General features: G+C 41.1%; 2 protein-coding genes across 2 annotated transcripts; one reads left to right on the top strand and one right to left on the bottom strand.

Moving 5' to 3' along the window:
- The first annotated feature begins 9,177 nt into the window (after positions 1–9,177).
- On the top strand, positions 9,178–29,164 carry UBLCP1 (ubiquitin like domain containing CTD phosphatase 1). Its single transcript, XM_081232580.1, has 11 exons — positions 9,178–9,283; positions 12,332–12,529; positions 13,697–13,788; positions 14,187–14,272; positions 14,355–14,470; positions 15,699–15,797; positions 18,094–18,131; positions 18,692–18,790; positions 21,636–21,752; positions 27,157–27,284; positions 28,827–29,164. The coding sequence occupies exons 2-11, from the start codon at positions 12,376–12,378 to the stop codon at positions 28,852–28,854; spliced, it is 957 nt and encodes a 318-aa protein (XP_081088706.1). The 5' UTR covers positions 9,178–9,283; positions 12,332–12,375; the 3' UTR covers positions 28,855–29,164.
- Positions 29,165–59,473: 30,309 nt separating this feature from the next.
- On the bottom strand, positions 59,474–69,079 carry IL12B (interleukin 12B; the record flags this gene model as incomplete). The annotated part of the gene is made up of 6 exons (XM_081233719.1): positions 59,474–59,605; positions 60,953–61,110; positions 62,580–62,797; positions 64,629–64,746; positions 65,316–65,591; positions 68,992–69,079. 6 exons carry the CDS (start codon positions 69,077–69,079, stop codon positions 59,474–59,476), a joined length of 990 nt encoding a protein of 329 aa, XP_081089845.1.
- Positions 69,080–72,089: the final 3,010 nt, after the last annotated feature.

Below are 72,089 nucleotides of genomic sequence, written 5' to 3'. Positions count from 1 at the left end.
GACATGAGAGAAGTAATAAAAGCTATCAATGAAAAAGAACATGATTTTTCCATTTGGCTTTATGAAAACGCACTACATGATCTTTATATTTCTAATTTTGAAAGTGAAAGATTGATGGAAACCATGACACAAATAGGTCCATAGGCTGTTGTTTGAGAACTATTGAATGAAAACCTAGAAATCTAAAAAAAAATTTTTTTTTGATGTGGACCAGTTTTTTTAAAAGTCTTTATTGAATTTGTTACAATATTGCTTCTGTTTTTTGTTTTCTTGGCCTCAAGGGATGTGGGATCTTAGCTCTCCGACCAGGGATCAAACCCGCACCCCCTACATTGGAAGGCAAAGTCTTAACCACCGGACCACCAGGGAAGTGCCCTAGAGATTTATTATTTTTTTAAATAAATAAATATATTTATTTATATTTGGCTGCATTGGGTCTTCGCAGCTGCAGGTGGGCTTCCTCTAGTTGCAGTGAGTGGGGGCTACTCTTCGTTGTGGTGCACAGGCTTCTCATTGCGGTGGCTTCTCTTGTTGCAGAGCATGGGCTCTAGGCACGCGGGCTTCAGTAGTTGTGGCTTGCGGGCTGTACAGTGCAGGCTCAGTAGTTGTGGCACACAGGCTTAGTTGCTCCGTGGCATGGGGGATCTTCCTGGACCAGGGCTTGAACCCGTGTCCCCTGCATTGGCAGGCAGATTCTTAATCACTGTGCCACCAGGGAAGCCCTAGAGATTTAAAATATAGAATTTAAAAGCATCTTTTGGTTATTCAATTAGCTCATTTTTATAAACAGGTATTGAGGTAAGGGGAAATTGATTACCTCAAAGTCAGGAGGATAATTTTAGGCAAGGCTGCCTCTAGAACACCATCTAATGCTTTTTGGACATTAACACATTGCTAAAGAAATGTTTCCTGACAATTAGAAGTATAATGAATAAAACAATGGTAAACTATTCATTACAGATAGCTCACTGGTGATCAAAACTTGCTTTGTCACATTGTAAATGTTTACATTCTAACAGTCTAGACATTTCATTAATATTTATTGAAGTTGGGAGACATTAATTTATCCACTTATGAGTCACTGTGGATATAAAAAACAAATAAATGAAATTGCCCTCATAATGTGCAATACTGCAACATAATAACAATTTGATATTCTTGTTTAAGATTTCAAATTGAATGTTGATTAGGTTGCAGTATATCATACTAAATTTTTCATCTCAGAAATAGTTCATTAGTCTAGAATGTGTGGGTAGGGAGACATTTGTAATTATTTCTCACATGATATAGAAGATATTGTCTCCTATGCACATGACTTTGGATATAAACCAGAAGCACAGGTCTTACAGTTAACACTCTGCATGTGTAACTGCCTGCAGGGATACTGTACTGTATATCTAGAATTTTTTTTAAGAGGATAGATCCCACGTTATGTTCTAAATCCAATTAAAAAAATTAAGCTGGACTTCCCTGGTGGCGCGGTGGTTGAGAGTCTGCCTGCCGATGCAGGGGACACGGGTTCGTGGCCCGGTCTGGGAAGATCCCACATGCTGCGGAGCGGCTGGGCCCGTGAGCCATGGCCACTGAGCCTGTGCGTCCAGAGCCTGTGCTCCGCAACGGGAGAGGCCACAACAGTGAGAGGCCCGCATACCGCAAATAAATAAATAAATTAAGCCTATTTTGAATATATATATGTATGTATGTGTATATATGTATGTTTTGTTTATATATGTATGTGTATATATATACATGTATATATATATATATATATATATATATATATATATATATATACTCTGTTTTCAAAATGAAAATTTTAAAAATCACTTTTTTCTTAATTTTAAAAGTAATACAGAGACTTCCTGTTCTGGGATGAGACAGAGTAGTTGCATTTCTCCCCATTCCTTCTGCCAAGTACAGCTAAAAACCCTGGATGCTATAAAACAAATATAAGAAGACTGAAAGGTGGAGAGAAGGCAGATTGGCTACTTACCTGGAAAGACAAGGGAGTGAGTTCTCTGTTTTCTTTTTACTTCATAGTTGGGGTGCTAGAGATACTGGCAACCTGGAAATGTCAGTGGGCTCAGACAAAAAGCCTGTTCTCTCTAGACAAAGAACCAGGAAATCCACAGCCTAGCAAGAGAGAAAACATTTAGTTAATAACCACTTGTGCAGAAAGGAGTCAACGTGGGAGGCCTGAGCCTGTTGTCACCAGAAAGTCCTGTTTGCGAGGTTGGCCCTTGGCTGGCATCCGGGAACTTCCCTGATAGTTTCCTGCACTGATATTAAACCTTCCCTAAATGAGAAGAGTGTCTCATTGTGCCTAGATTGTTCATGGAAACCATGTGGTTTATGCTGCTCACCTGCTTTCCTTTTGGGAGTCTGAAATTGATATTAGGAAGTGAGTACCTACATGACCAGACCTCCAGAAACCTTGGGTGCCGAATCTCTAAAGAGCTTCCCAGGAGAAAACCCTTCATATGTGTCATCACAATTCACTGATTGAAAAACTGAGCACGCCATGGGCCATTCCACTGAGAGAGAACTCTTAGAATCTTGGGCTTTGTTTCCTCTAGACTTCATTCCTTGAAGCTTTTCCCTTTGCTGATTTTGCTTTGTAACCTTCTGCTGTAAATCCCAACTGTGAATACAACAATAAATTGAGTCCTCTGAGTCTTCCTGGTGAATCATTGAACAAAGGAGTGTTCTTGGAGACAACTGACACGTTGCCATACTCCAACCAAATATCACAAGAAAAAGTGGTGGTTCCACCACCTCTGTCAGCAGTAGCCCAGTGGGAAGTCTAGCCTTTCACCCTTGCCAGGCTAAAATGAGGTACTCCAACTCCCTTCCAGGATAGTGTCAGAGAAGACTGAGTGGGAAGCCAGAACTTTTACTATCTTCCAGTGGAGGCCATGTGGGGTGTAGTGATGAAGCACCCCTCTACCTCCCAACTTGGGTGGTATCACTGGAGGCTGGTGGAGAACCTGAACCCTCACCCTGTACAAGAGTAATGGGGTGCCCTTTCCTGCCCACATGGGGTGTCAAAGGAGGCCTAATGAGGAGCTTGGACTTCTACCACAACCACGAAAAGTATGTGAAGAAATAATGTCTAAAAATTCCCAAACTGGCAAAAGACATAAACATGTAGAATAAAAAGGCTGAGTGAATCTCAAATAGAATAAACCTAAATAAATCTCCACCAAGACACAGCATAGTCAAACTTCTGAAAACTAAAGACAAAGAAAAAAAAATTTTTTTTTGAAAAAAATTCTTGAAAGCAGCAAGAAAGAAACAATAGCTTATAAACAGTGGGAAAAGCAATTTTTTTTTTTTTCGGTACGCAGGCCTCTCACTGTTGTGGCCTCTCCCGTTGCGGAGCACAGGCTCCAGACGCACAGGTTCAGTGGCCATGGCTCACGGGCCTAGCCGCTCCGCGGCATGTGGGATCTTCCCGGACTGGGGCACGAACCTGTGTCCCCTGCATCGGCAGGCAGACTCTCAACCACTGCCCCACAAGGGAAGCCCAGGAAAAACAATTTTATTGACAGATTTCTCTTCTAAAACTATGGAGGCCAGAAGGAAGTCGCAATTTTTCAAGTGCCAAAAGAAAAGAACTGTCAATCCAGATTCTATAAGCAGTGAGAATACGCTTTAGTAATAAAGGAGAAGTCAGGACATTCTCAAATGAAGCAAGCCTGAAAGAATTTGTTGCTAGCAAACCTATCCTAAGAGAATGACTAAAAGAAGTTCTCTAAACAAAAAGGAATCTTGGAAAAAAAAAAAAAAAAAAAAAAAAAGGAATCTTGGGACATTAGGAAGAAAGAACAATGGAAAGAATAAAAACATGGGTAAATACAACACTCTCCTTCTCCTTGAAATTTCTAGGTTGTATCTGATGATTGAAGCAAAAATCGTAACGTTGTTCGATATGGTTCTCAATGCACGTAGAGGAAATATTTAAGACAATTATTAACTAGAGACAGTAAAGGAACTTAATTAGCAGTCAAGGTTTTTATATGTCACTGGAACTAGTAAAATATTACCACCAGTAGACTGCTAAGTTATGTATATATAATAGAGCAATCACTAAAAATTTATACAAAGAGATACACTTTAAAACAATACAGACAAATCAAAATGGAATTCTTAACTCATGTTTGAGTAACCAACAGAAAGACAGGAAAAAGAAAATAGAAAAACCAAAACTAGAAAACAATAAAGTGGCAGACTGAAGCCTTAAAATATCAATAATTTCATTACATACAAACGGTCTATTTTATTTGTAAAAGCCAAAAAGTGGAAACCATCACAATGTCCAATAGGTGGTTAGACAAACTGTGATAAATCCATACCAGGGAATCCTTCTCAGCCATAAGAGGAAATGGACTACTGATACACACAATAGCTTGAATAAATCTCACAGGCCTTATTCTGAGTGAAAAAGGCCAATCTCAAAAGGCATATACCATATATTTCCATTTACATAACATCTGGAAATGATGAAATCACAGAGATGGAAACCAGATTAGTGACAAAGGGTTAGGAATGGTGAGAGAAATGGGGGTGGTCGTGAGTATAAAGAGGGAGCACAAGGCATATCTTTGTGGTGATGGAAGAGTTCTGTACCTTGATTGCAATGGTGGCTATATGAATCTACATGTGATAAAATGGCATACAATTATATGCACACACATTGTACCAATGTCAATATCCTGGTTTTGATATTGTACTATAATTACATGAGATCATTAGAAAAAACTGAGTGAAGTGGTACACATAATCTCTTTTTGCAACCTCCTGTGTATACATAATTATTTTAAAATATGTATAAACTGTATACACATGTATATATCTAAAGCACAGAAAAGATTTTCAAGGATAGGCCTAAAAATTAATAGTGGTAAGGATATGTTTGCACTATTTTTGTTGTTGTTGTTTTTGGCCATGCCACACAGCATGTGGGATTTTAGTTCCCCGATCAGGGATCGAACCTGTGCCCCCTGCAGTGGAAGCGAGGAGTCTTAACTACTGGATCACCAGGGAAGTCTTGTACTATTTTGTTTTTAATTATTATTATTTTTTGGCTGCGTTGGGTCTTTGTTGCTGTGCACGGGCTTTCTCTAGTTGCGGCGAGCAAGGGCTACTCTTTGTTGTGCTGTGCGGGCTTCGCATTGTGGTGGCTTCTCTTGTTGCTGAGCACGGGCTCTAGGCGCACGGGCTTCAGTAGTTGTGGCACGTGGGCTCAGTAGTTGTGGCTCACGGGCTCTAGAGTGCAGGCTCAGTAGTTGTGGCACACAGGCTTAGTTGCTCCGCAGCATGTGGGATCTTCCCGGACCAAGACTCGAACCCGTGTCCCCTGCATTGGCAGGCGGATTCTTAACCACCACACCACCAGGGAAGCCCCCTTGTACTATTTTTTTAAAAAGAGAAAAAGAATGCAAAATTATTGTAAAAAATTCAAATACAGAAAAATATAAACAAGGTGAAACTCACCTGTTCTATGATGCCATCGAGAGATAATTTCTTTCATCATTTAACAAATACTTACTGAGTGCATCCTATAGTGCCATGAACTGTTAACATTTGGTGTGTATTTCAGAAATTTCCCGTGCATCCAGAGTCAATTACAAATTATAATCATTATAAATCACCGATATATGTTATTATATGTATAATATGTATTATTATATAATCTCTCATTACTTGACATCTTATTCATCCATTATTCATCCATTTGCAAATATGTATTGAGTACCTGCTTTAGCCAACATCGTGCTATGCTCTGAGGATACAGTGGTGAATAGAGCAGACATGGTCTGTTTCCTCACAAAGCTTACAGTATAGTAAAAGATTGTCACTAAACAAATTGTCTGACAATTACGGATTATGTCAAGTTTAGACAAATGCAAACAATGCTTTGAAATGCCCAACTGTGAAAAGAAAGGATAGTAGTTATGACGGCAAGATACTGTAGCATGTTTATCATTGATGGAAATGAGCCTGTAGAGAGAAAGAGGTTAAAAATACAAGAGCAAGAGAGAGGGACACTGAATTCATACAAAGTTTCCTGAGAGGGAAGGAGCCAGAGCACAAATATAAGGGTTGACTTCAGGTAGAAGGAAATTGCCGCATTGAAACAAGCAAAAGAAGTGAGGACAAGTGCAGATATAACTTAGTTTGTAGATTTGGAGGTCTGAAGTTCAGGCAATTCCTCTTTGAGACTTTCTATTTTCTTAACAAAATATGAGACAATGTCATCTGCCAAAAGCAAGGATGTAAACTGGAAGATCCCAGGTTGGAAGAGAGTTGACGTTTTAAGTAGTCGTTTGGGAAAGCAAGACGAATAGAGAAAGGCAATAGTAGTTCACTTGCCAGGGTGAGTTAAGGGCCCGCAGAGTCTGTTCTATGGGGCAGATTCTAACCATTTTCAGCTAATTGCAGTCAGGGAAAAAACAAGGGTATAAACATTAAAAGAGAGAAACAAAGTGTTGTAGTGCACTAAATTAAAAACAAAAAGAAATTAGAAAGAGGATTGTTTTTCAACTGGAAGGAGAGGAAGAAAACGGCCTGAGAAAGGGAATGAAGTAAAGAAGTCAGGGGAAGATGCAGATACATGCAGTGGGGTGGCAGCTTTCTGTCTGGGGAGCAGGAATGTTCTTTTGTCTTCCAATCCAAACATGGGCACAGTGGTATCAGCAGTTTACCACCTGATTTTTTGAAATTGTTCCACGTTTCTTTTAATCACTTAGACGTGACAACCTATCAAAACCCTATGCAAGGGCTTCCCTGGTGGCGCAGTGGTTGAGAGTCCGCCTGCCGATGCAGGGGACACGGGTTCGTGCCCCAGTCCGGGAGGATCCCACATGCCGCGGAGCGGCTGGGCCCGTGAGCCATGGCTGCTGAGCCTGCGCGTCCGGAGCCTGTGCTTCGCAACGGGAGAGACCACAACAATGAGAGGCCCACATACCGCAAAAAAAAAAAAAAAAAAAAAAAAAAACCCTATGCAGGGGCTTCCCTGGTGGCGCAGTGGTTGAGAGTCCGCCTGCCGATGCCGGGGACACGGGTTCGTGCCCCAGTCCGGGGAAGATCCCACATGCCGCGGAGCGGCTAGGCCCGTAAGCCATGGCCGCTGAGCCTGCGCGTCCGGAGCCTGTGCTCCTCAACGGGAGAGGCCACAACACTGAGAGGCCCGCGTAGCACAAAACAAACAAACAAACAAACAAAACCCTATGCAGGAATTCCCAGGCACCTTTAGCTGCTGCAGAGAAGTATGAGTGAAGCACAAGTATATCATCCTCCATACATTAGAAGAAGGCTTTGGTGAGCAACAGGAGGCAGACGTTTAATCTTTCTCTTCTTATTGGAAGTTGTGAGTGGCTGTGAGCCCCTTTTTAGGTCCACTTTATATACATTCCTAGTTACGAGTCCAGTTCTTTTATTCAATGTTATCTTTCAATCCACTCCAAGTGTTTTAACATTATTTTTGATTTAATGAATGTTTAGCTAAATATAAACGGACTTGGAGGAACTGAGATACAGGCATAAGATAACTTAAAATCATCTGGTAAATGGACCAAGTCTATAAATGGACTTGGAGGAACTGAGATTTGGGCATAAGATAACTTAAAATCATCTGGTAAATCTCTGCTACCATTATTCTCTGAGAAATACTACTGTTTAACACTTGGCTAGATAATTTGTAATTATTAAATTATTTACACTCTAGTAATACCAGACTTATCAGACTCTTTGTACAATGGCTATTCCACGATTAAAAGGAACCTCCTTATGTATCCTTTTGTTTAGAATTCGTGAAGCTTAAAAATGTTTTAGTTCACCGTTATGTTAACAAAAACAAGTTCCTCTAACCACAACAGCAAAAATAGAAAGTCACCAGGAAGCTGTTTGGCACGTGAACAAAGCAAAGAAGAGACTGGGTTGAAAGAAAATTCATTCTGGAGTCCAGTCCCTTGTCTTTTGGCCATCTCTTTGGCTAGACTGCTAATGTGTGACTTTTGTACAAATTCTTTTAACTTTGGGTTTTCCGTTTCCCATTTTTTGAAGGATAGCGGGAATACTTACTACTGAAAATACGTTTCATTTTTAAAAATGAGCAGATACTCACACATTACTAGCGCAATAAAAATTACCAAAAGAGGGAAGGAAAACGTAAACGTTTGTGTGTCTTAACTAAAAAACTGTTAAGACACAAAACTTGGCTCTTTGCTTCCGTTCCATGACAGCCAAAAGGGAAACATGGATCAGTGACACTGCTGTCAAGTAGAAGGAAGAATACAAGTAATTCAAGGACCTAGTGCATACTTGGGGCCAATATTATTTTCTCCCTTTCCCTTCCTTCTCAAAACCTAAGTTTTGTTTGCCGCCGCATACAACAATCTAGTGGGCAATTATTAACTTCTTTTTCTTGCCTATCATAAAGTGATGCACGTTGGGAGTTCGCTGTACCAGACAGCGGCTGCTCCGAATTTCCATTAAACCCTGGAATTCTTTTGTTAGGGTTTGTAATTGGCTTTCTTAGCATTCTGCAGGAAGATGGAATGGACCTGGGAATGGACGGGTGGAGACTAATTCGATACAAGACTACAGTAATCTCGATGCAGCTCTCATGAGATTTGCTTCCTTGGTTCTCTGAGACTTGGGCTTGCCCCTTCCCTGACGATCCTCAGTTTCCTCTTCCATTGGGTAAAACGGGTAGAATTCTAAACTCCTGAAATTACTGGTGTTGGTGGCCCCTGGTGCCAGGTAGAGTTCTCAAGTCTTCAGACCTCAAATATCACCTTTCAGGCCTCATTCGGAACATGACAAAGCCACACAAGTTTTAGGCCCAAGTCCCAGGAAGATCTCAGCACACCTAGGGAAGCCAGCGCACCCGACTCCAGCTCCGACTTTGGCAAAACAATACCAGAAACGTCATTCCCCCGCAAGGCCTGCCCAACTCAAAGCCCGCCAGCGGACGCATGCGCAGAACGGGCGACGGACTGAAGCCATCCAGGACTCGCAGGCATCCGTACAGCGGTCACATTCTCGGAAAGGCTTGGTTCCCTCGTCGCGGTGAGGAAGTCCCTGACAACGTCTATGTAACAACACTGCCCGAAAAGAAACAAGGGAAGCGACCTTCCGCTCTCCGGCGCGCTTCCGTTTCAAACCCTAACTTCCGGTTGGTTAGCCGGTTCCGGTCCCCGCCTCTCACTTCCGGTCGCCTTGGATTCCGTTGCGGTCGGTTCCTGCGTCCACTGCTGCCGGATCCGCCGCGCTCCAGGTGAGGGGATGCGGGGCACCCCGGCGCGCCGTGGGGCTGGGGGACCGCAGCTTTGCTGTCCTCGAGACCCGGCCTCCACTGTGGCCGGGCGGGCGGGCTGGGGGCCGCTCGTGGGGGCCCCGCCCGCGGCTGCCCAGGTTCGCGGCCCAGGCCTCCGGGCCCGGCCGGCTCTTCACAAGGGCCGACGCCCTCCCATCCAGCCTCGTCGCCTAGGTGGAGGGCTTCCGGCGCCTCAGTGGATTTTGCGTCCTCAAACCTTTATTCCTCCCTCTTCTGGGGTTTGTCCGTCTCACCCTCCTCCCTGTTGAACGTATCCCGGCCCTCTCGGGTTTTGGGGTGTCTGCCTGCCTTCTGTGCTGTCTCATACCAGCCACTTCCCACAGCTCGTTTTTCTCTGCACTCCCTGCTGCCCTGCTCTCCCGAGGAGGAGTTGACATTACTTCAGCAGTTACCCTTTACTGGGCGTGTTTAAATTTAACTCCCTCCCCTCAATTCCCAAGGCGTTAACTTTTGCTGCTGTTACTTTCAAATTAACCGCCTTTGCTACTTTTTAGTTGTGTGGTCTCGGGCAATTTGTTTTTCCTCTTTTTCAATTTTCTAGTCTGTATAATGAAGACAGTAGTTATCAGTTTAGGATTGTGAAGATTAAATGAGATTATTCAATTAAGTTGTTGAGCATGTTATCATTTTCCTATCTTCACCACCATTCGTATTGCTTTTTATAGTATACAAAGTGATGTCACGGCTCTTATCGCAGGGATTAACACTATTTTTGTCAAGTAAACATTCCTGCCCTGACTAGGCAAGTCACCACTGTATGTTAGGTAGAAGAATTTACCCAAACAGCCGTTCTTGACTGTAGTTTCACCATAAAGGTGTGCTCCTTGCTTACTTGTTCGGGTTTGATTGCCACATTTACCCCTAAAATGATTTTTCAGTTTATAAATCTGATAGGGTCCGCAGTGATACAAAACATTAAAATTGTGTAAGAAAGAAGGCTAAATGTGAAAACGTAAAATGACTCATGCATTTGCATTGCATTGCTCCATTGTTGTTAATGATCTGAATATTGAAGGAATGAGGTTCAGTAACTTTGAAAAACAGTTTTAAGGACTTTATGCGGTAAAATGTTTTATGGTGTTTGTTTTGTTGTGCTTGGTCCTTTAGAGCAATTGTCAACTTGGAGATCCCACTTGTGGCATGGGTGATGACGTTTGTATACTGCTTTACTAGGCACATAGAGCCCACGCCATCTAGCACATTTTTCTTTTAAGGCTGAGATAATTGAAGAGCCTAGAGTGCTGGCTCTCAAACTTTAGCATGCCTCAGAGATGGGGCGGGGGGGAGACAGAGATTGTTAAAACCCAAATTGCTAGGTCTCTTCTCTCCAGACCCAGTTACATTCCCAGCAAGTTACCAAGTGGAGTCAGTGCTGTTGGATGGTCTGGAGACCACACTTTGAGAACACTGGTCTAGAGGTGCAGTGACTTGTCCACACTTACCTAGAGTTCAGGTGATCTCACTTCACATGTTCTGCTCTGCCCAACACAATATGCTGTATTAGTGCTATTTGCATTCCTAGCTCTTGTAAATTTTCAGTTTTATTTCCACTTCTCACAGAAAAATAATATTTAAATGATATTTCAATTTGACTCAGAAGGGCCATTTGGCTTTTTATTGAGGATTGTAACGTTTGTTGGAGCAAGTTCTCTCCAAATAGAATACATTGCCCTAAAGTAACACAACCTTCTTTAAAGTTTTAGTAGAGCAGGTTGTAAACATAGAATAAATGTAAGTGAATATACGGTGCTCTTTTCTAATGGGCATGTTGAAGACACCTTAAATTTCCAAATTACGTTTGCATGTTAAGATTTATAATTTGCCTTCTTTCTTGCAGTTGGTTGTAATACTTGAACAGTGAAGTCAAATGTTGTATTAAATATATGACAGCATTTGGAAATACCACTACTTTGAGATTAGAAAATCTAGTTCTCTGACCTGTTGGGGGAACAAATATATGAAAACTGGTAGAAAGCTTTATGGGGGAGGAGACCTACATGCTATTGTTGATGAGTGGCAGCTGCTATACAACCTTTGTGTACTTATATCTGTGCCTGTAGGTTTTGTATTTACTGATCTTTGGTGCCTTAACTCCTTTAGATGCAATTCAAGAGAGACAGTTCTGTAAGGGAAGAAACATGAGATTTAGTCAGAAGACTTGTTCTGTTATCAGCTATGTGCCCATGAGCAGATTACATAACCTCTCTGAACTCCTATTTCCTTATTGTAAAAGAGGGACAGTTCTTATCAAACAACCTTGTTAAAGGAGATTGAGTAAAAACTGTCCAGTGTATTAAATATGAAACAAATAATGGCCATTTACTATTTAGCGCAGTGCCTGGAAGACTTCAGTTCTAGTTTTTAAAACAGTTTATGTAACCAGTACTTACTTGTTTAGAGCTTACTATGTGCCAGGTAGTATGTGACTTACAAAAATTAATTTATTCCTCTTAAGAACCCTGAGAAGTAGGAGTATTAGCATCCCTGTTTTACAGATGAGGAAACCTAGGCACAAAGCGTCAGTTAGCTTTCCAACGTTAAATAGCTAATAAGTGGGAGAGCTGACCTCTGAACCCATGTAATCTGTCTCTAGAGTTTATGCTCTTAACAACTCACTGTCCTACCTTGCAAATGGTAAATGAACATGGACGGTCCATCATGGAGGAACTTGCCAGTAGCATAAACCTGATCAGAGAGGGAGGAATAGTTAGTTCATTTATTGCAGCTTTCCACTTGAACGGGGAGAATCTGATAGAATATTAGGAAGTTGTAACTTTAAGCCAAAAATTGAGAGGGTGGGAGAATTTTAACTTTGATTCCTGATAACTTTTGGCATCCTGATAACATTTCTGTACGTAGAAAATCCTGTTTCTCTACCATCAAGTTGTAAAACAGGACTCAAATGACACAGTTTATAAAACTTAAAGTAACAAGTTTACATACATCTTTGATATATCTATTTTAACTTGTATATGCCTTTCTTTCTAGGTATCTTTTTCTGAACAAAAGCTGCGTCATCGTATGTTTCAAGGATGGCTCTTCCTATCATTGTAAAATGGGGTGGACAGGAATATTCAGTGACCACACTTTCAGAAGATGATACTGTGCTAGATCTCAAACAGTTTCTCAAGACCCTTACGGGAGTGCTACCAGAACGCCAGAAGTTACTTGGACTCAAAGTTAAAGGTAATTTTCTCCCTTCTTCAAATTTATTGCATTGATATATTTATGAATCTTTATATTAGCTATTATCTGTTCACTTTAATAAGTCTTTCCCCTTGGAGATTTCTTTGATAGGGATATCCCTAAAATTTTTTTTATGGTACAAGTTAGAATATTTAAGGATACCTGAAAATACCACCACTATTAAGATTACTTTTGATTTCCTCTGACAGTTGATGTTTGCTTGTTAAACCTGTGACACGGAAGTCCCAGGTAAACAGTGTAATTTCTTTCTTTTTTTCTTAAGATTTATGTATCTATTTATTTATTTAATTTTTTTTTTGGCTGTGCCGGGGTCGGGTCTTAGTTGCGGCACTCGGGATCTTCGTTGAGGCATGCGGGATCTTTCTTTGTGGTGTGTGGGCTTCTTTCTAGTTTTGGTGTGCGGGTTTTCTTTAGTTGTGGTGCGCAGGCTCCAGAGTGCATGGGCTCTGTAGTTTGTAGCATGCGGGCTCTAGTTGAGACGCACGAGCTCAGTCGTTGTGGCGCGCGGGCTTAGTTGCCCCGCGGCATGTGGGATCTTAGTTCCCTGACCAGGGATCGAACCCGCGTCCCCTGCATGGTAAGGCGGATTCTTTACCACTGGACCACCAGGGAAGTCCCCAGTATAATTTCTTGTATCTGTCTTCTAGCACAGCCTTTTCATTACAGTTTGGGCCTTTTACTCTCCCCAAATTATCTTTTCTGTTTCGAAAGTAATAATGATTTGTAAATTATAGTCAGTGTTCACATTCAGTTAAAAGACACTTTCAAGGTGTTTGTCTTATCATTGAACGGTGAGTTCTGAGTAGCAGTGAATGTACAGTTATCTCAGGCACTCAATTTTCAGGACTTTCTGGAAAACAGTCATCTTCATCTTGAACAACAGAATAAAATATGAATTTATTTTGTTTAGTTAGTTGAATTAAAGGTGTTCCTCTAAGAGTTGGGGAAAAATTCCAACCTTGTGTTAATTACTACTTCTTAGTGTGTTAGAAATTGCTAATTCAGCAGTAACAGTTTGTTAATTTAAGGAAAAAAACTTGCTGTGGAATCTGTACCAAACCTTTTAATGTTAGGGTTTTGTGTAATGGGATAGTGAAACCAGCACCTGAACTATAGTGAGAAAACAGTCATTTGCTTGTATTGTAGGCAAACCTGCAGAAAATGATGTTAAGCTTGGAGCTCTCAAACTGAAACCAAATACTAAAATCATGATGATGGGAACTCGTGAGGAGAGCTTGGTAAATGTTTACTTTTGTTACCATTTGTCCCTTTGAAGATATTGTGGTTTATATCACACTGTTGTATCATAGTTTTAATTGTGGTAAAATTGTCAGTTTAGCAGTCAAGGAAAAGTAAAAGCTGCACAATGAATGTGTTATTAACTCAGCAGAAAGCAAATACTGGGAAATTTGTTAGTGTATAGCTAGCTGTAAGTGTAGTAGTAGTGCAAATTTAACATGGTAAATCTGCCCAGTGAACATATATAACAAAATATAAAATGTGGAAGTTTTCCTGTAGTGTGTGCTTGCAAGACTCTTGGACTCAAGTCGTACCTCTTATTTGTTTTTTATGCTATGAATGTATTTGTTATGTTAATGATAATATGGTCAAACAAAACTATTTTTCATCTTAATAGGAAGATGTCTTAGGTCCACCTCCTGACAATGATGATGTTATAAACGACTTTGATATTGAAGATGAAGTAGTTGAAGTAGAAAATAGGTGAGTACTTTTCATCATCAAAGGAAATTGGTTGTAATTTGAGAAAAGGTGAATATTTCATCTGATTTTATTTTTTTGTTAGGGAGGAAAACCTACTGAAAATTTCCCGCAGAGTAAAAGAGTACAAAGTGGAAATTTTGAATCCTCCCAGGGAAGGGAAAAAACTTTTGGTACTAGATGTTGATTATACGTTATTTGGTAAGTCAGCTAAAACTGTGCTCCATCTTCTGTTACCCACAATGGCATTTTCCCCTTTCATTTGTTTGTTTTTCCCTTGCAATATGAAATATTTGAAAGCTTTTCTTGTTATTTTAAAAGTAAATCATTTTATTGTAAGGGAAAAGAGAAGTCATCTGTAATTCCAAGATCCAAAGATGACCACTCATATTTTTATGTGCATCTTCCAGGGTGTTTGTATGTATGTCCTTTTTATGTTTACTTAATGATATATTGAACATCACAGTCATTTAACATTCATTGTGAGTTGAATATATGTATTTTTTGGTCAGGCGCTTTTCTAGTTTATGAATGTGTGATAATTTAATCAAGTGATTCCCTATTGATTAACACTTAACATTTTATGATTATTTAAAAATAATTTTTGATATTTTATTCCTGGTTTTCTGTTTAATTATGTTCAAGGCAGATTCTTTTTTTTTTTTTTTTTGCGGTACGCGAGCCTCTCACTGTTCTGGCCTCTCCCGTTGTGGAGCACAGGCTCTGGACGCACAGGCTCAGTGTCCATGGCTCACGGGCCCAGCCGCTCCGCGGCATGTGGGATCCTCCCGGACCGGGGCATGAACCCGTGTCCCCTGCATTGGCAGGCGGACTCTCAACCACTGCACCACCAGGGAAGCCCCAAGGCAGATTCTTGAATTTAAAATTTCATGTCAACAAAAAAAGAAATTTGTTCTTTCATCCTCTAATATTGCCAGAAATGATTAGTTAACTCCTGATGTTAGAATGAATTTATTTACCTCTAATCCTTAACTTTAAGTACATGTCATAAGTTAGCGTAAATTTTTTTTTAATTTGATTATTAAGTTAAACCTGTTATTTTGGTGAAATATGATTATATTTGGTAGGTAAACGGCTAAAAAGTGAGTATATGTGGCCCTAGTTTGTTTTTCATATCCTAAAATAACATCTACATTTTAGAGATTAGATGAGAAAAAATTTACTGTTTCTTATATAAGCCTGAATTCTGGATATTGGTCTTTGCAAATTGAACAGAATAGATCAATTAAAATTGGATTGCAAGAATATTGAATTGTGTGCTTTGAAGATATCCCTTTGTCAGCTGATGTAAGTTAGTCTGAAGTAGTTTGTATTTGAGTGTTTATATTACATTTCAGAAGTTTAATTGATATTAGGTACTTGTCCATGATAATAAACTAATCATCATCTCTAACTGATTTTCTTTTAGACCATAGGTCTTGTGCAGAGACTGGGGTAGAATTAATGCGGCCATATCTTCATGAATTCCTAACATCTGCATATGAGGATTATGACATTGTTATTTGGTGTAAGCTATATTTCTTATTTAGATTTCCATGAAAATAAGGTTGTTCCTTATATTACTCTGCTTTATAAAATGCGACTTAAATTTTATATTTTGCAAATTTCTGATGAAGCATGTTTGACTTTCTTGCATCACAATATAAACTTATGTGTATTTGACAAATACCACTGAAATAATTAAATATAGGAAGAGAGTAGATTATGGTGTGAAAAAAAAATGGCCTTATTTTCACAAGACCCCACCTTGATTAGGATCCTTTCTTTCTGATCTTTGCTATAGAATCTTTGATGCTTTAGTATATTGTTGCTTTCTCCTTTCTTCATCACTCTAGTCTCAAAACACTTGGAGAAAGATATGTATTTAAAAAAAATTTACAGTGATGTAGTTCAGAAATAAAGGCAATATGAATTTACTCAAGGAAAATTAATAAATGGGCTAAAGCAGTGTTACTCAACTTGTGGTCTGCCACTCCAGGAACTTACAGGTCTGTGGTAACAGTGAGTTTGCTCCAAAAAGTAAATTTACTACATTACTGAGCACACTGTTTAGTTCAGGTGACAATCTTTTTGTGGTACGACCTTCTGAAAAGGGAAGGGGAGTGTATTGATTTACATCTCACCTTCCCACAGACATTTAAAGTTACGTCTTGGCAATGTCATAAGCAGAAAAGAGCTATCCTAATTGTGAATTAAATAAAATCCCTAAAGATGGTAATCGTACTAGGTTTTTGATGAGAGGCCACATAGTTGTTCCACAGTTTGTAAATTTCCTTTGTATTTCCTTTTATAATCAGAGTATCTCAATAGTTTAGTGTTACTATGAGTACATAGCCATTACAATTCAATACGTAGTTAAATACATAATTTTCTGGTTTTTAAGATACAGAGAAGAAAGCTTTCTGGGAAGCAGTTTTTTGTTTAGCAACTCTGACATCTGAGATGACATTTGAGAAAAAAGTTTATCCTCTAAATGTTATTAGAGTAGACTTAGGGACTTAGAGAACTTTTTACAATCATATATTTAAAATAAATTAAAAAAAAATGAATTTCATGGTAGTACGTTGAAAAGGGCACCTCATTTTGGAGCTAAATAGACTAGGGTTTTAATCCTGGCTCTGACCTTACTTTGTGACACTAGGCAGGTCAGTTAATTGCTCTGAGCCTTAGCTTCCTCATCTGAGAAATGAAGATAAATAAATCTATATTACAGGGTAGTTGTAAGAATAAAATATTGGTATAGCAACTAGTAACTTGTCTGACATGTAATAGTTTCTTAATAATTAGAAACTCTTTTTATTAGCTGTAAATCTTTCTGTTTTTCATCTGGGGATTATAGTCCCAAAATATATACTGAATGAAAAAAATAGTTTTTCCCTATCGCCTTATTGTTGTCATTGTAGATACATCACTCTCTAAAATTTTAGTTCAACTGACCAGTTTTGCATGTAAGGTGATTTTGGTTCTTGTATGTGTGCTAAAGATTTTTATTTTGAGGACTCAGCTACCTCTTTGCCCTTAAAATAATATACACACACTCATATACACACTTTAAATAATTGAACTCCTTTTTCCATTTTTAAACATTTTACTTTGTAATACCTATATAGTTTAGTCCAATAACTTGAGCTGAGTAGGGCACATAAAACTGAAGTTTGAATTTTTATCAGTGATCTCAGAAATGGTTGGTGTCTGACAATGAGCAGGCACGTGACATAGATAGGGTTTGTGAATTTAGTTGCCTCAGACTTCTTGTTAAAAGCTGCTGGACTCAATGAGCACTAAGTTTGCTGAGCCTGGCAAAATGCTAATTTTCATTAGCATTTTTCGACAGTCTTCAGCCTAGCAGTCTTCAACATAACTTTTGCCACATAACATTAATCTGCTTATATTGACATATATACCTGTGTGTTGCCTTGCAGTAGGAACGCAGAAGAAAATGGAGATCCAGGCACCCTAAATACAAGTTTAGAACTGATAGAGAACAGTATTAGGGCTGTTTTTAAAAGGGTGGTTAGGTCTTGATTTATGAATTTCCTAGGTTCAGAGTTCTTTTGAGCATTGGTTACCTTATCTTTTAGATAAAAGTTGTTTAAATGTTATTGTCTTGAAGACACACTAAAATAAATTTATTTTTATAAATAGTTAAAAGGAAATTACCATAAATATGCTAGGGATTATTTGTGATGTATTTGAACTTTTAGTCTTGCTTAGAAAACTTAACTAATTTATACAGAAGAAAGATTTTTTAAATGAAATTCAAGCTTTTCATACATATTGTGTTATCATTCCTCATGTTTTAGCTGCAACAAATATGAAGTGGATTGAAGCTAAAATGAAAGTAAGTGTTAGAAAACAATCCATTTAAGAACGTTTTGAAACTGCATTTGTCTTTTTAGAAAGTTCCGAATTGAATTAATTTCATTGTCATTGGAGGGCATTTAGTAGCAAAACAAATGCCAGTATCAGGAGTTAGAGGTGTGTTTAAAGTCTGCTTAATGGTGGTTTGCATTGATTACTTATGTCTTTTTCAAGAAAAAGTACAGCAAAGCTTCCTCTCTTTCTCCCATTTTACGCTAATACTTTCTTTTCCTTCTTTTCTCTGGTGTGTGATACTTAAAGGAGTGATGCTCTTCTAAAACATTAAATTGGGAAGTAACCTGTTTCTGGTAGTACATTGAAAAGGGCCCCTCATTTTAGAGCTAAATAGACTAGGGTTCTTTGGACTACCATTTATCGATTTCGCTTCGTGAAACTAAAATGCTTGCTAGTTGTTGAGGAAGGTGTGGTAGCCAGGGGAGTAGAAAGTTGGCATTATGGGAAATTATAGCTGGACTTTTCATAAAGCCTGGGATTTTCCACATTATTATATTTTAACCACATGAATATTTGTATTTATAGGAGCTGGGAGTGAGTACAAATGCAAATTACAAGATTACCTTCATGTTGGACAGTGCTGCTATGATAACAGTGCATACTCCAAGGAGAGGATTAATAGATGTAAGAAGTCATTTTACTTTTTATTTAAAGACTTGCTTGTTTTCTGGTGTACTTTTATATTTATATTGATGGAATAAACTACACAGAGTTTAGAAATACATCTGAGTGGATAATAAAGTATCAGTTGAGTTTTGACATAAGAAGATGTATTTCAGGTTAACAGATTTGAATTTTAGTGACAAAGTTAAGGATCTTGAGGAAGGACTGTCAAGAAAGGTCATGGTTAATTGTCCCGTGATGATAACAGCACAGTGTTGCTAAAGACAGCGTAGGTGTGAAAAAATAATGTTGTCAAGGAAGATACTAGAAACAGACCAGGACACACTTGCCCTGCCCTCTATGAAACTGATAAATAAAAGCAGATATATCATGATGCATGTACTTTGGGGTGATGTACGTGAAGCCCTAGAGAAAGCAATAAGAACCATCAGGAAAGAGTTGGGCTAAAAAGATTAAGGTTCTTCACTTTGTTTACTTGTCAAGTAACTAGTCATATTATGAACTTCTGCGATCTGCAAGGCCCTGAAATGGGCACTGTTGGGAATAAAGAGATGAAGAGACATGGTCCATACCTTTTGGAAACCCAGACTAATAGGAATTGGGGAGAACTTAGCAAACTAGGAAAGCTTAGGGGAGACAGTATTAAAATTGTCAAAGTCATAAAAGTCATAAATAGAATTGTTTATGTGTGTGTGGAGTTTTCAATAAAGGAAATGCTGCGTACATCAAGGAAAAATATAATTTATTACCTACTAAAGTGGTACATGTACAAAGTCTAAACAGTAAAAAGAAGTTTAGGAGGTGTTAAACAGGAGTGTTTATAATAATGAAAAATTAAAGGAACAAAAAGAAATCCTCAATAACAAATCCCTACAACAGTAGGGAGTTGGTTGTACACATTTTTGTTCGTCCATTTAATGGAATGCAGCTAATTATTATTTTTTTTTTATTTTTAAATTTATTTATTTATTTATTTATTTACTTATAGCTGTGTTGGGTCTTTGTTTCTGTGCTAGGGCTTCCTCTAGTTGCAGCGAGCGGCGGCCACTGTTCATTGCGGTGCGCGGGCCTCTCACTGTCGCGGCCTCTCTTGTTGCGGAGCAACAGACGCACAGGCTCAGTAGTTGTGGCTCATGGGCCCAGTTGCTCCGCGGCATGTGGGATCTTCCCAGACCAGGGCTTGAACCCGTGTCCCCTGCATTGGCAGGCAGATTCTCAACCACTGCGCCACCAGGGAAGCCCCGCAGCTAATTATTTGATGCAGAAATTTTTCAGAAATTTTTCATGATACGTTATTAAAGTGAAAGAAATATTTTAGCAGTATTTGCAAACTGTTAGAAAATAGTTTTTAACCGTTGTTTGGTTCAGCGGTTCCCTTAGCTTTACAAAAGATCTATGAACTCTTTGAGGTTGCTTCTGTTTATCAGAAAGACTGGAGAAATACATCAGAATATCTAGTTGCATTCTTTGGTACTAAGTGGATTATAGGTAATTAAATATTTTCCTTTGTGCTTTTTTGTGTTTTCAGATTTTTTTCTACAGTCAACAGTAGTACTTGTCTAATTGAAAACAAGGTAGCTCATGTTGTGGAGAACGCACGGTGCTTTTGACCTAATTGCAAACTGACAGCACTATCTAAGAAGATGTAGGATTTCTAACCCTGGGTGTCATGAAGCTCTTATAGTGTTTGAGGCTTTACGTTGGCTGAGAAAGCCAAGAATCTGGTTTATTGTGTCAGCTTCTGTGTATTTGGCTTCAAGTATTTGAGGGGTTTGTTTCAGTAGTAAACAAATAGTGCAAACAAATACAGCAAATAACATTTTAGTGGAATGAAAATATTTGAGTAACATTTTTTGCAATAATGAGTTCACTAAGGAAAAAAAGCCTTCCTCCATATTAAAAGAAATTATAGAGGAGAAAAAGCATTTTAAAATTAATGACAACGCTTGTCACCATTTATTTACTACCATTTAATCTCATATAATTAATATATTATCATCATGTAATCTCACATTACCATCAATGAGACTACTGCCTTCAGCAAAAAGTACTTTTTCTTCTAAAAGTTAATGTATTTAAAATATTTTTGTGAGTGTGTAAAATATATTCACATGATTCACAAATAAAGTGTATAGTGAAAAGTATTCCTCCTGGACCCTCCAGCCACTTAACTTTCCTTTCTTCAAGCAATCACTATTATTTCTTGTGTGATCTTACAGAGAATTTATGCAAGTATCAATAGATATGGATAACTGAGGAATTACCTTTTTGAAGGCTCATTTTAAGAATTCAGAAATAAAAGCAAGAATTTACAAATTACGGTGTTTTGAAGTTAAATAATCAGATGCCCTAGAAATTGTGCACCTATACCACTGAACTAAGGAGAAAGTCCATTTTTCCTTTACAAAATATTTAAATATTATAATAAAAGAACCAGGTACATTGTCATTAAGGTTTTCTAGTTTTGAAAACAGACCCCATGTGAAACCTCAAGCGCTGAGGGGACATGTGAATGCTCAGCAGACATCTAAACAAATACTAGATTTTTAAAAAATTAAATACTTTTTTTGATCCCGAATCTTCGTATTAAAATTATAGGAAGTCTTATAATGGGCTTAGTTCCATCAGACATGAACAGACCTTTCAGAAGTTGACACTGAGAGATATATTGTGCCTTACAGTGTGTTGCATCTTGGTTCTGTTCTGTTCACACAGCCAGCCATCACTGCCTCATGGTAAAGGAACGCTCTGGCATAGTTCTGCAGGGCATTTTGCAGTATTTCTGCTTTTAAGAAAGGATGAACTATTCATGAAATTTGAGTTAAATCTAAACTTTTATTCTAAGGTAAAGCCTCTTGGTGTTATATGGGGAAAGTTTTCGGAGTTTTACAGCAAAAAAAACACCATCATGTTTGATGACATAGGAAGAAATTTTCTAATGAACCCACAGAATGGACTAAAGGTAAGACAGTTTTACTTGCCATTCTCACATATGCTGGATTATGTAGTAGAACGTTAGCACTATTGAATTTCATAAATTTTTGGAAGTAGTGTATTATCCTGTCAAGAAAAACTTAAGTGTTTAGAAAAATTCATATAAAATTGAGCATTCTCTCTTTTTGCTTGGTATTTCCTTAGTTAACCAACTCATCCAGATGGTTTGTTTTGTTTTGTTTTTCTAATGTTTTTTTTTTTTACATAAATTTATTTTTTAAATTTATTTTTGGCTGCGTTGGGTGTTTGTTGCTGCGTGTGGGCTTTCTCTAGTTGTGGTAAGCGGGGGCTTCTCTTGTTGTGGAGCACCGGCTCTAGGTGCACAGGCTTCAGTAGTTGTGGCGTGTGGGCTCCATAGTTGTGGCTCGTGGGCTCTAGAGCGTAGGCTTAGTAGTTGTGGCGCACGGGCTTTGTTGCTCCGTGGCATACGGGATCTTCCCGGACCAGGGCTCGAACCCGTGTACCCTGCATTGGCAGGCAGATTCTTAACCACTGCACTACCAGGGAAGCCCCCATCCAGATGTTTTATTTTCAGTTAGCTCTGTGGAGCAACATGAACTTACTGACATTGACTTTTAGCATCAAAAGTGAAAGCATCAGACATTCTATTAGGGATATGAATCTTGAATTTCTGATGTTCTGGTTAGCTGGAAAGCTGGCAATAAGGGTATTTTTCCTTTTTAAACTGAAACTAATAAAAGGTGTTTGAAAATTCATATAGTGTAAGTGGAGAGCTTAGAATTATGAAATGCTGGAGCTAGAAGGAACCTCAGTCATCTTTTATAGAAACAGTCTGAGGATCAGAAAGTTCATGACTTGCCCAAGGTCGTGTATGTAACTGGTTAATGATAGAATTTGAGTTAGAACCCAAGTAACTTGGTTTCTAGGCCAGTGATGATCTTAGCATTAAGTCACATGCAATCTTATATAGACATCATAGTGATATTTAACCCTGGTAGCAGCGTGAAATTGGTAAGAGAGAAATTTGAAACTTAAAATTTTTGGTACCTATGGCTGCCTATGTGTAAATACAATATGAAAATGGAAAAGATAGCTCTATGTTGTGATACAATGCAAATGGAGTCTCCATTTGAAGTGTAAATCCTGATACTAAGACACTTTTAATCTCAGTCCTGAACTTTTCCACCAGCTGAATTCTTTTTTTTAATGGTTTTTTAAAAAAATTAATTAATTTATTTATTTTGGCTGCGTTGGGTCTTCGTTGCTGAGTGCGGGCTCTCTCTAGTTGCAGTGAGCAGGGGCTACTCTTTGTTGCGGGGCGGTGCGCGGGCTTCTCATCGTGCTGGCTTCTCGTTGCAGAGCACGGGCTCTAGGTGCGTGGGCGTCAGTAGTTGTGGCACGTGGGCTCAGTAGCTCTGGCACACGGGCCTAGTTGCTCCGCAGCATGTGGGATCTTCCCGGACCAGGGCTCGAACCCGTGTCGCCTGCATTGGCAGGCAGATTCTTAACCACTCTGCCACCGGGGAAGTCCCCACCAGCTGAATTCTTGATGACTTTAAAAGACAAGAGAGAAAAACTTGAAGGTAGATTTTTGAAGCTCTCTGTACAGACTGTTGATGTCGTCTTTAGTGTACAATGAGGATAGTTTAGGGACTGAATATTAATCTAGGTAGTGAATTGCCACAAATATAAAAGCTGTTGACTTGGAAGAAAAGTACTTGGGGTAGACTGGTGGTTATGCTGTCCTTTAAAAATGATTTCTGTTTGAGGCTTTAGGAGAAGTGCTCTTCCTGTGTGTAGTTTACGAGGTATAAGGTACAAAAGTATGTTCTTCAGTCTTGAGGAAAGATTCAATTGATCTAAGCCAAATTTTGTATGAAACTAATGGTGTCTGTACTGGAAAGGAGGTAAAGTCATGGTATTTAAGGAATGATTAAATTTTTTTAACTGAGGTATAATATTAGTTTCAGGTATACAACATAATTTATGATTTGATATTTGTTTATATTGTGAAGTGATCACCACAGTAAGTCTAGTTAACTAACATCTGTCACCATACATACTTACAGAATTTTTTCTTCTGATGAGAACGTTTAAGATCTGCTCTCTTAGCCACTTTCAAATATGCAATATGGTATTGTTGACTATAGTTGCTGTGCTATACCTTACATCCCCATGATTTATTTATTTTATAACTGGAGGTATGTACCTTTTGACTCCCTTTACCCATTTCTCCCACCCACCCATCTCTGGCAACCACCAGTATGTTCTTTCTGTCCTTTGTATGTATGAGCTTGGCTTTAGGTATGTGTTTTGTTCTTGTTTTTGTTTTCTTTTTTTAGATTCTACATATAAGTGAGACAGGGAATGATTTTTGAGAAGAGCTTTAACTTAAAAAAAAATTATTAGTTTCATGTGTATTTTTAGAAGAAACATTATTTTCCCAGCCAACATTTGGGCCCTCCTCATCTCTGGATGCAGAGAGATGATGATATAAACTTCTAGTTCTTCATGTTACTTTAGAGCAAGTTGTTTGTTTGTTTGTTTTTTAGCAGAGTACTCAGTAAAATCATTGAAGGAATTCCTAAAAATGTGTAAGTTTCTGCCTCCAAAAATTCTAATTCAGGAGAAGTATTTTTAAGCATTCTACAGGTAATCTCTCGCATGTCTCCTTTTGAAAGCCTCTTTTAAGAAGGTAGTAATTAATGATCTGCCCACATTGACATAGAAATGGTTTTGAAATTGTGAAATATTCTATATTCTGTTTTGTTATCACAGTTCCACAATGTTTCTGGTAGAAATCTCAGAGATTTCACAGAGATCTTAAAGACTGCTTATTTTTAAAGTAGTTAACTTCTAATATAAGCTTGCTAATCATAAGGTTTGAAATATATAACATAGGAGGGTTTGTCAATTATGAATATAGTACTGAACTAAAGGAACTTGAATTTTGGTCATGGATGAATCAGTAGTTAGTCTGAACTTCACTTTTATTATCTATATAAGGAAATGGTGATTTAAGAGAATGCAGATAATCTAAACATTCTTAATTTCCTAAAAATGTTTTTTGATGTGAGACAGCGGTGGTAGTATATGTTGCCTGCCCTTCTAGTGATCACTTAGATCATTCTTGAAGAATGGAACAGTGATTATACTGAAACAATTGAAGTCAGTTAGGTGAATTTTTTCCACTTAACTAGTTTAACTTTTAGATCCAGAATCTTTGGGGTATTTTAGTTTTGTTATTATTAGTGCTTAAGACCAAATGTTTAGAAAGTAAAAGTAACTTAGCAGGGCCTTGGATTGAAAATCTTATTTACCAGCCACTGACTCTGTACTTTCTCTTTCAGTCTAATCCCTTCCTGCTTCTATAGTTGGAATCACTTTGGTACATTGTATATTAATAGTTTAGAAGTCAGTGTGTTGCCTTTACAATCTTTTTAAATGAGGGAGTACTTTAGAACATTACAATATTGCCCAGGATTATGCTGAAACTCATTTCACTACATTCTGATATCATGCCTATTTACACCTAGCTGTAGGGCTTAAGCAGGTCCCTGCAGAGAATTTTCTTGATCTGCAGTCACTGCTGCTGCTGTGAAGCAGCACTGCCCGCACTGCCTGTTTGGAATCAGGATCTCCTACAAGAGTTTGCTTCTGTGCAGACTCTTGACAGCTCTTATTGGTGCCCTTCAGCCAGAGCCCAGCTGACTAACAGCTGTGGAGGCCCTTGGCCCTAAACTGTTGTGATGTGAATAGAACCTGGAACGTATGGGAGAATTTTCTTCTGTCCGTTTCCAGCTGGTGGTGTGTTTTTCCAATGACAGAGAAGTAAATAAAAAAATATTTAAAACCTCTACTCTTGATAGATATGGTAACGACTCCTATGGGCTCATTGTTCTCAACAGGTAACAATGATTAAATGTCAACTGTTTTTAAATGTCACTATGTAAAATTGACCAGTTTGCATTTTCTCCCAATCACAGTAAGGATATATTAATGCTTTACTAAAATGATTTATTCAGTCCTTGCAGGCGTATGTGTGATTTTTAAAAGATATTTTTTTTATACTGGAAAAGTTCAAACATAAAAAGAACTACATTGAATTGTATAAACTAACCCCCATGTATGCATTATCCTGTTTAAACAACTTGTTAATTCATGGATGTTTTGCTCTATACCTTACCTACTTCCCTCTCTTTGATATTTTGAAGCAAATCCCAGATACATTATTTCATCTAAAATTAGTTTAAAGGTTTTGAAATGCTGTCTTGAGTGCTATATAGATGATCTGGTGTCTTTAAAAAAGTAGAACTCTTTATTGGAAGTGTAACATAAAGAAAAGTGCATAAAATGTGCAGTTTAACAAATTGTTTTACAGAGAACATATGTAACTACCATTCAAGTCAAGATGTAAAATCCCTTACTAATTATAGTCTTCAACCCTGTCCACCATCTTGACTTTTATGCTCTTTTTTTTAAATTTTATTTTTATTTATTTATTTTTGCTGTGTTGGGTCTTCATTTCTGTGCGAGGGCTTTCTCTAGTTGTGGCAAGTGGGGACCACTCTTCATCACGGTGCGCGGGCCTCTCACTATCGCGGCCTCTCTTGTTGCGGAGCACAGGCTCCAGACGCGCAGGCTCAGTAGTTGTGGCTCATGGGCCCAGTTGCTCCGCGACATGTGGGATCTTCCCAGACCAGGGCTCGAACCCGTGTCCCCTGCATTGGCAGGCAGATTCTCAACCACTGCGCCACCAGGGAAGCACCCTTTTATGCTTTTGAAATGAATACTTTTTATCATAACATATATTGAACTTAAAAATTTAGAAAATACGGCTGATTTTTATGGGAAAACTCATATAATTAAAAATATTTTAATGGAGACTTTACTGATAAAAATGCTTATGATAAAATGTGAGTGAAAATAGGTTATACAAATGTGTAATATTTTAGCTGTATAAAATTTTCATAGAAAATGCTGATGTGAAAATCATCTGTTAAAATTTATCTCACTGCCCTGTAGATCAAGCATGTATTGGGTACCTTTTTATGAATGAAGTGACGTGAATGAGATTATTTAATTAGTAAGAAGCAACTGGATTGATAGAAGGGGGAAAAGTCTAAGCAGTTTTGCAAAGTAGAGGAGCCACATAAGGTTCAAGTGCTATAAGACAGCTGGTGGTGTGAGGTTCAGACTGAAAAGATAACAGAAGGTAAATTAAGTAGAAGAACTTCCACTATAAACATACCATGACTGTCAGTGAGATAGTGTACAAGTAATTCTTAGTATTGACAGCCTTGGTGATATTTTAATCTCATTAACTGTAATTTAAGTGTTAGAATAGTATAGATTTGTACTAGTTTTCTTACTACAATGTGAAGTGTTGGATAACGTTTGTTTTCTAATAGATAAGACCTTTTATGAAAGCACACCTAAATCGAGATAAAGACAAAGAACTTTTAAAATTAACCCAGTACCTCAAGGAAATAGCAAAGTTAGATGACTTTTTGGACCTAAATCACAAATATTGGGAAAGGTAAGTGCTAATTGCTTATTCATTTCTTCTTTACATTAATGAATGAAAAAATTTTCTGGCAGCTCTGGTATACACGTAACTCTTATTTTTTGTTTAAAATGGGTGAATTCTAAAGCTCTTTTCTAATCCAGTGACATCTCCCCTGGAAGTATTTTTCCCTTTCTCTTAACCTCTAACTTGTTCATAAACCCACATCTCTTAAGATCTTTAATACTTCTCTAGTAGAGAGGATTTGAGAGACTAGTACATGTTTGTGATGCTACCTGTTAATTATTTTGTGACATTAAATGGGTCACTCTTTTATGAATCTGTTCTCATACTGTAAAATAGTGTCAGGATAAAATAAAATATACTAAAAAGTTTTCTGTTAAAAATTACAAGTAACCTCTGTGTAGCAGAAAAATTAGAAAATTTATTCCTTTAGGGAAACAGTTACTTGTGATTATGAAAGATAACTACTGTTACCAGCTTGGTGTCTAGTCTTCTAGTCTTTTTTTCTGAGCACAAACATAAGTACAAATCTACATATGGACCGCATATAAACGTCAAGATTTTGAGGCAGGAAAAACCTCTGGAGAAGTGAACAGGATTATTATGTACTGCAAGTACTTTTTTGGAAGTAGATCTTTGAAGAGCTGATTTCACCAATACAGCAACAAAAGAAACTTCATATAATATAACACTTCGGCTTTTCAAATTACATTTTTGGCTTTTCAGATCACTCATATACTTATGTACTTATATACCTACATAATATTTATTTATATACTTCTTATTAGAGTCTCATAATCCTATTAGGAGGGTAAGGCTGGCATTTTTATCCACATTTCCTGTAGATGGTGTAACTAAGTCATAGAGATAGTAAATGCCACAGTTTGAGCAAGTTTTACCATCAAAACTTGTCCAGGTCTCCTGATTTTAAGAACTCTTTCCCTACCCCCATAGCTCTGAGTATAGTAATTCATAAATGTGAGAAATAGAGATGTAAACATTTTAATTTGTTGGTAGACTCCTATAAAATAATATGAAGAAAAATTTGCTTGGTGAATTAACATCTTTGCATCTTTACAATCTTGATCAGAGTTCTTTAGCAGCTTTGCCTCACTACCTTTATGCAAGAAGATCTTCAAATGGACTTTGAGTTTTGGGGGGAAATTATAATACTAATTAATATATTGCTTTCACATTTGGAAGTAAGGCAGTGTGGAGTGATGGTGTGTAGCCTCCAGAGCCTTGTTTTCAATCTGAACTCTGCCACTTTCTTGCTGTATGAACTTGGGCAAATCGCTTAACCTCTTTTTGACTGTAAAATAGAAATAAGTTCTCACTGAACACTCATAGAACTGTTGTGAGGACTAAATGAATTAATGCATGTACTTAGAACAGTGCTTGGCACATAAACAACACGTGTTAGCGTTATTAACAGTTATTACTTATCTTGAAAAGTTTTGTTATTAAACAACTTTCTTTGGGGAGGAGAGTTAGATTGTTAACTTAAATTTAGTGTGATACAGCTTAGACATCTTATTTTATTTCTTGCAGGTATCTCTCAAAGAAGCAAGGACAGTAGTTACAAGCTATACTGGCAGTTATTGAAGATACTTGAGATCCATGAACTTCTTTTTGCTTTTATGCTAAAGATCATTATGATAGTGCTGGACACTGCAGCAAATATAAGACTGCTTATACTTGGTCTTCCAGTTTTTTGTAAATTTAATTTTATATTTTTTGAAGATCATAGCAATACGCCAAAAAAAAAAAAAAAAACAACACCTTTTTCCCCCTGTATGAATTTACTGTAACTCTTGAAAACTATTTTCTCCAGCATAGAGTACTGAGTTTTATTCCCCACACACACACAAAAAGTGGACAAAAATGTATGCTTAACAGTGTCATTTTGTGACTTTGGAAATAAGTATGTCTTGTGTGTTTGTCTCACTGTGTTGTTGTCTAAGCCCAAACCCACCTTGAAACTACTGTTTTTAAAACCAAAAAAAGAAAAGTTTTTAGTAAGGAACCTAGTTTAGTATGCTTAAAACCACCGAGAGTTTTTCTTATTCCTTTGTCATAAACACAATTTCTCTTTTATTACTCCACTACTTACATCTCTAAATTCTGAGCTGTCTCAGTTTGGTGTGTATGTGTGTCAGTGTTCTTTGAGTAAAACTGGAAAATGTCTGCTCTGATACAGATATGTCATAGTGTGACAAGTAGAAAACATGAGACTGAGGAATGAAACTAAGGAACAAGAGCGTGTTTCTTTGTGGTGGCCAAGTAGAAGCACTCCTGCCTAAAACCGTTGTCCTAAAAGCAGTTAAAGGCAGTACATTTTAAAATGGGACGTGTCACTGGTTCAGTCCTAAAAAGCATGAACAAAAAGTTTTTGTTCTGTTCCAGCTCTGTCTTCTCTAAGTGCAAACACTGTGTTGCAGTGAAAATATCTAGCCATAAGATTAAATTTATTTGCAATGCTTATGCCTGCAGATGTGTAATGTGACCACTGTTTTGTGTTGACAGTATTGCTTTATACAGTTCTTCTATTTGAAAGGAATCTGGTTCTTTCAGATAAACATGGTATGTATTGTTCTTATGGGGGACTATTTCAGTGGTGTAAATAATAAATTCCTTTTCTTAAAACATCAGTTATCTGCTCTGTATTATCCCAAATATTTTGCCTCTTCGTTGAATCATGAAACAAACACTAGGTTCAGGCAGGCATCTCTTGAAAAAAATTAAATGTGTATGGTTTTAAAAGTTTGGGAACCCCTAATTAAGATGATTCAATGAAAACGTCTTAATTATGAGGCTCAATTTAAATATTTAAGGATCGAATAGAATTTTTTAAAGCATTTCATTGGCACATTTTCCCAGTGTGAAAAGTAGTTTATTATTCCAAGGTAAGGCTTTATCCTTCTTAAAAAACTGAACACTTAAAACTATTTATATAGGTTGATAAAGAGTAAACATTTTCTAAATCAGTATAAACTGAACTACAAAAATTAGCAAGCCTCAGGAAGCAAAGCAAAGTAGGTTCTAAAAAAAGATATTTTCTGCCATTAGGTGGTGCCCAAACCAAAGTTTATTAGCAGGTATGCTAAATTAAGCAGTCCTAGGAGAACATTATCAGCTTATTGAAGTCACATGTCCTTGTGTGGTTAATGCATTCATAGAGTGTGAGAGCTTTAGTGTGTCTTGTGCGTCTCATAATTTATTGAACAGATCTATCTCTGTATTTCTATGTATGTGGTGTACACAGCAGAACCAGGAGATGACTTAATTCAGATGCATGTTCTAGTGAAATAGCAAATTGGTTTTATGATATGTATGTTCCAGACTTTCAAACAATTAGTGCCTTATAAAGTATATTTAATCTAAAAACTGCAGAACATCATTAAAACTTTGATTTAGAAGGAAGTTTGAGATCTGGTAGCCCCTCAGGTCCTTTATGAAAATCAAGTTACTGGATTAATGATACCTGTAGGACTTACTGAGTTTTAAAGGTAAAGAATAGATAAGCAGGTCATTACAGTAAGGAAGTGCAACATGATCTTCATTCATAGAAAAGAAAACGGTTGTCTTTTGGGGGGAGGAGGTGGAGCTGTGTGGGAATAGGGGTTGGTAAAGAAGGATATGCAAAACAATAACAACACATGGGAAAATGCAAATTATATAGGGTATTTCTTGGTTTTTAAATGACAGTTAGTTGCCAAGAATAGTAATAAAATATGTAAATGGTGAATAAACTGGTTGAGGATTTTTCTTAACCAAGGAATCAACAGAACTCTCTCAAGGAACAGATTGTTAGTTTTCCCTAAAGTATTGATACATCACAATTTATTAATCTGGGTTTCCCTGGTGGCACAGTGGTTAAGAATCTGCCTGCCAATGCAGGGGACACGGGTTTGAGCCCTGGTCCAGGAAGATCCCACATGCCGCGGAGCAAATAAGCCCGTGCGCCACAGCTACTGAGCCCGTGTTCCACAACTACTGAAACCCATGCACCTAGAGCCTGTGCTCTGCAACAAGAGAAGCCACCGCAGTTAGAAGCCCGCGCACAGCAACTAGAGAAAGCCCGCGTGCAGCAACAAAGACCCAATGCAGCCCCAAATAAAACTAAAAAAAAAAAATTATTAATCTTATTAGCTGGAATAGCAGCCCAAGTGGTGTCTCTAGAGATTAAGTGCTTAGATATTTATGTAAGGATATGCTGGTTTTAATTTTATTTTTGGCTGCGTTGGGTCTTCGTTGCTACGCTCAGGCTTTCTCTAGTTGCAGAGAGCAGGGGCTACTCTTGTGGTGTGCGGGCTTCTCATTGCGCTGGCTTCTCTTGCTGAGGAACATGGGCTCTAGGCGCACGGGCTTCAGTAGTTGTGGCACACGGGCTCAGTAGTTGTGGTGCATGGGCTTAGTTGCTCCGTGGCATGTGGGATCTTGCCGGACCAGGGCTCAAACTCGTGTCCCCTGCGTTGGCAGGTGGATTCTTAACCACTGCGCCACCAGGGAAGCCCCATATACTGGTTTTTAGAATTGCCTTGGAAAAGCTGTGTAGGTCTGTGTGGGAATGCTAAGTATGTAGAGCTTAAGGAGAAATCCTTGAAGATTAGTTGGATAGATTTATCAAAGACTTCTGAGAAACTAATCCATCTTAACAATTGAAACAAATCAGTATCAGGCATCCCGTATGTTTAGAAAAGGGTGTCAATCATTTAATGTCAGCGAGGTTCCATGTAGAATGTAAAATCTTAAAAACCTCCCACGCCAATGATTTTTTAAAACTCTGGATGTAAGCAAGCACTTCTTAAATGCTAGTATAAGGATATTTCCTGATACACAGTGTTACTTATTAAAACACTGATTTCCTTCTGAAAAGCTTTAAAAGTTGAACCTGTAGTTTGTATTGATAAAAACTATGGGAAACCAGTCTTTAAAAATACCAAAAACAAAGATATTTCCATAAGCCAATATTGCCACAACAAGCACAGATTAGATTGTGTATAATTTATGATGCTAAAGGCCAAATTGATGACTTTTAAGGAATATATAGATTATCAAAATGAAGTAATTTTTGATTGAATGCCAATCACTTAATTCTATTTACAGTCCTTTTTTCCTTTCACTCATTATAATGCCTTTGAGATTTTTTTTTTTTTTTTTTTTTTTGTGGTACGCGGGCCTCTCATTGTTGGGGCCTCTCCCGTTGCGGAGCGCAGGCTCAGCAGCCATGGCTCACGGGCCCAGCTGCTCCGCGGCATGTGGGATCTTCCCGGACCGGGGCACGAACTCGCGTCCCCTGCATCGGCAGGCGGACTCTCAACCACTGCGCCACCAGGGAAGCCCTGAGATTTTTTTTTTGAAGTAGAGTTGCTGAATAATATTTTATGAGTTACAGGTATACAATATAGTGATTCACAATTTTTAAAGGTTATACCCCATTTATAGTTATGAAATATTGGCTATATTCCCTGTGTTGTATCATATATCCTTGTAGCTTATTTTATACCTAATTGTTTGTAACTCTTACTCCCCTACCCTTATATTGCCCTCCCCCCTTCCCTCTCCCTACTGGTAACCACTAGTTCTCTGTATCTCTGAGTCTGCTTTTTTTGTTGTTACATTTACAAGTTTGTTGTATTTCTTAGATTACACATATAAGTGATATAAACTATTTGTCTTTTTCTGTCTGACTTGTTTCACTTAGCATAATGCCCTCCAAGCCCATCCATGTCGATGCAAATGGCAAAATTTCCTTCTTTTCAATGACTGAGTAGTATTGCATTGTATATCCATTCATCATTCATTGTATATTCCATGTTTATCCATTCATCTGTCGATGGACACTTAGGTTGCTTCGAAAAGATATGCACACCCCAGTGTTCATAGTTGCATTATTTACTATTCCCAGTTCTTAATTCCCTGGAGTACTTTAGGTTGCCATCACTTCTTGTTGTATAATTTGTAAGGAGAACAGTGATGATTTCCCAGATGAGGCCTTAAGAAGAAAGGGCAAGTGATTTGTCAGAAAAACACTTGGGGAGAATCCCTCCTTACGAGTGGTGGTACCTTGGGCAAGTGTCTCTAACTCTTTGAACTTTTCCTTCTTCACAAAAGTGCTAATGGTATAACCCATAGGCTGTTGCAAAGGGCAAATGAGACAATGTTTAAGCACTTTGAAGCAGCAAAGGCTTGTGTGAGTTAGATGTTATTAAAAGTAGTTCAGAGCACGTGGCTATGGTTGAACTATATCATTGAAATTCTAATTAACAGGAGTGTAGTATTAAAAGGAAAACTTTTCTTAAGTATATTTTTTACAAATATTACCTTGGCTTTCTAAGAGTTCTAAACAATCAAGGAAAGTAGAATGAGGAAACTCTTCTTATGATCTAGGTGTTTTTGTAAATATCCAAATGCTTTTAAGTCTGCAAATGCCACTTAATAATGGTCTGGATGGAAGATCTGCTACCACCCCCCCCATAGGGGTGTATATGCTTGAAAATTCCACAGTGTTATAATACGTCTTGTATAGTGGAATATTAACATTATTTTAATCTGTTCACTGAAATTAGAAGCTTGCTAATTTTGCCATGCCATGTAAAGAATAACAAATCATTCCAAAGCAATGAATTTTTTAAAACATCTTTTTTTCTTAGAAAGATACACTAAGGTAGATACTAGTTTTTTCCCCAACAGCCTTGGCAGAATAAACTGTCTATGCAGGAACCAGGCAATCAACATTTAACTTGTATTTGTTAGTACCTACTGTGTGTTTCAGGCATGTTCTTCAGAGGTAAGCAACAAGATTCTCTAGTCTCAAAGAGTGTATATTCCAGTAAGGAAAACAATTAAAAATTTTTTTTTCAAAGAGTGAGAAGTGCTATAAATAGTAATACGATAGAAAGTGTGTGGGGTGGTGGAATTGTAGAGTGGTGATTGACAGTAGCGTGGGCTAACGTGGGACAACCTGAACGGTAAGAGGCATCACTCAGAATATGATGAAGAAGAGTATTGGACAAAGCTAAGAGCAAGTGCGAGACCTTAAGGCAGGAACAAGATGGGCAGATTCAGGGACTAGTGGGAGGCAAGCGGTGATGAGAGCTGAGAATGGAGAGGGAGGCAGAGCCCATGGGATAGGTAGGGTTCTGTAGGTCATTGTAAGTAACCTGGTGAATTCTGAGTGACAAAGTGAAACGGGAACAAGTGAAAGGTTTTAAGGGAATGACAATTTTTAAACAATCTAACATGTAATTTACATACTCTTAAGATTCACCCGTTTGAATTCAATGTGCAATTCAGTGGTTTCTAACCTTTATGGAGTTCTGCAACAATCACCACGGTCTAATTTTAGAACCTGATTTGTTGTTTAAAAGATCATCCTGGCTCTTGTGTGGAGAATGGATTATAGAGGAGTGAAAGTATAAAGGCCAAGATCAGGAGGCTACTGATGTTACCCAGGTGAGAGATTTTCAAAGCGACCGAAGGAAAGTTGGCATTTTTTCACTCCTTCATTGCCTCACTTCCCAACTACCTATTGAGCCCCTGCTTTGTGCTGAGCCCTATGCAAGGAACCACGTCTCCAGTGATGAAGATGATGTTAGCTGTGATCCCTCCCACCCTGTGGAGCACTCAGCAGTGCATGGACTGTGTGTCTCCTCGCAGGTTTGATGAGGCTGCTTATCTTACCACACTTGCAGGGAGAGTCTCTGAGTGCAGCCTGCTAAAACAGACTTGTCTTATGTGACATGAGGTAATCACGGCAGTGACACGCCACCACGTTTGCCATGTTCTTGTTAGAGTCAAGTAACAGGTCCCTCCCACACTCGGGAGGAGATTACACAAATGTGTGAACACCAGGAGGAAGAATCATTGAGTTATTTTATGGTCTCTCTGCCACAGTCCCTGAGCCTAATCTGTAAAGTTGGTATAAAAATAACCTTATTTCACAGGGTGGTTATGTGGATTCAAAATGAGGTGTATAGCAAACTCAGCCCTTTGGGCTTCACCACTTGCTAAGAGATTTCATTTGAAGAATAGAGAACTCACATATCAAAGTCAACATATAAGGAGCCTTTCTCACTTCACCCGCCACCCACAGTGAAAAAGCCCTCTGTGCTGTCCAGAAGTGGACCCAGGATGGAGTGTCCAGCGTGAGTGTGAGTGGCCTGTGACAGTGTCGGGAGAGTGCTCAGGAAGATAGAGGCCCCGCCCCTTCTGTTTCTCTGGGGAGTCGCAGTGAGACTATCCCCTTCTAGCCATTTCATGCACAGGCAGCCAAGAAAATCACAAGAGTATTTTGCTTTCATGCTCAATATACTGCCACTTCTTCCCAGTATCTAATGGGGTTACAGTGTGTGCCCTAAGTCTGTGGCTGACTTCTGCCAGATATTTCCTTAACTCCCAATCCCTTGAACCCCTTTCTCCAGCCTTCTGGGGGCTCATCTCCTGCAAACTGATCCAAAGGTGCTGCGTTACAATCAAATCTTTCAGAACATGCACTTCTATAAAGTTTTTGAAGTTTTAGTCAAAGCAAAAACAAAAAATAAGCCTGAACTTATTCCCCTCTACTGAGGGGATTAATGAAGGAACACTTAAGCACTATTGTATATATCACTCAACTTTAAAAGACATTTTTTTTGGTCTGCTTTTTTGTTTTGTTTTTTTGTTTTTTTTCCCCTTGGCAGTGCTAAGTCCTAACCACTGGACCTCCAGGGAATTCCCAAGACATTTTTTTTTAAAAAAAGGATATGAGACTGTTAATATTCTTTCTTTTCCCCTAAATGGTTCCTTGCTCAGAGAGGAATGGATATGCATCATTGTTTTGGAGGATTTGTTTAGTTAACGTTAGACCTAGTGGTTAATTTTTTTGTTTTTGTTTTTGGCCTCGAGGCTTGTCGGATCTTAGTTCCCGGACCAGGGATTGAACCACGGCAGTGAAAGCACTGAGTCCTAACCACTGGACCACCAGGGAATTCCCTAGACCTAGTGGTTTAAAAGATCTTTAATAACTATGCATGATTATGTTTATTTTTAAGGGCTATTTTATTTAGGAAATGTAATTTTTAAAGATTACATAAAATCTCACCACCTAAAGATAGCCACGATTAACATTGTGATGTACTTCCAAGCTTTTCTCTATGTTCATGTGTACTGGTGAAATACATGTAAAAGAATGGCAAGATGTGCCTCGGTGGCTCTCTGTGCTTGAATTAGCCCATGTGGTTATTTTCAGATCCATATAGTTAGAAAGCCTCTGGAAGCAGAGACCATATTTCTTTTTCTTTTGAATTCTTTCCAGGTACCATAGTAGGCCTCTGAACTTGGTGGATGTATGACAAATGTGAGTTAAACTAATGAATGTGTAAACAAACAAGCCATAAACTATGCACTTACATAATATCATTATTTTAAACATTTGCTTCTTTAAATGCTTCCAACTGTAACAAGACTCATGACAATACAAGATATGTATTATTTCCCTTTTCTTTTTGCATCCCTGCGTGTTGATTTTTTCCATCTACCTTTATAAGAGGATATATTGAAATAAGGAAAATATTTTCATGAAAACTTATTGTAAAGAAGAAATTTGTAAGTTCTAGTTACTGATGTGATGCTGGATGGTTGAACTATAGTTTTATGGCTCATGATATACGAGAGAGTTTCATTTGTTTCTTAGGTACATTGTTTAGTGTAGTAGTAAACTGATTCATGTAGTTTACAAATGCTTTCACCAGACAATAATAGAAGTGCACAGTACCACATCTAAATGCCATAAGCCTTTCTCATAAATTGATATTCTTAGGGAATTCTGGGAGCTCAAGACTAGGTGATTGTTCTGATTAACAGGACACTGATAGGTATCATACTAATGCCACTGAGCAGCAAATCATCAAAAGCAAAGTGCTGCAATATGCCTGCTGCCGTCCAGTTCACAGAGTAACTAACTAAGCATCCCCACAACCAGCCCCACTGTGGGGCCAAGGGAATATGCGTGGGAGCCCATGTCTCTAGGAAGTCCTTCCAGGGCCACTAATCACTGACACTTATCAAACAGGGCCCAAGATGGGCCCATATTATCATTGCTCCATCACGCAGCTGTAGCCTGCATGAGAAGGTAGTGAGGTCTGCTAGGTGATCCAAGACAAGGAAGGTCCTTTGGTCTGAGTGATTAGAGGAACTCAGCTGAGTCATGTTTTGGAGTGCAGGCTTGGATCTGAAACAATCTTTTTTTTTCCCCCTTGTTGGTTATCTATTTTATTTATTTATTTTTTAAAAATATTACATTTTTTTTTTCTCATGGAAGACAAAGGTGACCTTTATTCAAATGGTGAAGAAGAATGACTTCTAGATGATGTCCAAAGGTGATACAACTTTTTTTTTTAACATCTTTATTGGAGTGTAATTGCTTTACAATGTTGTGTTAGTTTCTGCTGTATAACAAAGTGAATCAGCTATACGTATACATGTATCTCCATATCCCCTCCCTCTGCATCTCCCTCCCACCCTCCCTATCCCACCCCTCTAGGTGGTCAGAAAGCACCGAGCTGATCTCCCTGTGCTATGCAGCTGCTTCCCACTAGCTATCTGTTTTACATCTGGTAGTGTATATATGTCCATGCCACTCTCTCACTTCGTCCCAGCTTACCCTTCCCACTCCCCGTGTCCTCAAGTCCATTCTCTTCGTCTGCATCTTTATTCCTGTCCTGCCCCTAGGTTCTTCAGAACCTTTTTTTTTTTTAATTCCATATATATGTGTTAGCATACGGTATTTATTTTTCTCTTTCTGACTTCACTCTGTATGGCAGACTCTAGGTCCATCCACCTCACTACAAATAACTCAATTTCGTTTCTTTTTATGGCTGAGTAATATTCCATTGTATATATGTGCCACATCTTCTTTATCCATTCATCTGTCGTTGGACACTTAGGTTGCTTCCATGTCCTGGCTATTGTAAATAGAGCTGCAATGAACATTATGGTACATGACTCTTTTTGAATTATGGTTTTCTCAGGGTATATGCCCAGTAGTGGGATTGCTGGGTCGTATGGTAGTTCTATTTGTAGTTTTTTAAGGAACCTCCATACTCTTCTCCATAGTGGCTGTATCAATTTACATTCCCACCAACAGTGCAAGAGGGTTCCCTTTTCTCCACACCCTCTCTAGCATTTGTTGTTTGTAGATTTTCTGATGATCCCCATTCTTGGATCTGAAACAATCTTGAAAGCACCACGTAGATGCAGTGGGGCAGGGCTTGGCCCTGACGAACATGGGAGTCGACAGACCCAGGTAGGATATCCAGTCCCACAACTTATGTGGGGTCTAAGGTAAGAAACTTAACCTCTCTGTATTTATTTCCTATTGCTGCATAACGAATTACCGCAAACTTAGTGGCTTAAAACCACACACGTTTAGTCCCTCATGATGTTAGGAGTCTGAGCATGGCTTATTTGGATCCTCTCTGTTCAGGGTCTCACGAAGCTGCCACAAGGTATCTGCCAGGCTGGATTTTATTTGGAAGCTGTACTGGGGAAGAATCTGCTTCCAAATTCATTCGGGTTGTTGTCAGAATTCATTTCCTTGAGGCTCTATGACTGAATATATGACCGAAATCCCCCACTTCTTGGTGCTTGTCAGCTGCCCTCAGGTTCTAGAGGCTTTCCGAAATTCTTTGCCACGTGAGCTTCTCCCATATGGCTGCTTAACTCATTAAACCTGCAGGGAGAGTCTCTTGAGTCCAGCCTGCTAAAACAGACTTGTCTTATGTGACATGAGGTAATCACGGCAGTGACACCCCACCACATTTGCCATGTTCTGTTAGAGCCAAGTGACAGGTCCCTCCCACACTCAGGGGAGGAGATTACACAAGTGTGTGAACACCAAGAGGTAGAATCATTGAGTTATTTTATGGTCTCTCTGTCACAGTCCCTGAGCCTAATCTGTAAAGTTGGTATAAAAATAAGGGTGGTTATGTGGATTCAAAATGAGATAACATATAGCAAGTGTTTGCATGGGTGCCTGACACATAGTAAGCATTCAGTAAATGTCAGTGATGATGATGGTGACAATCATTGGTGATAACCAATGGCTGTCCTGATAAATGCTTATAATCTTCCTAAATCATGGGGACCCTTGTAAGAACTCATGAGAGTATACAGAATTTCAACTTATGAACTTGTGTTTTTCAAAGGAGAGCATCAAGTCAGTTGTCTATGTGATATGGGGAGGAAGGTGATGGCATTGATTATCTAAGGCAGTACAAAATTCAGGAATAATATCTAACTTGACTTTGAAATAAATTTTAAGTTTTTTTTTTCTTTCTGATTATTTTTGCTTAGGCAGATTATTCCATATTACAGAGGAACTCTAATTACTCTAATTTACTTAACTCCTTCCCTATTGATGGACATTTAGTTTGAATCTATATTATTACCAACAGTGCTGCAATCAACAGCCTTCTATGTATATTCTGTACATTTGTGTGTTCCTTAGGAAAAAGTTATTCAACCATTAATTGACAGCTTATTATGTATCATATCAGACATTGTGCTAAGTGCTGAGTAAATAAGACAGATATGCTACCTTCCCTCATGGTCCTTAGAGTCAATTAAAGATTAAAGGCATTAAACAAATAATGTTCCCCTCCTGGGCTCATTTTTCCTCATACACTCCCTCTTCCTCAATTCCAAAGAACCTAACCTTCTTGGGAGGAAGATTTGATCTAATTCATCACCTATGTTCCCAAATTTGTTGCATGGCTTTTGAGATTCAAAAGCCCAAAGCCAATTACTTTGTTCTCTGCTCTTCTCTGAGGTATCCATTCCCCAAGGCAATGAATGCCTGAATGAGGGAGAAGAGCAAGAAGTGCAAAGAAATACAGGGGAAAAACTGTTTAATATTTCAAATTTATCAATCCATCATAAACGGTATGTTGCATCTGGTAGCCATGCGATAAGTATCTGGGTGTTTGAATCTGTTAAAGGATCAAACAGTTTTCGGAGGGACTTTCTTGATGCCTTTAAATCAGGCTGTTAGGGAATGTTTTCCTTGGGAAAAGATGATTTATGAGTGGCAATCACGGATAAAGCAAATATTGGTTTATACTCACTTTCCTTGGATGCATCCAAGCCCTAAAGCAAGAATTACTTAAGTTTAAAATTAGGGACATGAATATTCATAGCAGCATTACTCATAAATAGCCAAAAAGTGGAAACAACCCAAATGTCCATCAGCTGATGAATAGGTAAATATAGTGTGGCATATCAATGCAATGCAATAAAAAGAATCCATACTGATACATGCTATAACATGTTTGAACCTTGAAAACATTATGCTAAGGAAAAGAAGGAAGTCGCAAAAACTGCTTATCATAGAATTCCATTTATATGAAATGGAATAAGCAAACCCACAGAGGCAGAAAGTAGGTTAGTAGTAGCCTAGGGCTGCTAGGGGAGGAGAGAAATGTTGGGATTGGGGCTGATGGCTAAGCGGTGCTGGGTTTCTTTTTGGAGTATTGGAAATATTCTAAAATTGATTATGGTGATGGATGCATAACTCTGAATATACTAAAAGCCATTGAATTTGTATGCTTTAAGTGGTCAGTTACATAGTGTGTAAATTATACTCAGTATAGCTTTTAACAGTGTACCCAAAAAACCATCTTACTGGGGTCTGGATGCCCGTTTCTTTTATAGAACAGAGAGGGGGAGGAGGTGAGGAAGTAAAGTAAAAAGGCCATTTATCTTGCAAAATATCTCTTCACTTGGCCCTCATTGGGGAGGGGATGTATTAATTTCTTCCTTTCTGCAGCCATTCACAGGTGGGCAGGGTCAGAATGTCTCTCTGTGAGCTGAACAAAGACCTTTTAGTTTAACAGTCAGGCAGAGGGGCAGGGTTCCCTGTGGCAGGCCATTATGTATGCTTATGGCTATATGGCTATAACAGTGGTTATAATAACAAAAGCAATGAAAAGCAAAGGTTAAAGTAAAAGAAACAGAACCAACACGGAGTCAGAATTTGCTCTTCCCTGTTACAAAGGGTTTATTGCAGGGCCAAGCAAGGAGAACCAGTGGCTCACACTCAAAAAACCCGAACTCCCCAGTGGTTTTCAGGGAGATTTTATAGGCAAAATTTGGGGTGAGGGCTGGAGGGTGTGTAACTGTTTTCTGATTGGTTGGTGGTGAGGCAATAGTGGGTGTTCCAGGATTGTCAATCATCAGCTTTCTGGTTTCAATCAGTCTGGAGTCTCAGCATGTATAGTTACCATCTTGTACCTGGGTGGAGGACTTAGTTCCTGCAGAAGAATTCAAAGATACTGTTATGTATATCCCTTGAGGAGGAACCAGGACCCTGCTTTATTTTTTTATTTTTATTTTTTTTGCGGTGCGCTGGCCTCCCACTGCCGTGGCCTCTCCCGCTGCGGAGCACAGGCTCCGGACGCGCAGGCTCAGCGGCCATGGCTCATGGGCCCAGCCGCTCCGCGGCACGCGAGATCCCCCCAGACCGGGGCACGAACCCGCGTCCCCCGCATCGGCAGGCGGACCCCCAACCACTGCGCCACCAGGGAAGCCCCCAGGACCCTGCTTTAATAACTGCACTACTGTTTCTTGATTGCTCCTCCTTTGTTTCTGCATTCCCTCACTTTCCCGATTAGCAACTGTTTGAATCTGCTCTTTGGAACTAAGGGAAAGTCTAGGAGGCTGAATGAAGCCTATTTCCTACAAAGGAGAAATGGAGGACACACAAAGGATTTGTACCTGGGAGGGTTCCACAGGGTCCTGCTCGGTTTCAGTTTCAAAATTTACAAAATTGGGGCTTCCCTGGTAGCGCTGTGGTGAAGAATCCACCTGCCAATGCAGGGAACACAGGTTCAAGCCCTGGTCCGGGAAGATCCCACATACCGCGGAGCAACTAAGCCCGTGTGCTACAACTACTGAGGCTGCACTTTAGAGCTCGCGAACCACAACTACTGAAGCCCGCGCGCCTAGAGGCCATGCTCCACAACAAGAGAAGCCACCGCAACGAAGAGTAGCCCCCGCTCACCGCAACTAGAGAAAGCCCGCGTGCAGCAATGAAGACCCAACACAGCCAAAAATAATAAATAAATAAATTTATTTTTAAAAAATTTACAAAATTGAAATTACTCAGATTTAATGTTCAGAATTTATTTATGTACAGAAAATATACAAACCAAAAGCATTTGAAGGCAATAGTGAATTTTTCTGACAAGTGATACAACATTTGTAGTTTTCATGTCATGATCCAGTTAAATTCATTTTGTTTTATTACTGAACCAAATTTAGGTCTGCTTGCCTGCTCAGTAAAGCCAATCTACTGACACCAGGTTGTGTGAAGGAAATGCTATGTTTATTGCAGGGTGCCAAGCAAGGAGTCCAAGGCAGCTAGTGATCTAAACTCCTCGATGGGTTTCAGCAAAGCATTTTTAAAGGTAGGGTGAAGGAGGGGTGTCCTAGGGTATGTGATCAGCTTGTACACAATTCTCTGACTAGTTGATGGTGAGGTAACAGGGTGGTGTCACAGGGGTTAACATTATCAATCCTTAGGCTCCAGTAGGTCTGGGGGCTACATGGTCATCAAGTAGTTAATTTCTTTCATTTGGTGGGGTTTTAACATCTATAAAACAACTCAGTGAATATGATAGGGACAGAGTAAAGGGACAAAGTAGGTGATTAAATAGTTAATCCCACTAAGGGATTGTAATTAAAGAAAAAAGTATGGGAGACCCCTGTAAATTAATGATTACTGAAGAAAGCTTAACCACAAAACCAAGCAGTCTTGCTTAGCAACAAAACCATGCAACAGAAGCATGAGACATGCCCCAAAAGAATAAAACAATGGTGGCATGAGACCCACATCCTGCCCAGTGAGCTAGTAGGTTAACAATTCCTAGGACATGCTCCTGTGCGCACACCAAAAAAAATATACGGAGAAGGTGACGGTATGCTAAAACCTGAGATGACTTGCCATTTTGAACGTAGGTTGTTGCCTTTTTGCTTATTTCAATTGTGCCATGATAGTCCCAGCTTGACTATGTAAGGACAAGAAAACTCCCCTGCCTGACGTGGAGGAGGAGCTGATGATGGAAGTGTGACATCTACTCAAGAATGAGGAAGAAGGTGGCCTTCTCCCTACTTTTCCTTTGATTATAAAACCGTAGCCCACTAAGTTCTCAGGGCATGGCACCCTCTCACCCTCCCACTTGTAAAAGGCGTCCTATTCTATTTATTTATTTTTTTGGCTGAGTTGGGTTTTCGTTGCTGCGCGCAGGCTTTCTCTAGTTGTGGCAAGCAGAGGCTACTCTTTGTTGCGGTGCGTGGGCTTCTCATTGCAGTGGCTTCTCTTGTTGCAGACCATGGGCTCTAAGTGTGCGGGCTTCAGTAGTTGTGGCACACGGGCTTAGTTCTGCGGCATGTGGGATCTCTCCGGACCAAGGCTCAAACCTGTGTCCCCTGCATTGGCAGGCGGATTCTTAACCACTGCATCACCAGGGGAGCCCAAAAGCGTCCTATTCTAATAAATCACTTCTTATCTATCACTTTGCCTCTCACTGAATTCTTTCTGCACTGAGACATAAAGGACCGGAGCTTCTTTGAGCCCCCTAAATGCCACCTAGCGATTTCAAATGTGCATTAGATACTGTTATCTAAGTACTTCAGAGAGGAGCTAAAGCAGAGGTTATGGGGGAAGGCCCCATAGGGTCCTGCTTGGTTACACTTTTTTCCCCTGCTCCATTTTCTCTTATTATCCATTCTTCTGGTAGAAAGAGCAGGCTGTCTAAGTACAAGTGGCTGAGGTGAGAGTTGGTAGCAATATAATTCAGTTGCTGGGCCAGGCAAGCATGTTTTGAAGTCTGACCTCTTCAATACAATAACATTTTTGCATGATTAAGTCTGCACTGTTTGTTCCAAAACATTACCTTGCAAAGCAGGATGGTCTGTGCCTAGACAGCATCCCAAGCTTGGTCCTCGTGGTTTGTGAACAAGGATCTGAATACTGAAAGCTTGTATGGAGTTGACCATGGACTGGATCAAGCACAAATGGCCACACCAGGGATGCGCACAGGGAAGTGGGACAGCCATGCCTCACATTTCCTATGATAGCAGCGCATTAGCGCTAGCAGGTTCTGCCTCTAAGGACCCAGGGCTTATAGGCCAGGGCACATCAATGCATTTGCAGACTCTAGAATCACCATTAGAAAGTCATGTCCTCCAAGGCTTACGGAGAGGCTGCCTTTCCCTCACAGAGATTGTGTGGACAGAGGATGGACTTCAGTTTTAGATTATGGCTGATTGGAAAATATTTTTACTTTCTGGGCTTTTTGAGCAGGGCAATCACTCCTTCTCCAAGCCCCTAAGCGGCCCCCTCTAACTCCACTGATAACAACTGCATGAAAGTGTCTTTTAATTTTTAAATACATGTTCGAAAAATACAGAGAAGTCGAAAGAAGGATATTTAAAAAAAAAACAAAGATATACCCACTGTTATCACTTTAGTATATATTAGTGCTGTCCAACAAAAAGAGAAGATGAACTACAAATATGAGCTGTGCTTGTAATTTTAAAATTTCTAGTACCACATTAAAAAAGGTTAAAAGAAACAGGTGAAATGAATTTAAATAGTACTTTAACTTAATATATACAAAATATCATATCAACAGATGATCAACATTAAAATTATTAATGGGATATTTTACATTCTTTCATACCATATTTGAAGCCTAGTGCGTATTTTGCATGTATAGTACGTCTCACCACATTCCAAGTGCTCAGTAGCCACGTGTGGTCAGTGCCTGTAATATTGAACAGTTCAAGACTCTGTGTGTGTGTGTGTGTGTGTGTGTATGCGCGTGCGCGCACTCACACGTGCACACTGTGAACCTTGACTCAAATTTGGTTCCAATGTTGTACCAAAGGAGGGAGCACTCAGGCTCTCTTACCAGCTTGCCCAGGTGTGCGTGTGGGGCAGAGGTAAGAGGGAGAGGCGAGGCTTAAAAGCTGTCAGTTGTCAATCAACAAAAAAAGGACCTCTCTCTATGTGTGTGTGTGTGTATATATATATATATATATATATATCTGCCTATCTATCTATCTATCTAGTTATATAAAGTATTCTTCCAGATGAGGAAAGATATTCAAAACTACATGTTAAAAAAATTAAGTGGGGGGTAAATTGGATGGCACAAAAAGCTTAAGACTTAGCAGAAGAAGACTGTTTTGTATATAACAAAAATGGACCAGTTTGGGGATGGACACACAACAACCACTCCCACTAGCAAATGTGGCCCAATCATGGCTCCTAAGACAGAACTGAGACCTGGGGCACTTGCTGCTCCTTTTCCTGGAATGTTCTCCATCCCCCCAGCCCCCCACCCCAGGCTTCTCCCTCACTTCCTTCAGTCTCTGTCAAGTCTTACCTCCTCTACCTCATCTGAGAGGTCATCCTGTTCGTTGATACCATCTGAATAGAGGTTCCCTTGCCCCTGTTATTCTCTCTTCCCTCTTGGCTTCATGTTTCTTTGAAGCAGCTACCACTTACAGGATTTGTTATTTTGTTTGTAGTTGATCTCCCCCATGAAACTGGAAGCTCTGTAGGGCAGGGGTTCAGGTCTTTTTATTCACCACTTTGGTCCCAGCACTTAGAGAAGAGGCTGGCACACAGTAGGTTCTCAGTGTGTGGTTGTTGAATGAATGCCTGATTGCTTAGGAGAAGGAAAGGAGGTGGGTACTTGGAAAGAGGAGCCAGCAGGCCCCACCATTGGTGCTAATAAATGTTTTCATAAAAGACAAAGTCATGATTTTTCTTTTTTTAAGAAAAGCAATTTTGTTTTCAAGTACCTAGAATGATATTAGGCTAACTAAGGATTTCCGGAATGCTTTGGGATTTCTTTTAATGAATAGATGAAAATTATATCTAAATAGCATTCATTTTTATGTGTAAATGGGTACATCCAAATTGTATGAAAGCAGTTCTCTTGAATAATTTAAACATCCTCTTCACCCTACAAAGCATTTAGCACACTCTTCCCTCAAAGATTTTATTAATGGGAACTGAAATCATGAGGTTGAAATGCAAAATAAAAGAGATTTTTTTCTTTATGCAGGCACGCAAGTGAATACCTCAGAAATGGGTAGACCCAAGAATCAGATTCTAAGGATCCTGGGAAGTTAACTCAATGGCCTCTGATAACCTCAGATTTATTTAAAAAATATATATATATAGGAAGAAGGGAAAGCCTTCTTTGTGGTAGAATTCAAATGAATGTATAAGGAATGGTGGAAATAGAAAATCACCATTAGGCAAAACTGTTGCTGCAGGCAGATGTCATCACTGTATGCTCAAATTAGTGGGCGAAAGTATGATGAGAAAGAGGATATTAACACAGCCTCAGAGTATCTCTCCACAAGATAGCTATATTAATTCTCAAGGGAAAAACAGAACCTTCACAGTGGAGAAGCATGGGAGACACCACCTACACCAGGTGATCGAAGTTAACATCACCAGCCCTGAGGATCCGTACATCAACTCTGAGGACCGCCTGATGTGATTCACTGAGAAGGCCCAATATCACTGTGTGGGGTCCTTGGCAAAAATGCAGAATCCACATTTTTTTTTTTTTTTGGCCATGCCCCACAACATGTGGGAGCTTAGTTCCCCAAGCAGGAATTGTACCCATGACTTCTGCATTGGAAGCGTGGAGTCTTAACCACTGGACCGCCAGGGAAGTCCAAGAATCCACATTTAATCATGAGGAAATATCAGGCAAACCCAAACTGAGAGACATTTTACAAAATAACTGATAGTTGCTCTTCAAAAATGTACTGATAACGAATGATTAAGGAAGACCAAGGAATTCGGATTTGAGGTGATGATGGGGACATGAAATTACATGCCATGTTGGATCCTGGTTTAGATCCTGGGCCAAAAAAAGGACATCGGTGGGACAATTAGCAAAATTTGCATAACATCTATGGATTAGTTAATAGTCTTGTATCAACGTTAATCTCCTGGTTTAAATACTTGTACTAAGATTATGGATGATGCTAACATTAGGAGAAGCTGGGTCATAGTTATAAGGCAATTCATACTATTTTTGCAATTTTTTTCTATGTCTGAAATGAATTCAAAATAAAAACTCAAAAAAAGATAGGTGTATTTTACTTGGTAATCTGAACTGAGCATAGTAATAATGTTAACAGTAGTAATACTAGCTGTTATGGGTTGCATTTTGTCCCTCACTCCAATTCACAGGTTGAAGTTCTAATACTCTCAGGAATGTCACCTTATTTAGAAATAGGGTCACTGCAGATGTAATTAAGTTAAGGTGAGGTCATACTGGAGTCTGGTGTCCCCCTAATCCAATATGTCCTTACAAAAAAGGGGAAATTTGGACACAGGCAGGAACACAGGGAGAACACCATGTGGAGATTAAGGCAGAGATTGGGGTGATGTAGCAGAAGTCAAGGAACGCCAAACATTGCCAGCAAACCACCAAAAGCTAGGAGAGAGGCATGGAGCAGATTCTCCCTTGCAGCCCCTAGAAGAAATCCATCTTGCCGACAGCTTCATCTTGGACTTTGAGCCTCTAGAACTGTGAGCCAGTAAATTTCTGTTGTTTAAGCCACCTGGTTTGTGGTACTTTGTTACATCAGCCCTAACAAACTAATACACTAGTTAGCATTTATTGAGAACTTAGAACGTTGAGCTCTTCACATGCATTATCTCATTTTATCTTCACCCCATCCCTTTGCAGAAGGCGTTATTATTGCTTCCAATTTATAGCTGAGAGGATTGATGCATAGAGTGGGTAAGTAACTTGCCCTGGGTCACACAGCTAGCAAATGGCAGGGTGGGTTAAAACCTCTATAGTCTGACACCAGCATATTCCTATCCACTGCACACACTTCTGGATTCCAATGACAAACATTTCTTATGGGATGTGAAATGGTTACCTTTGATTAATTTCTCTCTATACATCATATATAAATTCCAGAGATGAAAAATAGTCAAGTGCACACGTGGGTACACTATCCTGTTTCCTTACCACCCATTCCTCCACAACCACCCCAGCCTGGTGGAATCAAATGTCTGCCTCCTTGGAAACACTGATCTTCCTATGTCTTAGTTCTCCCAAGAAAGGAGTGTTAGTCATTAAGGAGAGATTCCATTTTGAAAGTGAGCAACTAATTTAAGTGAATATTTGGGATTAAACTCAGTCATTCAGATACATGGGAGACTGCACTCTGGGGCAGTGAAGCTACTTTAAAAAAAGGGGAGAGCAAACATTTCTTCTATTTTAAAGCAAAGAATCTGAGGGAGAATTGCCCACTGGGTTTCATTTGTTTGCCTTTTTGAGTCATTCCTTCATTCAATTAACCTTTATTGAGCACCCCTGGACTTCTTGGCGCCAGGCTCAGCCGGCATAAATTGACGAAGAAGACAGTCCTAGCTTTCAGTTAGTCTCTCATTCAGGGTTGGTCCCAAGGCAAAAAACCTGGAGGTGAAAGCTTTTGAAAGCAAATCCCCGTTTCTCAATTCGTAACCCATCTCCTCATAGGTATTGTTTTCTGAACGACTGAAGCTAATTTTCTTCTATTATATGCTGGTGATCCCCAGCGCCCTATCTCCAGTCCAAATTTCACTTACAGGCTCCAGATCCATATATCCAAAGTTTATTGGATGCTCCAATTTGTTGTCCCATATATATGTCCACAGATGGAACGTGGAACTCATTTTTATTCCCTCATCTTTGTTCCTTCCCCACTCAATCCTCCTCCTTTCCTCTCAGTGAATGGTACCACCAGTGACCAAATTGATCAAGTCAGAAACCTCTCAGTTCCATGTAAGTAAGGACTGTTTGTTTATGCTGAGGCAACATTCTGTGTCTAGCTCAGTCTTGGACCATGTACTGTGGAAGGTACTAATAATGACCCGATGAGCGAATGAATGAGTGCGCTTCATTCTTGCATCCTTGATTCTTCTCTCTCTTAGCACTCATGTCCAGCCCATAGGCCCTGTCAGTTCTCTCCATCATTTCTTTCAAAGTAGTCCTCTCATCTCCATCCCTTACCAGCATTTTCTCAGTCCAAACTGTCACAATCTCTCACCCCGACCACTACTGTGACCTTTACCTAGTCCTCTTGGCTTCTCTCTTGCCACCTCCCAATCTGTTCTCCATGTAGCAACTTGAGTGAACTGGTAGAAACAGAAATCTGACCCCATCACTTCTCTGCCTAAAACCCTTCAATGACTTTCTGTTGTCATCGTGATGAAGCCCAAGCTTGATATTTGAGGACCCACTTAATTTAGTTCCTACTTATCTCCCTATCCTTATTTTTCATCTTTCTCCTTTCCTTCTCCTCCTCCCCTACTTTGCTTCAGCTAAAATGAGTTTTCTCCTGGTTTCCAAACATGTCTTTCCCTCTTCCAGACTTGTGCTCATGTTAGTTGCTTCACCTGGCAATTCCTCTTAATTCTTTCTTTTTTTTTTTTTTTTTGCGGTACGCGGGCCTCTCACTGTTGTGGCCTCTCCCATTGTGGAGCACAGGCTCCGGACGCGCAGGCTCAGTAGCCATGGCTCATGGGCCCAGCCACTCTGCAGCATGTGGGATCCTCCCGGACCGGGGCACGAACCCATGTCCCCCTGCATCGGCAGGCAGACTCTCAACCACTGCGCCACCAGGGAAGCCCCCCTCTAATTTTTAAAGCCACAGCCTGGGTACTTTGGGATCTTGTTTTAGTTTCTATTGCTGCTGCAACAAATGGCCTATATTTAGCTGCTTGCAGTAATACCCATTTATTATCTTGCAGATCTGAAGGTCACAGGTCTAGGTAGCTTTGGTTGGGTTCTCTGCTTAGTGTCTCACAAGGCAGGGCTGCATTCCTTTGTGGAAGCTCTGGGGAGCAATCTGCTTCCAAACTCATTCAGGTTTTTGGCAGAATTTAGTTCCTTGTGGTTGTAGGAGTGAGGTTCCCATTTCCTGGAAATGTGGCCCCTCCATATTTAAGCCAGCAATGGCAGGTCAAACCCTTCTCATTCTTCAAAAGTCTGTGACTTCTCCCTCTAGTGCCATCTTTTTGACTTTTAAGGGCTCATGTGATTACACTTGTTCCACCTGGATAATTTGGGATAATCTCATCATAGCCACAGGTGCTAAGGACTAGGGCATGGACATCTTTGGGGGGGCATTATATCGCCTATCACAGATGCCCACCTTCAAATCTAGGTTCTGTGTCCCTCCCTTTTGCTGCAGCGGCAGGCACTGCTGGTTGCCTCACGAATAACTATTTCCCACTCTCAGCTACTTTCCTGCTATCAGAGCCTGCCTCTCACTTTAGAGGGTGAAAATGCCAGGTTTTTGCTTTCCCAGCCTCTCTTTTAGGTAGGGCATGGGCACATCTGCCAGAGAACTCTGGGAAAGATGTCTTCTCTGATTAAAAAAGAAACTTAGAGGAAAACAGCCTTTCTGATCTTCATGCATGGTGCTATGAGGACATGATGTTGGCGGCTGCAGAAGCCATTTCGAGGGGCACACGTGAGGACAAAAGCCAGCACACTGGAGCTAGTGGAGAAGAGAGTTGAGAGGAGTCTGAGTTCTTGATGACATCATTGAATTACTGAGTTACATCCACCACAACTTACCTCCAGGCTTTTTCTTAGGTTGCCCTAATTGCTTGTTATTGCTCAAGTCACTTTTTAGTGGCTCAAGCCACTTTTTAGTCGACCTGCCCACCTTGCTCATGTACTCTCTCCTGCACCTGTGTACCTGGCACAGTAAACACCTAGCAATTACTGGCTGAATGAATGAATGAGTGAAAGCTCTCCCTCTCCTTCAATTTCCTCTACTCCAAGTACTCTCACTATGACAAGGGCTGCCATGTATGGTTGGGCAGGCTGTGTCCTGCACAAGGGTCCCTGGTCTAGGGAGCAAATAAGGGCTGAAATCCAGCCTGTTTTCCACTTGGTAAGCCAGCATCCTGGCATGGGGCCGTGCCTGCCCAGGGGAAAGGACACGTTTTTTTCTTATTAGCAGTAAGGTACTCTAGGCTAGTAGCAGTACTGTGGCAGCCTAAATTCTGACTTTTCTTTTCTGATAGGGTGCATGCCCTTGCCGTTTGTTTTCCAGTCTCCCAAGCAGAGGATCCTCTTTGGGTCCTGGACACCATGTTTCAAGGAGCACAGTGACTATTTTGAGAAACTGATTAGTACTAAAGTGCTTGTGGAGCTCATAGGTTTTAATGTGCAGCCCTTCGCTGGCAATAGCCTGGTCATTTTAATACCAGTCTTCTGGAAATTATAACTTAATATAACAGGAACTGCCAAAATGGGAGTCAGGAGACCCAAATTCAAGCGTGAGCTCTGGCATTAATCAGGCTCTGAGTGCTTGGGTAAGGCAGCAACATTCTCTGGCCTTCAGTTTCCTTACCTATAAAACTAGAGGTTCTCAAACTGTGTCCTGCAGAGTTTAGGGATGTTGAGGTGGCACCCCAGGGCTCTCAATGGTGAATAGGGAGGTGGGCCTGAGTGGGTGGGAAGCTTCAGTCAGAGCAGTTCTGCTTTTGTTTGCTTTACATGTAGGACTTTATAAAAAATTAATTTTTTTTTTTTTTTTTTTTTTTTTTTTGCGGTATGCGGGCCTCTCACTGTTGTGGCCTCTCCCGTTGCGGAGCACAGGCTCCGGATGCGCAGGCTCAGCGGCCATGGCTCACGGGCCCAGCCGCTCCGCGGCATATGGGATCCTCCCGGACCGGGGCACGAACCCGTATCCCCTGCATCGGCAGGCGGACTCTCAACCACTGCGCCACCAGGGAGGCCCTTAATTTTTAATTATGGAGGAAATCTACTAATATATCCTTCTGGTAAGGAATTAGAACATTGTAGACACAATTAAAGCCCCTTTGGTACCCATCCTCCCCAGCCCCCTTGTATGTTGGAAATTCATTTAAGATTTCCATTTGAACAAAGGGATCCTGGCTCAAACAAGTTAGAGAACCCCTGGTCTGGTTAGCCTCTAAGGACCCCAAAAGTGCAAAAAAGAGGGATTTCAGAGAAAAGGGCAAGCCACTGCTGGAGAATGTTCCACAAGGTTGAGTGGAAACCCATGCAATGGTTTGCTGAAATGCAGTGTTGCTCTGGGTGCTGTAATTTGGGGGCAGTGTCACTGCTGTGTACTGGCAGTGTACCCAGAAGAGGGCTGGTGGGTGGGAGGACGTGGATTTATGAGTTAGAATGGAAAGGCTTGTGTACATGTCCCAAACCCGCCCTCATTTCCATGGGGAGGGAAGATGAGGTGGCATTAGGGCTGCTGCTTTTTGGCCTGACTTTAGAAAAACAGCAAAAGCAACTAACGTTTGTTGTATACTTGCTGGGTGCTGGGTGCTCCGAGCCTGGTCTCGGGTGGAGGTGATGGCACTGCCAGCATACTTGTTTTAGAGGTGAGGAAACTGAGGCAGAAAGACATGAAGGAATTGCCTAGGGGCACGTCACTGGTTAGTAGGGTGTGGGGATTTGAGCCCAGGGCCAGATGCACCCCCCCCCCACTCTGCGCTACGTCCAGGCACTGCCTGCTGCCATCTTAACTCCATCCCACCTGTTTGAGTGCTGGGTGTGGGAAGCACAGAGCTGACTGGACACTGTGGTTTGTCTAAGATTTGTCCCCCTGACTCTCCCTCTCCCTCAAACTCCAGGGCCATGGGCAGAATGCTCAGTTCCCTGGAGCCCCCCTTGCTCAGGTTAGCAAGCAGCCAGGGAAGACGCCAGGTGGCCTGGAGTAAAGGGCAGGGAAAAGCCGGTTTGTGCTCCTTATGAAAGGAGATGGGAGATGAGCGAGCAGCTGCAGAGCCCTGCGGCCCATCCTGCACGGGCACCCACCAGGTGAGAGGATGAGCACGACCGCAGGCCCCGGGACCCAGCCCTGTGTGGAGGAAAGTGCAAATCAATTCTGCTTCCTGCAGAAGGAGGCTTTTCAGTATGCGCACCTGGTCTCCTCCCCCTTTGGCCCAAATGCTGATTTTATTTTTGCATTTTATGAGCTTGAGAGAGGTAATTCATTTTCTTGGTATAATATGAGCCTCTGGAGTAATCTTGTCCAAATACATTTTGCTCACAGATTCTGTCCTGGAAGAGGGGCCGTACTGAAATGAAATGGAAAGAGATGATTAAGACCTGATTTATAGGTAAGGTGAATTGGTAGGTTTACGCCAAATTATTGCATCCAGGAAGGTGAAAGGGAATGACAGCCTCTTCCTAGGAGCTGGAAACCTTTATAAAAAGAAGTATTTAGGGTGCACGTGCTCTTATGCCAGCGAGGCTATATTTTAATATATTCCACCATGTTTGTCCCCTTTTTCTCTCTAGACTGTACAATCCCCGAAGGCAAGACCTGGGTTCATTGCATCTTGGGCAATTATATTTATAAGAAAGGGATTCTACACTGCAGAGGCTTTTTAATCTCAAGGGACTGAGCCGTCACTTTCTTCCCCCTTGGCTGCCTCCGTCCCAACCTAGTTCTTAGAGACATCGGGGCCTCCTAACAATGATTCCTCCATCTCCCCACGCCCTAAAAGCACAGGGTCTAGAGTTATGCTTCTTTCAGGTGATAAGTAGTATGGTAAGAATATTAACACCAAGCTTTTATTGAGTACTTCTATGGATCAAGTTTTTTTGTTTTTTGTTTTTTGTTTTTTTTTGAGGTACGCGGGCCTCTCACTGTTGCGGCCTCTCCCGTTGCGGAGCACAGGCTCTGGACGCGCAGGCTCAGCGGCCATGGCTCACGGGCCCAGCCGCTCCACGGCATAGGGGATCCTCCCGGACCGGGCACGGACCCGCGTCCCCTGCATCGGCAGGTGGACTCTCAACCACTGAGCCACCAGGGAAGACCTGGATCAGGTATTTTTAAAAAACTAATTAATTTATTTGTTTTTATTTTGGGCTCTGTAGGGTCTTCGTTGCTGTGCTCAGGCTTTCTCTAGTTGCGGCAACCAGGGGCTACTCTTCCTTGCGGTGTGCAAGCTTCTCACTGTCGTGGCTTCTCTTGTTGTGGAGCACGGGCTCTAGGCGTGCGGGCTTCAGTAGCTGTGGCACACGGGCTCTAGAGCGCAGGCTCAGTAGTTGTGGCACACAGGCTTAGTTGCTCCACGGCATGTGGGATCTTCCAGGACCAGGGCTGGAACCTGTGTCCCCTGCATTGGTAGGTGGATTCTTAACCACTGTGCCACCAGGAAAGCCCTGGATCAGGTATTTTTCTAAGCATTTTCTAAGTGTTATTTCATTTAATCCTCACAACTGCCCTGTGAGATAGGGACTGTTATTATCCCATTTTACACATGAGGAAACTGGGGCTTGGGTTGCTCAAAATCACAGAGCTAGTCAGTGGAAATAGCTACCATTTTCTGGGTACTTACTGTGGACCAGGAATTGTGCCAATCACATTAAACTGGTGATCTCATTTCATAGTGCTCTTAACCCTCAGGAAGTGACCTACAGTGCTTAGAATTTAAAGCTTAAGCCTTTGGAAACCATGTGAGGCCAACGTCTTTTTCACCCCTGTATCCAGAAAGTAGAGGATGGTGCCAGGGGCAGAGTGATAAACAAAGTTTGTGGAGTGAATGAAGGAACAGCAAAGGTGTCTGTCCTATGAGAGCTACTTGCCCAGACCACCCCCCAACACACACATACCAACACATGTGAATCCTCCTGACACTCACGCTGCCCTTGCAGCAGGCTTCCTGACCATGGCTACCTCTCTGCAGGCAGGTAGGGTATCACCAGGATCCAACCTGGCATCGTTGGAAATCAAGTACTCCAGGCCTTCCACAGGGTCGTGCCAGCTGTAAGGGGCAGAACCAGATTTTCTGATGTCAGTTCCTTCCTGTACTGGCCTGGCTCCTTTTTCTGACTTGGCCAACAGCCTCTCATAGATGAGGATCTGAATGTTTAGGAGAATGTCTTTATTCAATTTTCAGTTTATTCATTTTGTATTTTAAAAACAGAGAGTTGGGCTTCCCTGGTGGTGCAGTGGTTGAGAGTCCGCCTGCCGATGCAGGGGACACGGGTTTGTGCCCCGGTCCGGGAAGATCCCACATGCTGCAGAGCGGCTAGGCCCGTGAGCCATGGCTGCTGAGCCTGCGCGTCCGGAGCCTGTGCTCCGCAACGGGAGAGACCACAACAGTGAGAGACCCGCGTACCGCAAAAAAAAACAAACAGAGAGTTGTTGTTTAATGGGTACAGAGTCTGGGAAGAAGAGTAAGTTCTGGAGATGGATGGTGGTGATGGTTGTACAACAATGTACTTAATATCACTGAGCTCTACACCTAAAAATGGTGAAAATGGTAAATTTTATGTTGTGTGTATTTTACCACAATTAAAAAAACACAAATATGGGTCTGCTTTTCTAACACAACAAGACATCTGGGGTAGGTACTTACAGGAGTTGGTTCAGTTCCTTGATGATATCACGAGGGTCCCAGAGTCTTTTTGTCTTTCCTGTCTTAGCATGATGGCTTCTATCCTGGGTGCAAGGCATCCTCTGAGACTTCTTAAATTTTATCTGCTGAAGAGAGGAAGAAGGAGGGGAAGGGAGATGTAAGCCATAGCTCTGTCTCTTAACAGAGAAACCCCCAGAAGAATTTTCTTACATCTCATGAGCCAGAACTGGGTCTCATGACCTTGCTGGGCAGCAAGAGCAACTGGAAAAGTGATTACTTAGCTTCCCAACCTTTGAGCTGAGGAGGGACATCAGGGGAGAAGGCAGTTGGGAGTGAGAACTGATTGTGTCCAGTGCCCTGCCGAAGGTTAGATGGTCACATAGCAGGGCTGGGTAGGCCCAGGGCCCAGGCTCCTGGTGCCCCATCCTGAGCTCTTTTTTTTTTTTTTTTTTGCGGTATGCGGGCCTCTCACTGTTGTGGCCCCTCCCGTTGCGGAGCACAGGCTCTGGACGCGCAGGCTCAGCGGCCATGGCTCACGGGCCCAGCCGCTCTGCGGCATGTGGGATCTTCCCAGACCGGGGCACGAACTCGCGTCCCCTGCATCGGCAGGCGGACTCTCAACCACTGCGCCACCAGGGAAGCCCCCTGAGCTCTTTTGCTAAGACATTTGATGCATTTGTAGTGGCTAGTTTCCCAATAGAAAGGACTTTCCTGGAGAATATTTTTCAAAAACAAAAACTCTCCATTGCTTACATGTAACTGAAATTAACCAACTGCTAAGAGGCTCTGTTAGGAAAGCACTGGGCATTGGTGGAGCCAGGGCACCTGAGCGGTGCCCCAGGCTTGCCGGAAGTTTTGGGAAATGTCCCCAGGTCTCTGTGCTTATGAAATGTGATTATGTTTTTCTTGGTTAGTGTTGTTCATTAAGTGCCCAGTAAGCGTTTTGGTATCTCTAGATGAAAGGCCCTTAGAAGAATGCATAGTTGTTATTAACCAGCCATGTGCTATCAGGTGTGGGTTTATTAACACAAGATGGTATGTTTCAAATGTTGGATTAGGATGATAGAAATTTTACACTATCCCTCCAGGCCAGGAGTAGAGTGCAATAAGGGGTCCAGGTGACACTTAAAATAAGGAATGTAAACAAACATCCCTATTATAATTACCTTGCCGTTGCAAGGAAGCCAGATGTGTGCACTTGGCTTTTGACGATAGAAGAGAATGGACACCATTCTCTCTGATCCCACCACTTGTTCCTTCCATGGCCAGGGCCTGCCAGTTCCGAGGAACTGGCAGGCCCTGGCCATCCTCTGAGCCCAGAGTGGGCACCTCCCCTTCTCTATCGAGTCTTCCTGTGTGACTCCAGGTTATACTGATCCTTCTTCATTCTTACCCCAGGGCACCATATACACCATGTACACTGAATATTTTCACATTTAGTGGTACTGAAGTTAACTTTTCATCCCAGTCTTATAGGCTTTGCCAGGAGTGGGCACTGTTTCGGGGTGGCAAACCCAAGGTGTTTTGGAACTCCTCAACCCCAGGGCGTAGCAGTTGGCCAGACAGATGGCAAACCCTCCATAAACACTGGAGCTGGACCTATGGGATGGGCTGCCCATGGCTCTACCAGGTGGAAAATTTGTTTCATGATGCTTTGGAAACCAGTAGAGTTGTTTCCAGGTTAGAAGGTGACAGAAGCAAGAGTATCCAACCCCTGAAGGGGCATAATGCAGTTTAGTGCCCTTGCAGAGTCCCCCGTGGTCAGATCACAGGGACATTTCCTGAGCTTGGCAAGACACTGACTTTCCTATAAAGGGAAAGGGCCCATTGTGCAAAACCAGCAATGAAATTGCTTCACGGTGGGGCAATCCTTCGATGGTAAGGGAAAAATAACAGCCCTGGTAAGTGTGGGAACAGGATACCCAGTCAACTGAGAAAGCCCAAAATATTATTGCAAAGAAGAGTTATATTTTTATTAGTTCACCATCAGAATATAAAAATAAATAAGTAAACAGAAAATAAATGGAATCATTTTACAAAAAGCACATTCATTACTTAAAAGTAGCATTTTAATGGCTCGGCACTTTCTAGTCATATCCACTTGTCATGTTCCCTCATGCTGACAATTAAGAGATTCATGGCTGTTTTCTCCGCATCTGTCTGCTTCTTTGTGTGCCTATTAAGGAACAACTGGCAATTCTGACAATTTTGTCCTTAGCCATAACTACACTTGTCTTCTCTCTTGAATCATAAGATCTTTTTACTTTCCAGACACTTAAGATATCTCCGTGTCATTCTCCTTCGTCTTACAGATAGAAGGGGGCAGGGGCTGCCAGGAAGGGTGAAGATGAATTTCAATTCCAATCATCATTTTTAGCTCTTTCTAATTTCAGGCATCCAAAGACTAAACTTGCTTACAGGTGCAAGCAGCTCTGAATTATCACCACTAATTCAAGGAAGTCTTCATGGACACGGGAACTAATATCTGCTCTCCAGGGCCTCCTCAAAGAGTTTGTGTCTCCATGTCTTTAACTATCTCTTGTGTTCTTATCCATCACAAATATATTATGGCACTGGCATCAGAACACTGTGTTCTTACTGGTTGCCATAAAACTGATGCACTGGCAGCCTCGACTGAAAAGTTGTCAGTATAAATAACACATAAATTCACATTTTGCATAATAGGGCCCATTCCTTATAAATCAGGTCATGAGTATATGAAACATATATCTTGGCACACAAATGTTAAATAACAGTAATAAATTAATAAATACATAAATTACTTAAATAGGTAAATACATAAAAGTCAGCTGTGACCTGCTAGCTGGAAACTGTATAAATAAATTTGCTGATTGTTTCGGTGGGCATTTAGCATTTAAATATAAAAATACAGCAAAGACATCTTTATAATCCTAAAAAAAAAAAAAAAGCAAATTGGTAGAAAATATCTTTAGGGGGAGGGTCCTGTTCTATTGCATCTTTTAAAAATTTAGCATAATGTCTTCCACTTTTCTTCCAAAGTTCCATCCTGAGATTAGAACCTGAAAAAGAATGGCGAGTGTCTATGTGGATTTGAAATTCAGTAGCAAACCCTTCTTATTTCACACAACACATTATCTGGGGCAGTTGGATTTTGGGGGTTCCTTGTCAGAAGGGTCCAGCCCTTTCTTATGTGGCCTAGGATTTTGCTGATACCATGTTTACCAGAGGCTATCTTGAGAGTTTTCTTTTCTTTCTTTTTTTTTTGGCCTTGCCTTGAGACATGTGGAATCTTAGTTCCCCAACCAGGGACTGAACCCGTACCCCCTGCATTGGGAGCATGGCGTCTTAACTGTTGTACCACCAGGGAAGTCTCGAGAGTTTTCTTAAAAGAATATCTGATCATGTCATTTCCTTGCTTAAAGCCCTTCAGTGGCCCCCAGTGGTCTCCAGATAAGATTCTAATTCCTGGAAACAGCTTGCAGGACACCTGTGCTCTGACTCTTGGCTACTTCTCTTTCCCACTGCCTACCCTTCTGGAAGGGCAGGACCTGCGCCTGCTTTCTTTACTGCAGTGTCCCTGTGCCCAGCATACTGCTTGGAATACTATGGGCATCAATAAGTATCTGTTAATGAACAAATGCATGTTTCTGCCTCTGGTGACTGCGTGTTGGGCATCCCACCCCCTCTTTCCTGTCCCACACAGCCCCCACCATTGTCCTGCACCTGGGTACAACTGAGTGTGCAGGTCTGGGCTGGGCTTCGCAGGCTTGCTCACCTAACTGCAGGATACAGATGCCCATTCGCTCCAGGATGAGCTGTAGTAGCGGTCCCGGGCTTGCACGCGGACGTTGGCATCTTTGTGGCACATAACCTTGGCTGAGGTTTTGTCCGTGAAGAGTTTATCTTTCTGCAAAGGAGAGGGAAATTTTTGGCAACGCAATCACAAGGTGGGCTGGGCATACTTTGGCAAAGTACAATCTCCCAAAACAGCCACACCTTGGTCTCAGGGCACCACACTCGCAATTCATAGGGGTGTGTGTAGAACTTGTGCCACCTACTGACAGAAGCTCTCAACACAGACGCAGCTTTTCTCCTTTATAAGTCCAAAGCCCTGAGGGAGAAATTCTTTGGTCCAGTTTTCATCTTTCTAGCACAGTTGCCTTGCATGAAGGCCCCATGTGCACTCACCACAGTACTAGGTCAGTGGTGGGACTGAGACAGATTTGCTCTAGCTGTCCCCTGGATATTCTGAAATTCCATATCCTGATCCTTTTATCAGAATAAAATCTGTGTTCAAGCCCAGGCATTGCTATTTATTAGCTATGTGGACACAGGAGAATATCTTAGACTCTCTGTTTCTCAATTCCTCATTTGTAAGAGAGGGATAATAATACTTACTCCCTCATGGAGTTGTAAAAGTTAAAGTAGCAAGTATTTAACTACGTAGAAAGTGCTCTATAAATACTACCTATTAATAATATAGATTTTATATTGGGAAGTACATATCAAGATTTTAAATAATTTTTACATAAAATCTACTCCAGAATAGCCCTTCCCTTCCACAAAAAAATTATCAGGGAGTACCTGAATCACTGAATTTCTACCACGTGCTAAACACTATGCCGAATAAGGCCTTTGTTTAGTGATTTCTAAAACTGGCGTCCAAGGAGTCTCAGGCTCTATAAGAGGGCCTCTAGAACCTTGGGATTATGATGCTCAGGCAAGAAAGTTTGAAAGCCATTGTCTTAGCCAACATTCTGTTCAATAAGATAATTTCACAATATATGGAACAGCCAGGAATTATCTATTTTGGGTGAGACACAGCATGAATGTTCTATCACCCATTATATTTGTCAATTTGAAACATTTTTAGGCTCCTAGAGCCCAGATTTCCTATATCAGGACCAATTCTGAGAGCAAGATAATGTTCAACCATACTGGTGGCAGTAGGGTGTTAGGTGCATGGCCTTTGTGTCCTGGTTCTGACACTTTCTAGCTGGGTGACCTTGGGCAAGTCACTTAACTTCTCTGAGCTTCAAAATCTTTACTAGTGAAGTGGTACGAGTAACACTGCCTGCCTTTCTAGGGTTACTGTGAGAATTAAGTGAGATACGCAGGGAAAACCCTTGGCACAGTTTCAGGCCCATAGAAAGTGCCAAATGAAACATTCGCTGTTATTATCATCATTAATCTCCTTGATGTGGGCCTACATAAACCTGACTACAGAATAGACGGCACCTGAATCACATCTTACCCTTTCTCTCTTGTTCTTGCCCTGGACCTGAACACAAAATGTCAGGGAGAAGTAGGAATGTGGGGTGCTCCAGGTGTCAGGGTACTCCCAGCTAACCTCCGCATGCCGGGAATTCTTTAATGGCTTCAGCTGCAGGTTCTTGGGTGGATCTGGTTTGACTGTGGAAGAGAAACACCCTTTATTTTGCTAATGGGGCTTTGGGGTAAGGTAGTTCTGGCTTCTGGTCCCACTTTCGCCTTTGACCAGCTCTGAGTCCATACCATAGTTACTTAACTTCTCTGAGCGCCTGGTTGGCAGACGTGAGGCACCCCTGCAGCTGGCGCTCACGCTGGTGCCTGTACGAGGCAGCCCTCACCCACGGCGCCGCCTCCTCTACGGCTGAACCCGAGAGAGGCTCAGAATCCTTCTCATCCCTGCGCAGTCACAGGGGCCCTGGTGGTAGAACCACCTCTGCGTGGTGCTCAGAGGAAAGTTCTTAGAGACAACAAGACGCTCACGTCTGGGCTTGCAGTGAAGGACCACCCTCTCTGTAATCAATCCCCCTCTGCACCAAACTCGGAACTGGGCTGAGCCTCTTGCTGGGGACCAGATGAGAGATTTTCCACTTAGTGCTCTTTCTTTAGCCCTTTCGTGGAATCTGACACTGACTTGTCCTGTGGCAGTTACAGCCAAATTGTCTCTATGCTCGGTCACTCATTCATTCAATAAAGAGCCCCCATTATGTGCCAGCCACTGGACTGTGCGTGGGAAGCACTACAGTGAGTGTCAGAAAGACTCTGTCCTCAAGTACTGTGCCTTTTTCTAGGAAGGGAGGGGGAGGGGAGAGAGTCCATGGAATGGGCTTGGGCTCTCTGGATCTAGCACCTCTCCACACAAAGACCAAGGCTCCTAGCAGATGCTCCACAAATATTCTTTCCTCTTCTCAACACAATGGCATTTTCTTTCCTTTAGGACTCAGCTAAATGCCACCTCCTCATAGAGGCCTTCCCTGGTACCCTATGTGAACAAGACCCCACCCTCTCCTTTCCACCAAAGGCAATCTCCCCACAAATGCTACAGCAGGTTCTGTGATTCTATCACTTTTTATTTCATGATGCATGTTCACTGGATAAATGGTAAAGGAAATGACAAATGGCAAAAATCTCCATCTTCCAACTGAAAAAAACAGACATCCATTTTGGAGGGGTTTATATTCCAATAAAGAAATTTGAAAATTTCTTTTTCAAATGCTAGAGAAAGATTGGTTGGGAATAATTGCAGTTAGTAGGGGAAGCTCTGGTTCTGCATATGAATGTTATGCTTGAGGGGCTGCTCTTGAATTCATCATGGAAGGTGCCTGAGCAGCAGAATAGAAGTGTAGCCAAGAGCCTGCTTTTTCTAGCGGGGCAGATCCAGGTCTGAATTGCTAAGTGTGAGATCTGGGGCAAGTTGTTTAACCTAGCTAGGACTCAATTTTCCTCTTCCTTAAAATGCAGACAATTGTATCTACATTATAATTATTTTTCGGGGCGGGGTGCAGAATAAAAGAGATAATGCATATAAACCCCTAACCCCAGTGCATGGGGCATTGTAACATGTGATGAATGGCATCTATCCTTATTAAGCACATATAATCAAGCAAACTCACTGATGTCCCTGATGAAGAAGCTGCTGGTGTAGTTTTCATACTTGAGCTTATGAACAGCTTCCACCACGACCTCAATGGGCAGGCTCTCCTCGGCAGCTGGGCAGGCGCTGCCCTCCTGACACCCCACTGTGTACTTCTTATACTCCCTGTGGTCCACTCTGACCCTCTCTGCTGAGAGTGTCGCTGCTCCACACGTCACCCCTCGGGGGTCAGAGGAGCTGAAATCAAAGACAGATATTATCCTGTGTCGCATGATTGCAGGCACGTCCCTAGCTGTTGTAACCAGACAGCTGTCTGAGGACACAATTTCTCCAACTAGTTTGATTTCTCTCAAGGGGGTAAGAAGCTGCCCTCCCCATGAGGACAAGCTTTGCTTTGAGAGGTAATAATTGGTTTGGCCAAAAAGTTCGTTCAGGTTTTTCCATAAGATCTTACGGAAAAACCCTAATGAACTTTTTGGCCAACCCAATACAAATGTTTGCCTCTGGCCCAAATGAATCTGAAAACTTTTAGATCCAAAGCTCCTGGTTAAATCTCCTTATTAAAATCTTTAACTCATTTTCTGGATTTTAATGACAAAATCAATACATACCAATTTTAAAAAATTAAAAAGATAAAGATGCTGTATAAATGAAATGTGTATGTCTCTTTTAACCCTAATCCCCTTTTTAACCCTAATGTCACTCCCTAGATAGAAATACTATTCCTGGCTTGTTGTATCCCTCCAGACATTATTCTGTGAATATTCAAAGCAATCATATAGCCACATGTATCAATATATATGCATACACACATATTTATCTATATATACACACAGAGATTTTATTTTTATGAAATAATATCAAATTATATATATATATAAAATTTGGTATACATAATTCTGCAACCATCTTTCCCCCTTCTGAACATATTATGGGGAGTGCTCCATGACAGACCACATGGAGTGGGTTATTCATTTTGAGGACTGCACATTAAGCTGGGGTATAACGTAGCACACTTTACTTAACATTTGCCCTGCTGATCACCAAGAACACCACAATGAACTCTTGCATCTATGTCTCTGTGCACTTGTATAAGCATTTCTTTAGTAAGCATTTTCATGTTAAAGATGGAATAGTAAGACCCGAAAGGTTAATTTACTCAGTTAAATAGTGGCCAGGTCAGGATGATCACCTAGGCTTTACTCTGTTATCCTACACTGTTTGGGAACTTTGATGAGAGGGAAGGAAGTCACACAGAGGGTTAATGTAGGTTCTGTACCAAGGGAATTGGTTTCTCTGGGTAAGCCCAGCTGCATAGGACAAACAGTGAACTTCAGATTGGTGGTGTCAGCAGAAGAAAAAGGAATTGAAGTGGCCCTGGGAAAATTTCTAGAGGCCTCACAGAGTTTTGGAGTCAGCCTCAGGGCTTGCAAGATCTATGCCCTAGAGCTCTTGTTTCTATTTTCGACTGGAGGTGCAATTTCGGCAAGTCCTTCACAGCTTCAATTTCCCCTTTTATCACCACCCCACCCCCACTGCGGTGGTGCTATGAGCCTTAATGAGACATTGCCAGGCAATTTGGATGAGTGGGTTCAAACATAGCAGAGGCTCTTCTCAGGCCCCAGTAATATCCTGTTCTAATGCATACATTTGTTCAAGCAATTAGCTTAAATCTCCTTGTTCTTTCCCTGATTTAGGCAAGGGTGTGTGTGTGTGGATGGGGGGTTAAAAATATAGGATTGGCTTTATTTTCTCCCTTAGCATTAACTAATAGGCCATTGCTAGGTTGCCTTTCTTTTTTTTTTTTTTTCCCGGTACGCGGGTCTCTCACCGTTGTGGCCCCTCCCGTTGCGTAGCACAGGCTCCGGACGCGCAGGCTCAGCGGCCATGGCTCACGGGCCCAGCCGCTCCGCAGCACGTGGGATCTTCCCGGACTGGGGCAGGAACCCGTTTCCCCTGCATCGGCAGGCGGACTCTCAACCACTGCACCACCAGGGAAGCCCTGCCCTTATCTTCTTAATGAGAAAGATCTAGCAAAATGCTGAGAAACCCGAGTGGTTTCACTTACCCTGTGCTGCTTTGGACACTGAATTTCAAATCAGTACTGATTGCTGTCAGCCACGAGCAGGTGAAATGTCCAGAATAATTCTTTGCCTCACATTTTAGAAAGCTCTTATTTTTGGGCTCTGGATTTGAAAAGAACAAGAATTCAATATTTAGGGGTTTTCTTTCTTTTAAAATTGCAAAGATTTTTATTGCGATGAATCACAGGCCACCAAATGGTACAAGAGTGAAGATCTTCCATTTATTTCCTTGGAAAATCTGCTTTTCCCCAGGCAGACAGTCAGCGAGGACTGGGAATGTCCCAAAAGGATGCTGATTCTGTATGTCACACACCCAACATATCGGAGGGAGGTATTAATATTTTTCAAGGCTATCAGCCCAGTGCTGAGTTACGCACTATGCACATTAACTAACCCCCATTAGCCATCCAATAATATCACTGTTATTTAAAAAGAACCTCAGGACTAGACTTCCCATGAAACTCTCTCAACAGGAGATTTTGATGGTTGATAACCCAAAGTGTACGGCAAAGGAAAAACAAAGGAAAATGTAGGTTTCGGGTGGTTTCAGTAAGCGACTTGGTATTACTTCATTAACTATACTAACCATGTCTTGCCTTTTAAATTTTTAATTTTTTTATCTCTTATGGAGCAAAAGAGAAAATTGATGCTACCCAAGGGAATGGAATTACCTTTCTGGTCCTTTAAGATATCAGTGGACCAGATTCCGTCTTCCTTTTTGTGAAGCAGCAGGAGCGAATGGCTCAGAACCTCACCCCCTTTGTGACACGTGTACTGCCCAGCATCTCCAAACTCTTTGACTTGGATGGTCAAGGTTTTGCCAGAACCCAAGACCTCATTGCTCTGGTCTGAGGTCCAGGTGATGCCGTCTTCTTCAGGGGTATCGCAGGTGAGGACCACCATTTCTCCAGGGGCGTCAGGATACCAATCCAATTCTACAACATAAACTGGAGAGCACAGGGGTTGGAGAACCAGACTGTGTTTTTTGTATCACCCGGTATCTGGATGGCTAAAGCAGCACAACCTTGCTCATAACAGCAAATGCTTGCTAAGATGATCTCAGGTTTTTGGACACCACTTGAGTTCAAGGTTGTGGAAGAGAGAAGCAAAGAGTTTAATAGCTGCCATAGACTCATTAACTGCCAGGCTGCCGTGAACAATGAATCTCTGATTAGCTGGCAGATGAGGAAAACCTTGATATACTGAAAAATGCAAACAGCACAGTATTCTTTCCCAAAGGCCTGGTGGATGTAAGAAGCTTCCAGCACAGTTTACATTCATAGAGAATAAGTGTTGAGAAAGACTGACCAGGACTGAGATCCTGTCCCCAGTAGCTGGCTGGGGAATTTGGAGAAAGATACTTAATTACGATGAGCCTCAGTTTCCTTGTCTGTAAAATGACAATAATAATAGTATCTGCCTTGTAGGTTTGGCTGTGAGGATTAAATGAAAAAAGCGTGTAAAACACTTAGCACAGAACCTATCACTCAGCATTGGTTGTTATTGTTAGGCACACACCAAAGGTCAGACAACTGCATGAGAAACTGCCTTCCAATTTCCCACGGGGATTGAAGGATTTATTTCCGACTGCGTGAAACTCACCAATGGAGATGTTCATTTCTCTCTCTGTTTTTAAAAGCTATTTTACCTTCTTAGGAGGCAGTTCAGTAGATCTTAATCTTTCCATTTCATAGAGAAGGGTACTGAGACCAAGAGGTTATGCAAGGTTACATCAAGTGAGAAGCACAAGAGTTATATCTCAGAACTTGTGTCTCTGCAGCTTTGCATTGGATCTTTTTTTTTGGCTGCACCGCGCAGCATGCAGGATCTTAGTTCCCTCACCAGCGATCGAACCCGGGCCCTTGCTAGTGAGAGTGCAGAGTCCTAACCACTGGACCACCAGGGAATTCCCTGCATTGAACCTTTAATACCAGTATCTAAACTGGCACTTGAGGAATGGCCTAATATAGTATTTCAAAGAGTATTTCACATCAAATCTTCATTCATTCATGCATGCATCAATTATTAATTAAATAGAATTGTTTAATGCAGTACTTCTCAAAGCATGATCATCCAACTACTACCAGCAGCACGTGAGACTCTGCCAGCATCGCAAATTCTCAGTCGCTGAATCAAGAACTTTGAGACGGGCCCAGTCACCTCTTTTTAACCTCTCCAGATGATTCTGAAACCCACTCTAGTTTGCGAGCCACAGCGGTGAAAAGCCTGGATGTTGGAATCACACAGGTCTGAGTTAGGATTCAACTCTATCTCTTACACTGGCCTGTGGCCTTGGGCAAGGCATTCAATTACTCTAAGCTTCAGGGTCATCGTCTTTAAAATAAGCAACATATTAGTACTTGATCCAGAAGGTGGAGATGTGGATCACATAAGCTAATTCATATAAGAGCTTGACACTGCCTTTAAATGAGCTGTAAGTGCTGGCTCTTGTGATTGGCATCCAAATGTAAAGCTGTTGTGGAATATAAAGTTCCCACTTGACATCAAAGGGATTTAAAACTACTGAATGGGTAACAGAGACAAGAGGTGAAAAGCATCTGGGCCCCAACTCTTGGAAAATGGTCATCTGTGCTGACATAAAACCATGTGGCACCTTTGGCTTTCTCTGGTTTCTCTCTGTCCCACTGGTGACTGACTAGCAAGGCTATTTTCCTGTCACAACTAAGATTCGGAAGCCGAAGACCCTTGCTCAAGGGCAGGGGAAACAGCTGCAGGCGGCAGCCTGATGAGGCACATTTAGAACCTAATGCTTAGCTGCATCTCATCCTGTCTCCAAAGCTGCATGCCCTCTCAGTGTTTCTCACATTGACTTTCTGGAATTTCTGTGGTTTACTAAATCAGAAGTAACTAAGGGTGTACTATGAAAGGGCCAAAGCTCCTGAGCTCACTAAAAATCCCAGGGTTGGAAGGAATCTGGCATAATCATCTGGCTCAGGGCTTTGTCTTTATTCAAAGGAGGGTCTAAAACACTCAGAACCTCCTGGGGCAGAGCAGGGATGGCTGGACTGTCATCTTCCAGAAATTCTTAAGAATGGAGGAAGAGCCCCAGATTTCTTTCAGGGACCCATTTTAGTGTTGTATTCTCCTCACTACTGAAAGATCATTTCTCATCATCAGCTGCAATGTCTTCATGTTAAATGTATGCCTATTTCCTCTTGCTCAGCTGTCCAAGGACAGAGGAAACAATTGCTCATGTCATTCTGGTAAAACCTTCAAATACTTAAGTTCATAAGCGTTGAAGGGAGACAGAATTGGGATCAAGTTCCTGTTCCACCCTTACCAGGTATGTGAAATTGGGTAAGTTAGTTAATCTCTGTAGCCTCTATTTTTAATATCTGTAAAATGGGGTACACACAGTCCCTATCTCTTATGGTGAGAATTAAATGAGATGCTGGCCTCAATAAATATCAACTATTATTATTTTATTATTAAAGACAGTAATTGCCAACATTATTATGTTGGCTTCAATGAGAAATATCTGAGCGTCTTTCAGGAACAACTAACAATCTGTTAATACATACTTACCGTGTGTGAGATGCTAGAAGGATAGAGGGAACCCCTTATTATAATAATACCTATCTATTATTGTACTAATAATTTTTATTGATCACTGGGAAAATAAACAGGTTCTCTTGAATCACCAGAGACATTATTTTAAATAACCAAAACAATAATACTAGCTAACATTTACCGTCACTTCATCAGCTGTTGAGTTGTCTTCTGCATTCACTAGTACATTTAATAATCTATGTAGTAGATATCACTTTGTAATCCTCAGTTTACAGTCGAGGGAACTCAGGCTCAGAGGTGACCCAGCTCAAGGTCACATAACCAATAAGTGGCAGAATCAGCCTTGAACCCAAGTCAGTGTGGGTCTAAATTCCATGCTTTCCCCCAAGTGCTTGGTCAGAGGTAAGTCATCTCGGTGCCAACTGAGGGGGTAATATTGCATGGTGGAGTGGAAGATGTTAGAACATAGTTCTTATACTTTTCTAATCTTTCACTTTGGAATCTTAATCATATGATACAGCTGGTTTTTAGTAATACTGGCAAAATCCATATCTCTTTTCCCACCATAGTCCATAAAAAGCTTCTTCTCTGGCATCTAACGTGAAAGCCAAACAGTATAGATACCCTCAAGCCATACAATAATAGATACCCTCAAAGGTGGAACAAGGACACAGGGCCCGTGTTATCCCAGAGTGATGGCTTTCACTAGGAAGACCCAAGGCCTGCCCATTTCAGTCTGATTTCCCAGCAGGGGCTGCCTGACAGGCCTGTCTTAGATCCTGGGGCCTTCATAGAGAATCAGGAAAGGCTGGTTACCATTTTTCTCCAGTTCCCATATAGCCATGATGGGAGATGCCAGCAAAACCAGGGAAATCCAGGGGACAACCAACGGCTGAGGGTGCATCTGCAGGAGGGGGAGAAACAGAGGAGGAGACGGAGGAAAAGAGAAAGAAGAGGAGGGATAAGAGAAGAGAGAATGTCAGTAGTTACGCGATCACCTTTGGAAACCATATTCACATTCTATGTACATTGTCTTTAATCTTTATCTTCCTCTTTCTTCTCTACTGTCAGGTTAATACTCAGTGAATTCCAGGAGCCCTCTGCCAGTCTCTGGGTAAGAACATCTCCAAACAGAGAACCGCAGACGATCTGTAGCTGAAAGATCCTCATGGCCAGCTATCTGATATGATCCTCTTATTTTTAAGATGAGAAACCTGAGGCTCAGAGAAGGAATGTGACTTGTCTAGATCAACATTCAGTCATTATTTACTTGGTACTTCCTGTGTAAAGGGCACTGAGCTAGAGCAGCTGAGAGTGAAAAATGATTTTTACCTGGACCCCGACTTCTAGGAGCAAATACTTTCATTCAACAAATATTTCTTAAGTCAGTGTGTTAAATGCCTACCCTCCAGTTGGGGAGATAAGCTACATACCCGTATTACAGCAGCACAAGGCAGTATGTGCGGTGACACCCAGGACTAAAGGTCTTGGGTTGGGGGGCAGAGGGAGTAATACTGAAGTGATCTTTCAAGTTCTGGCAATGAGTCCAGCCCTTGTTGGTGAGGTTTCCTTTCTCTCCCTGCTTAAGACTGTAACTGTTCCAAACACAAAGATTACTTCCTCCCACATAAGGTAACCAGTAGTTCTCAAACTTGAGCATATGTCAGAATAACCTGGAAGCCTTGCTAAAGCACAGATTGCTGGCCCCCATTCCCACCCTGATCCTAGAATGCCTGATTCAGCAGGTCTGGCGGGGCCCGAGAGTCTGCATTCCTGTACGTTTCCAGGGGAAGCTGATACTGCTGGTCTGAGGACTACTCTTTGAGATCCATTGGTTTAATCCATGTTCAGGGTTCAGAGCCCCTGCAAATCAAGATGTCCTTTGGGAGAAGACCATAGAATATCGATATATTCAACATGAAAATGAAATGCATACTTTTGTGCTAAATCAGTTTCACTTATAATGAAACTCAGTCTAGATTAGTATCCAGGGTTTATGAAAATCTTCAGACTGACAATTACACCCCACCTGTGAATTAGGTGGAGATGATTATTATTTATTTTCAGTCTGATACACCTCCATCCATCTTGGAGAGCACCAATGTTCTGTAGGAACATGGTTTCAGAAACCACTGGGCTATATGAAGAACAAGAATCAAAGTTTTCTGTGAAATACCTTAAAAATAAGCACTCCTTGGTTGGGGTAACAGAATATTGACAAATCACGGCTTTGTCAGAACTGCTGCTAACCCTAGGGGAACTTTGCCATGTATTTTATTCCCTCATATCATAAAGGTTGCGAGTGGCAGCGTCAGGAGCAGAAGTCAGGCCTTCCCGTACGCTGTCAGCACTCTTGTCACTGCAGCAGGCAACTTTCAAGGGCACATCTATCAATTTAGTCCAAGTTATGACTGTAGCAAAGTTCTAGTTGCCATGGAGCACCAGTTAGTACATTTATAGGCTTGGAGTCCAGCAGCATGGACTTGAATTCTGGTTGCACCACTCATTAGTTGTGTGAGATCGGCCAAATTACTCTCTGAGCCTCAGTCTCCTCATCTACAAAATGGGTATAATACCCATCTCAAAGGGTTGTTGGGAGAATGCAATGAGATGACGTATTATAGAAGCCAACCAAATGTGTTAGCTTGTACCCAGAAGAAGAGATAAAGGAACAATTTGATTTCTCTCTGGGTTGTCTGTGTTGGATAAACAAAAAAGCCATGCCTGGCTGTAGGGAAATGCCCACAGAGGTACTGCAATTACACAGGCCTATAAAACTCAGATGTCAGCACTCTGGGAATGGAAATGGTAGAGATTCCTGGCACCTCCTGGTGAATCCTTTATGCTCTCTTAACACTGGGATTTTCCCTTTGGCTAAGTGCCCAGCACTTCCCTTCTGGGTCTCAGATGCATCTGAGAATTTCAGGTGAACAACACTTCAGGGTCAAGGGAGCCCTGGTGATGGTTCTAAGAAACAGCTCCCATTTTTGTATCACCTACATTTTAAACCACAGGACACTGGCAGAAGGTAGAGATGGTGGTGGGTCACTTTCTTAATCAAACCCAGGGGAAACCAAAAAGGGGCAGCATGCAGTTACCCTGTTGTTCTCTAGATCATCTGATACCAAGGGCTTGGATTCTGGTTTGACCACTCACTAATCATATGATAATGGCCAAATTACTTTCTAAGCCTCAGTCTCCTCAGCTGTAAAATGGACATAATACCCATCTCAAAGGGTTGTTCGGTTGTTTGGTTGTATCCCACAGATCACATTTTCTCGGCCTGCTAAATTTGAGAGTTTTAAGGTTAAACATTTTAAAATGTAATTTCATAGGTTTTCTAAACTCTTGAAACCCTTGTATGAGGGACACAGGGACCCCAGGTCCTGTGGTATGTTAAGGCTCCCTAACTCTGGTGCCAACATGGGCATGCCAGTGACACTTGACTAGGCATCTCTTTTTCAAGTTTTATTTTGTTCATTTCTTTTTAATTAGAAAAGAGAATTATTATTTAAAAATAAAAAGACATAGTCACAGAAGGTTTGTGTAACACATGCAAAGGGTCCCAGTTCTAGAGACAGGCAGCGCTGTGTTGGCATCCCTGCCACTTGTTAGATGTGTGACTCTGGACGAGTCACTTGATGTCTCTGAGCCTCATACTCTTAATCTGTAAAATGGGAACCCTGCTGTGATGAAGAGGTAATGAAATAATTCACATAAAGTATCCAGCATGGTGCCCTGATGAGGTCAGGACTCCTGGCTGTTTCCTCTCACAGCCCCATTCCTCCTTTGACAGCGCTTATATAACACAATTGCAATCATATAGTTACTTCTTTCATGTTTGTCTTCCCCACCACACTGAGCCCTCTGATGGCAGTGATCATGTCTGTCTTATTCCACACTATGTCCCTGGA

The sequence above is a fragment of the Mesoplodon bidens genome (genome assembly GCF_964165515.1).
Source record: "Mesoplodon bidens genome assembly, chromosome: 4".
NCBI lineage: Eukaryota > Metazoa > Chordata > Mammalia > Artiodactyla > Ziphiidae > Mesoplodon > Mesoplodon bidens.
The sequence above is the reverse complement of the archived record's forward strand: the minus strand, read 5'-3'. Positions and strand labels throughout refer to the sequence as shown.

Coding starts and splice junctions, on each gene's coding strand:
- UBLCP1 (XM_081232580.1), top strand. CDS start 12,376: ATGGCTCTTCCTATCATTGTAAAATGGGGTGGACAGGAATATTCAGTG. Junction 13,789..14,186: donor GAACTCGTGAGGAGAGCTTG/GTAAATGTTTAC, acceptor TCATCTTAATAG/GAAGATGTCTTAGGTCCACC. Junction 18,132..18,691: donor GGATTGAAGCTAAAATGAAA/GTAAGTGTTAGA, acceptor TTGTATTTATAG/GAGCTGGGAGTGAGTACAAA.